Genomic DNA, 72089 nt, shown 5'->3' on the forward strand with positions numbered 1-72089 from the left:
AAACGGTTCGACTACACCTGATGTTGCTACTGCGACATAAGGCCCACTCTGATCTACTGGAACTGATACTACTCCCTCTCTTTGTCCATGGCTGTCCTAGTACTCACTCTGCTGAAATCCTTCACCAATTTCACAATAGTCTTCAACATGATACTGCTGAGATCTATTTTGTTGAGCAGACTGTCCATTTCGCTGATCAAAATGATTAGAAGGGCGATCGTTCGTTTGTGGAGGCATACCACCTCGTCCTCGACCCCTAGAATTTTGCATATAACCACCACGACCTCTCTGAGCTGCCGCAGCATTATTCTGCGCTAAGACTGGACACTCATTCTTATAATGACCTTCCTTCTTACAGTATGCACACTGGTTCCACTGGTATTGTGGTCTCTGAGAACCATAATCTGTCCTTTGATATGACCCTTGCTGTGTATTAGTCTGATTCGTGCGAGGCGGATATGCTTGCTGTAAAAGAACTTTAGTTTTTAAATCTTTCGTCTTCTTATCTGACTTTTCCTTCTCTTCTTTATCCCTATTTTCATAGTACTGGGCAGTTGCAAGTATTTGCGCAGTCGTAGAGACAGCCCACGCACTCTCGGAATCTTTCAATTTATTACTAAGCTCAGGCAACAGATTGTGCACAAATTTATCAACAAATAGTCTCTGTCCCCTTTCCGTACTCATATCCTGACCACTATGATCTACGAAAGTCTCTTCAAACCTTGTGAAAAAGTCGGAAACACTTTCGTCTTTCTTCTGTTTGCATGCGGACAACTTGTCCCAGTTAACGCGCAATGCTGGCATCAGAGTCTTCATTAATTCGATTATTCTGCCTGGTAAATCAGCAATTAGGGGTTCGGGTTTGGAACCACCTATTTGTTGACCATCCGCTGCAATTATAGCTGCCCAATCACCACCTAGGGCAACTGGATGATTCTCTTTACGAATTTTAGCCCAAATTGGTTGTGGAACCACATTCCCAAATAACATGTCAATGTCCGCTAAATTCATCACACAAGCCTCAACTGTCTGTGCTAACTCCTTGTAATATCCGACTGGATTCTTACGTGGATCAGGCAAGGCCTGTTTCACTGCTCTTTCACTTCGGCTCGCTTCCATGGAATGTGTATCCACACTCTCTGGAATTGGGCCGGAGCGGCAACAATACCATTCGGTACATCAGCTTGCACAGCTTCGCGCCAAATTGGAGGAACCTCCCTCATTGGATATTGGCAATTCTGCTTCGTACTACGTTTTTCTAACTCCTTCGGTGAACGAAGGGATGGGTCATTCCTATAACTTAAAATCAATTCCATCGCTTCTTTTATATTTTGACCAACTATCATACCAGCAGCAAACTCTTTCTGAACATTAATTAATTCTTCTAGATTTGATTCAGTGTCATCCTCTTCCAATTCCTCACGTAAAAGGGAGCACATTTCATCGAACACATATCGTTGTGTCGGTTCTTTCCATTGCATAAATGTATCTAATACATCTCTAGTACTATATCTTCCACTTTTTGAAATCCATCTAAGAGCTGTGGAATCTAATATTCCCCGTTCTTCAGTACTGGGAAGCTGACTTCGTCTCTGCACAGAGTCAGAGGCAGGAGTCTTGATTAGAGTTTTATAGAAGGGAGATAGAATATTAGAGACAGAATCAGTGATTCTTCGACGAACAGAAAGCGGAGTCATAACACTAGCAGAAGCAGAAAATAAAGTAGCGGTTGGGACAGATAGAACAGGAACAGTAGGAGTAGCAGGCAAAGTAGCCTGTGAAATAGCAGGTGTAAGCGATACAGGTATAGGCAAAGAAGCCGGCAACCCTGGAAGAGGGGGTGCCGAAGGAACATTAACATTAACCACAGGAGGTACAGGAGCTTGATTCAGGGGAGCAGGAACACCAGGTTGTCCAGCAACCGGTAATTGAACATTCGGTAAAGGTGGAGCCGTAGCACCCTGTGCATACGGTGGGGGTGACTTCAACAAGTAAGACAACAGAGGATCGTTTTCAGGGTCCTCTACTATCTTAGCTGTACTTGATGGCAAGGCAGGATCGCTAAATTACGCTCTCTATTAGCCACCTCCATTGCTTTCTCAGACTCGTTGAGTTGCAGCTGCTTAGCAGACTGTTCTAAAGTCAACTCTTGCTCTTTCTGTTCTTTCTTCAACTTTTTAATTTCTCTCTGTTTAGATTCTTTTCGCCAATAACGGAAAGAATCAAACATTGCCGGCCGGGCTTTCTTCTTAAATAATTTCATTTCTAAATTATCAAGAACTTCGGGTTCAAAACTACCATGCAGTGGCCAACTAAGGACACCGTCTTTCTGTGTATATCGGATCCACACCTCATTATAAGATATAGGACCCACTCCAAACTTACAATACAGATCATAAAGAGGAGTCCCAATCGGAGGAACCAGACATGAGTCCTCCAACCGGGAATCACTCTTGCAACCAAAACACGACAACATACAATTTTTCCGACTTACCATTTTATAATCCGGAACACAGAACAGATAAAAAACACAAACAGAGGTGCGCACTCGAACCAAGAACTTAGGCCTACCAAAGCGAACAAATGTATCGATACCCAAACTAAACCAAATGATTATCGTAACCAGAACAACCAGTGATAATCTTACGAAACCAAACCAAACCAAGAACTAAAAAAGGATTTTATCCTAACAGGAACAACCCTTACGAGATAACCAACTAGCAACCACTTAATACTTAACTGAGGCACTGAAGACGTCACCAAGGAGAAACCCGTCACGTCTCGCCGTACTAAGGACTGCACCTCGGGTCCAAGACAGGGCGACGGTCAAGGCAACGGACCACTGCAGCCGTCCGAACGGGAACCCTCGTGGAAGAGAACGTCGGGCCACTTTTGCGATATGCCGGGATCGATGAAGTGGGGCGCCTCCCTCAGGAATCTTCACACGAAGCCTCTCGAACTCTTCAGGCTTTTGGACCGGTACCGAATGACGTCGCCCCACGTTGGGCGCCAATTGGAGTTCTGGACTTTTTGGTTCCGTCCAGAGGTGTCAGGGATAACACCCGAAGACCCCGGAGTTCTACCTGTCTCGGTGCACAAATAAACAGAAACACGGGCTTCTCGATGGTGGCGTCAAAGACCAAAGGTTTATTACTGCAGGGACACAGAAGTCACAGAAACTACACACGGGCAGTGTCTAGGAGCCTGTTCGATTTGTACAAAGAGGGTTGCTCCTTATATACTAAATATTGTGCTTCGGGCAAATTCTTTACATGTTAGTACATTCCTAAACCTTTGTATCTTAAACAATAAATATTTGGCGTTGCACAGGAATCGTCAACAATATCTGATGTCAAAACATTACGGACGAGGGGTTCCCACTGTTCCATCATAATCTTATGTCAACTTTACATTCAAGAGCCGGCCCGCCTCATCGTAAATTTCGTTACCTCCCCCTAATAAAGGCCCAGAAGGAAAGGAGCAGAGCCAGGTGCAGAAGATAGAAAAGCAGGATAAGAGATGTTTGTGGGTCGTAAATGGGCAAGGCTACCAGCTTCGGCCGCCTAATCATGATCAGGCCAACGAACACGAGAACCAGTATAGCAGGACTGGCCTCAGGCAGAGGAGGCAACTTCTGTCGAGTCATGCGGCCATGGCGTGTTCTGTTCTAAGGTGCACGTGTCGCTAGCAAGGTGAATCTCCGGCTAAAGCCTATGTGTCCTTAAGTGGAAGAGGTCACTGCGTGTCCATTGTCTATGTGAGGGCAAGAAACACAAAATGGCTTCCGTGATCTAAGATGGATGCCATGGGTAGATCAGAAATGTGCTTGTACCAGGAGTGCTCTTGCTCGTAGCATAGCGAAAACACCAGGATATACTAAATGGGTCATTTGCGGTTCACTGATACCAAAATTATGTATTTACGACAATGTTGAAAACACAGGTTCAAATTGTCACGGAACCTCAAACCCACCGGGCTACGCCGCCGCCACTGGGCCTGCGAAGCTCCGGGGGAGCCAACCGCCCCGCCAGCACCTTTGCCCAGGAAAGGGAACCTCGCTGGCCGGCCGCCGCAAAACTTGAGGCCCCGGCTTCGGGCCTATCGGCGGTGCACCGGTACCATCCCCCGCAACACACCAGACTGGCACAGCGTGGACCGAGCGACCCTACCGGAGGGGTGGTATGCTGTGCACCCCCCCGCCAGCTCGACTGTTGGAGCAAGCAGCAACTGCCGACCGGACAGCCCAGCCGATGCCTGACGGGCCCAGCCGGCGGTCGTGAAAATCGAGGCCCCGGCTTCGGGCCTAATCGCCGTGCACCTTGCGCTCTCTGGCAGGCAGGAACGGCCCCGAGCGTCTCAGGGAGCCTGGTGCCGGCGGAGCCCCCGACATTGCTCCCCCACGACCTTTGGAGGCCCCCAACAGCCTGGAACACACTGAACAGGACGAACACTGGGAGGCCCAGTGGGCCGCATTCCCGAAGCTAGAGTGGCCTGGTGAGCCGTGACCCCTGAGCGCGCTGCATCCACACAGGTGAGGAGAGTGGAGGAGGGTGCGGGAGAAGACTCGGGGGGCACGATCGAGCCCCCGGCGAAAGACTGGCTGTGAGGGCCGACACTGCACTGTAAAAGAGACTGGCCCGGGCGCATTCAGTGGGGTGGTGGGGCCACACTCCCTGAACCCCGATATATCACCCTGCGTAGTGCCTGACTATCTGGGAGGGCGCCGTTCTCTCTGCCCCCCCGGTTGGAGGGTGAATGGCCTACTGCACCGGCCCTGACCCCAAGTAGCACGAAGGGTGGCCACCTGGACGCTTGTACACTCTCCGCTCACTTAACGCTACATTGTTGTCCCCATACTTCGGCCCAGGATCCATAGACCTACCGCCTGTTGGGGCCCCACGCCCTCTCACACCATGGCAGGACAGAGGGGAAAGAAGGGGTCGCAGACACTCCCTGAATTACTGGCTAAATCGCAGCCCAGGCCTGGCAAGGACCCGCCGTCCCCGGGGACGGGGAAGACACCGCCTACGGCCGTGGATGACCAGGTGCCCATCACCAAATCTCTTTTGCAAACGCTATTCAATTCGCTCCGCGAAGACTTCAAATCCCTAAAGCAGGAGGTTGCAGGAGAAGTCAAAGAACTCCGACGTGATGTAGAGGACCTCGGTGAACGAGTGGTCACTGTCGAGGAAGCTGACCAAACTAGGAGTGCCGAAATTGAACAGCTCCAGCAGGAGGTCCTGCGGCTCACCGACCAACAGATAGACCTCCAAGCCCACGCTGAGGACCTTGAAAACCGTTCCCGTCGCAACAACATACGGGTCCGGGGGTCCCTCAGAAAGAAGAAGGGACTGATGTTACCGCATACCTGCAGGCCCTATTCAGGAACATCTTGGGGAGGCGGAGGACTTTACCATCCGCATAGACAGGGCGCACAGGGTGGGATTGCCTCGTAGAGCCCCGGCCCCACCACCGGACATCCTGGCTTTCCTCCCGGACTTTCCGTTGAAGGAACGGATACTCCGTGAAGCCCGGCGAGCCCAGCCCATTCAATTTCAGGGTCATTCCATTGCCCTTTACCAAGATCTCTCCTCCATCACTCTCCAGAAAAGGAAGGAATTCAGACCAGTGACAGACTTTTTACGGCAGAAAGAGGTTCCGTACTCCTGGGGACACCCATTTCGAATAATATTCAAATGGAACAGACGGCTACAGCAGCTGCGGTCACTCAAAGACACATGTGACCTCCTGGGTCTGGACCAAGTCGATACTGAACCTGTATTCAGAAGCTCGCAGGGATCATACAGGGGGGGCTGGCAAACTGTGCATTATAAACGGTCCCCATACCGCCGCCTTAGACCGGATGCCTCTGTCATCTCCTGGGAGCGTGAGACGGCGGTGGCGGAGGTGGCCAAAGAAACTTCTTCCCCGGAGTAATAGACGCTTCTACTAGGGAGACTCTGCATCGCACATGTTCCGCCCATACGGTGGGTGGGTCGGATGGGGAGGCCGGAGAGGCTGCCGTCGGAGATGGCCCCTTCAATGTTTTCTACCACGATCCTGTGCGACTCGGCAGGATTGGGACTACACGTTTCAGGGGAGTTGGGATTGGGAGGGGGGAGGCTGTGTTGGGGGGTTAGTTGCAGAGCCGCCGCTCACAACCACTCTCGCTTACGTATACAGCACTGCAAACTATGGTGGCTCTGGGTTGTTTTGGGGGGGTTTGTTGGGCTAGGGGGCGTTCCAGGGTGGGGACCAGTGTGCCAGACTAGATTTATCATTGGGCCGGGGGATACCTCACTGATGTGCCGATGCCGAGATGGGGCGCCTGTCTACATACAAGGTCCAGGACTAGGCCCACAGGGATACCGGGAAATGCACAGCCTACTACATGCCACCACACATGACTGTAACGCGGCAGCAGTCCACTCTGCGCTGCGCCACATGTCCCCTGCACAATGACGGACACTACTCTTAAGGTTATAACACTTAACGTGAAAGGGCTAAACAACCCGATTAAGAGGAGGGCTGTTCTATCCTACTAATACAAGAGACCCATCTCCTGCAAAAGGATTGGCATAGGATGCGCTCACGAGCCTTCCCGCATCAATTTTTCTGCTCCCTTCCAACAAAAACAGCGGGGGTTGCAATTTTAATATCTAGATCTTTCCGGGGGAGGGTGGGCAACAGGGTGGGGTAGATCAAGGGCCGCCTCTTGGTGCACACATTTCAATTGGGTGACACGACCCTCACGATCAGCTCCCTCTATGCCCCAAACACAGGACAAGAGACCTTCCTGAAAGGCACCATCTCAGAAGCACTTCAGACCCCGCATCAACCTCTACTCCTGGGCGGGGACCTCAATATTGTTATGGACACACACGCTGATTGATCTGGGCACCGCTATGGAGGGACTGGGGCTCTGTCATCTAGCGGTCGTGAATGGCTCTCAGATAGGGACTTAATAGATCTCTGGAGGACCCAACACCCAAACACCTCGCAATTCACATTCTACTCACATGTGCATCATACTTACGCCAGACTCGACCACTTCCTAGGCCCCTCGGATCTTCTTAAGATTCTTGAGGAGGTCACCATAGTACCAGCGGCCATTTCTGACCATGATGTGGTGGAGCTCTCCCTCACTCTTCGAGCGACCCGCCGTCCCCGTGGCCCATAGCGCCTTCGCGAAACCCTGCTACAACGGCCTGATGTCACTAAACGGATTAGTGACTGCATAGATAACTACCTGACCACCAATGACACACCCGAAGTCTCAGTGACAGCCCTCTGGGGAGCCCTGAAGTCGGTTGTACGTGGTGAACTCCTAGCCATTGCGGTGGCAGAGGCCAAAGACCGCAAAAGTAAACGGGACGACCTTACGGCGCGCATCGCGGAACTGGAGCGGGTTCATAGTCACACCTGCGCCCCCTCGCGTGTGGAAACAGTTAAAGGCGGCTCGCCCCAATTAGCCAGTCTAGATATTGATAGGGCAGAATTCGCAGCTCTCCGTCTACGACATACTTATTATGTCGGAGGGAATAAAACGGGCCGTTTACTGGCAAGCGCTCTAAAGGCCAAGACCCAGCGGGCTAAAATCAATACTCTCGTGGGTACCGACGGCGAGGTGCTCACTGACGATGTCCAGGTAGCCGAGGCATTTCGCTCCTATTATGCCTCCCTATATGGGGAGGAGGAGACCTCTTCAAGGGACATCGAGGCTTATCTGGCCACGACGGCCATCACCGCGATCCCCGAGACTACTGCGGAGGCTCTAGACGCCCCTATTCGCCAAGATGAGGTCTTAGCTGCCATATCCCGATTGCGCCCGCTCAAATCCCCGGGGCCAGATGGCTTCTCGGCGGGCTTTTACAAACTCTTTAATCGGCAACTGGCCCCGGTGCTTGCCCGCCTTTTCAATTCCTTTGAGGGAGTGGGAGCTATACCTCCGGACATGTTGGCCGCTGAGGTGGTGGTGCTGCCAAAACCCGGGAAGAAACCCACACACTGCTCTGCATTCCGTCCTATTTCACTGTTAAACCTTGACTTGAAGCTCTTTACGGGTATCCTCGCCGCATGTCTTGGCCCGTGCCTCCCCGGAATTTTGGAACCCGATCAGTCTGGCTTTGTCCCCAACCACCAATGTAGCGATAACACTAAACGGGTGCTCCACCTTATTGATAAATCGCATTTTCAGGCCTCGGACTCGGCGCTGCTCGCCATCGACGTAGAAAAAAAAGCGTTTGATCGTGTGAATTGGAACTACTTACAACATGTTCTCCGTCGATTCGGCCTTAGCGACTGCTTCTGCTCTCGCATAGCGAGCTGTTACCATCATCCGCAGGCCAAGGTCCACTTGGGTAGTTTGCACTCACAACCGTTCGAAATCCGGCGAGGCACCAGGCAGGGGTTTCCCCTCTCCCCCCTCCTTTTTGCGCTGTATATAGAGCCGTTAGCACAGAGGGTCCGGGACAATCCAAGGATTAAGGGCGTCGATTTCGGACGCGAACCCCATACTATCAGTCTATATGCGGACGACGTCATAGCTGCCCTGAACCAACCTGATTCCTCTATACCCGCTTTTATGGAAGAACTTGCCTCATTCGGAACCGTCTCTGGCTTCTGCATCAATATTGACAAATCCTTAATTTTACCCTTAGGCAAACATGCATGTTCACGGGCCCCAGTTATAGGTCAAGGAAGCGGTCTTCAGCTAGCCACCCAAGTACCATACTTGGGGATTACCTTAACTCCCTCGACGGACCTCACGGTTTCCACTAATTATAACACTCTCACCACCCAGATCCGGACGGACCTGGCGAGATGGTACAAGCAACCTCTTTCCCTGCTGGGGAGGGTGGCGGCAGTGAAAATGTCAATTCTGCCGCGGATTCTATATCTGTTCCAAACAATCCCAGTTATGCCCCCAGCAGGTACTTTGAAAACCCTACAGGATACCCTGTCTACCTTTGTCTGGGAGGGGAAGCGAGCACGAATCCACAAACTACTGACGTATAAGAGCATGGATGAAGGTGGTCTCGGTGTCCCGAAACTTCTGCGATACTTCCAAGCATCTCAACTCCGGTACCTAGTAGAATGGTACCGACTCGAGTCAGAGAAGAGATGGCTCTTCCAGGACAGGGCCATGGCGCGAATGCCACTTTGGAGAGTTCCATTTCTCGCTAGACAACATAGGCCGAGGTACATGTTGCGATCCCCTGTCACACGCACGACTCTACAGATATGGGACAGGGTGGCACACAAACATGGGTTGACCACTTTTCCCTCCCCATTTACTCCCATATTAGATAACCCTGATTTCCCTCCGGGCGACGGCGCGGGCAATTTCCCTCAATGGCGAGACACGGCATGTCAAGCTGCATGTGACCTTTTTGACTTGCAGGGATTTCTCCCCTTCGCGGACATCAAACAAGGGTATGGCATTGAAAACCCTCATTTCTTCCAACCCTTCAACTTCGACACTGGCTCACTGATCCCGAAATCGCTGCTTTGGTGAGCCGCCCCATGTCGGCCTTTGAAAAATGGCTGCTCACTAAAGATACGGACAAACACCTCATTTCCGAACTCTATAAAATGCTCACACCACCACACGCCCCGGTTAAAACACCGAGCCAAAAGCGCTGGGAGGCTGAACTGGGTAGGGCTTTGTCATCCAAAGAATGGGGGTACGTATACTACAGAGCCTCACATACCACACGCAACACCAAGGCAAGGGAGACGGCAGTAAAGCTGGCCATGTACTGGCACCTCACCCCAGTAAGGCTGCACAAGGGAAACCCGGCGCGCAGCGAGCTTTGCTGGAGGGGATGTGGGGAAAAGTGTACTCTGACCCACATCCTTTGGGAATGCCCGGAACTGGGAGACTTTTGGAAAGTGGTCCTGGACGATATCGACTCCACCTTTGAGACTGAAGTCCCGAGGTTCCCTGCATACGCTCTGTTGGGTCTGCCTAACGCACTAACATTCCCCTTAAAGTCACTGCGAGGTCGGCAGATGGGCATCGCCATGCAGGCAGCCACGCAGCACATATTATCACTATGGGGATCCACGACTAGGCCTACACACACAGGATGGCTTCATAAGCTTTGGTTCACCCTTGGGATGGAGCGCATTCACGCCACACTCACCAACTCAACCGAAGCCTTTCGGAAGACGTGGCTTCCTTTACTGACCCTCCTGTCCAAGGAGTTCAATAAAATCACATGCCTTAAATACCTTCGGGTCCTACGTCTTACCAATACCACCGATGACTCTCGGTGACTTCCAGATCGGCCACACTAAACCTCCGTGGCACATTGCTGGTCACATTGGCACTTCAGAGCACACTGGTCGGGGTGGGGGGTGGGGACGGGGAGTTCTTGGTTCTTGTTGTTCTTCTCATGTCACTCGCTTGCTATACAGCTCTTTCACACTCACAATGTCGTACTGCTTCTTTGGCATATGTACCTTGCTTGTTCCGTCATACTAGGGAAGACATGCTTGTCTGTCCCCTCCGCTATCTATGCCTCTTGCTTATACCTTTTGCTGAGACGTCTCAATATATGCTTGCGGAAATCTTCAATAAAAATACCTTTGAAACTAAAAATGAGTCTGGCGGTGTTGTTCATGACAATCTGCATTCTATTAAAAAGTCTTTGTGGTAGTCCTATGTACAACAAGTTGCCATAGTCCAGCCTGGCTAGAATCATAGCAGAGACCGCACTCCTCAGGGTGGAAAAGGACAACAACGAGGAGACTTTCCTGAGTTGTCAGAGGCGGCCGACGCAGGTGGCCACTACAGCTGTGACTTGTTTTTTCATGGACAGTTTACTGTCCACATGGATGCCCTACATGTTTCTCTTGTGAATCAAGCAATGCCTTTACCTGCCTACTAGATTTAGCAGCCTGCCGTTCATTTAGCTGCTACTGCCCAGGGACTGGTTTGTGAAGTTGGAAATGGCAATAGCGTCATGGGGCAGAATGAATGCAATGTGTCCATTCCTAAATGCACTCATCCTACTTCTCAAGTTGATTTCCCACAGACCATCTATCCTTCCCACGCTCAGCATCACAGCTGGAAATTTTTTATGCATGTGGAAACATAGCTTACGTTCGGTGCCTAAAGAATGGTCTGTATTGTTACCCGACTTACATTGTACCTCTCATCAGATATTGCCCATCACAGTCACCATTTTTGTGTATGAGACCGCCTAGAGAAATTTTTTAGATCATCCAATCACTTACTGTCTTGTTCCCTAGCTAATAAATGGGACTGTAAACCAATTAAATCAGTTAAGTTGCATGAAGGAGGTAGAGAACTCAACTTCAAAAGCCCTACAGGTAATTTCCACAGAATTGGTTGTCCAATGAACTGTTATATTGTAAAGTAGAATGGCTTCTGTTTTTGGCCTGGATGACGGGAGGTGTCTGTGCTATGATTGGTAATCAATGCTGTACCTTTATTCTGAAAATGTCTGTCAGTATGCTTGAACAGATAGATGAAATACATGATGTGCCAGCAATTTACAGACCACTGATGATGACATGGATATGGAAGGATGAAACTTCTGGTAAGAATTAAGAGAGTTTTCTTGGAAGATGGGGAATTAAAGTACTCAAAGCAATATTGATGATTTTTAAAGTATACTGATTTGCATCCTTGTCCAAGTTATTATAATACCTCAATCTCAAACTTCACCTGAGGTTTGAGATTCGAACCTCAGGTTGAAAGGTGGCCGTATCAGGCCACCATTCAAAATGATTACAATGATGGGAAATTTGATTATGAAACCTCAGAATGCTGCGAAAGTGATGTAGAATATGAAGCAAATATCCTGAAGAAACTAAGGGCATATTCACAAGAAGCTATCGCCAAATAAACCAGCACTTTCACGCAGCCAAAGTTGTGATAAATTTACCTCCCCATTCACAAGCTGGTGTTAACAGCTCACAGCACCAGATTATGCCCGATAGCAGCCGCAAAAAAACATCGCCACAGAGGACCCCCGCAACTATCGCTAATGAGATGCAGAGTAGGCATTCCCGTGCAAAAAGCTGCGACAACACGACACCTCAACATTCTCAAGGATCAGCCAGATCGGCGATAAGAACACAAAACACATGAAAAGACGCGTTAGAAGCAGGAAATTAACACCTGCTCTGATCTGGTGTAAAGTCGGACCACAGCCTGCACCACAAAAGGGAGCACAGCCCAGAGTCGCACGTAAAGACAAACAGATGCCATGGAGTAACTGAACATGCAGCATGGACACCCAAGAGGGCCACAACACCCACCGACACCACACCCAGGATCACCCCTCCCTGGCACCCCTGACCAAAGACATGCCACATCAGCTACACCCAAACATGTATGAAATAAAGACTGGCACAGTACACACACTTGCACAAGACAATATCGCCTGCCTGCACACCCAGACAGAGGCACTTCAGCCCATCGGAGCATTCCCGCCCATGCACATCTGGGCCTCATTGCTCACCTTCCGCCACCGGTGTGTAGACAGGTAGGTCCCACCATGTGCCGCAGCAAGTCACAAGCCCGGGCACCGCGCACATGGCACCCTCCACACCATGCAGCCATGCTGCGCAGGCCACCAGGTCTCACGTCTGATGCTGGGTCTTGATTACTCCATGGTATAGGACATACCAAGGCACCCGACACCATCGCAGGCTGTACACCTGCTCAGCCCAATGGGTACCACTAACTCTATGATCCAGAAGCGAGGCCATGTGGCGGTAGGCTCGTGCTGCTCGCTGCCTCAGCCTACACTGCGGTCCAGCAGGGCACAAAAATCCTGAGGAGTCCTGACTGCTGGGACGGGGCATCATCGCAAACTGCACACCCGCTCAGCAGCTTAAGGTGGCAATGACTCAGGTCACCTAAAGTCACCGTCCCATGGTGGGGTGCCTGTGCCGGCTGCAATGCACTGTGTTCCACAAACCCTGTTCAACTCAAGTCAGCGCCACATGCCGGCCTCAAGGCCTCGGGTCAAGTCACCACTGGCAGAGGGGTGTGTGACATTGTCAGCCCATTATATTTGCGGGGTCACATGGCCTGTGACTCCTGTGCCGGATGATTGTGGTGTGTGTGCAAATCTGCCCTCAGGGAGTGGCTGTGACATGCTGAGAATTAGACCAATGAACTGCACAGCACCAGCGAGTACGCCTGCGACGGGTAGCAATAAAGCCCCCCTCGGAGCATTAGCGGAGTGGTCTGACCTGCCATACGCTGGAACAGTGCAGGGCTTGCAAAAATTACCCATGGGCACTAAGTGTGGTACAGTCCACAAGGAAGTGGCTGATGTGTGTGTCCCTGTTGTGGTGTCCACGGGACCCATTACACAAATTGCTATGTAGCACCCTCTGACTAGTATTCCACAGGATGAGCAGCATTGATGCAAGGGAAATCACTGTCCCTACATTCATCCACACATACATACATGAATGATGAAAGACATGACACAGCAGTGCGTCACTGGATGTTTATTGCACATCCAGTGCAGTTCTGCAGCTAAACCCGTACAGGGCAATGCCGAGCACACTAAACAATATGGGCCCATGAAGGGCCAGCCAGAGTCCAACCGGGGATGACCCGTACTGCAGGAGAGGAAGGGTACAGTCCGCTGTCTAGTCGCCCTGTCATTGGTCATCAAAAAGGATGTGGCAGTCCATGTCGTTGTCCAAGGTGAGCGCATCGGAGTGTATTGGGGTCAGTGGAAGGTCATGAGGCCAAGTGCGGGACCAAGCAGAAACAGGCCAGGTGGCAGAAATGAATGCTACTGAGTCCTTCTGATCACAGGCCCACCCAGTCCTCGTCCCCGGATGAGTGCTCTGCCCCACCTGTGGGTTTTGCTGTAAAGGCTGAGGCACTGTGTGCCACTGACACATCAGGGGCCGGAGTGAATAGGCCTTCCGCACTGGGATGAACTGACACACCACGGGGAGGAAATGTGGATGAAGTGGGGCCAATGACACGTTGGAGGTGTCGAACAGTTGCTGATGGTGTTCCATCACCTCTGTGATTATGATCCTGTTCGCATGCAGACTGAACTTCGTCTTCCTTTTCTTCTTGTCCTTGCCCTTCCCTGTCCCAAGGTCCCAAGCTGGTCGTCCGGGGTGCTTGTGGGGTTGCGCTCATCCTCTGCGCCTGCTCTGGCTGCTTCCATGGTGCTTGGGTGTTGGTCAGTTTGTATTTGGATGTTTTTTCTACTTTTGTTTAAGAAAGTTTTTATTAACATTTTGAATTAAATACCAATACATATGTTATACATATTGGGAAAATAAACATATTAAGAAGGATTACAAAACATATGCAATGAGCAATAAACAAATAATGAGAAGGATATAGAGAAAGGAGAAAGGGAGATACATGTGGAATAGAGAAGAGAAGAAAGAAAGAAAAGAGAGAAAAGAAAGAAAGGGGGAAGGGAGAAGGAAGAAAGCAGAAGGTAAAAGCATGTGGGAATAATAGAAATCACTCAAGAAAGAGAGTTGGAAGAAAGATAGGAGGTAAGAGGGAGCCAAAGGAGATCGGATTTAATTTTTTGGGGAACAGAAGAGGATGAAGTGATAGCAATCCAATGTTCATCACAGAGAAAATTCCACCAAGTGTGAACAGAGATCTTAGAGTTATCTTTCCAACCCAATAAAATGACTTTAAATGCAAGAGCAATAAACAGGTCCAACAATCTTGCAGAAGAAGAGATAATATCAACATCAGTCGACAAAGATCCTAGAAAAACAGTCTGTAAAGATAACGGGGCGGAACAACAAAATATTCGCCATATTCCATTTTTGGTGCCCAATGACACGTTGGAGGAGACGAACAGTTGCTGATGGTGTTAATCACCTCTGTGATTATGATCCTGTTCAGCTGTAGAGTGAACTTCGTCTTCCTTTTCTTCTTGTCCTTGCCCTTCCCTGTCCCAAGGTCCCAGGCTGGTCATCCGGGGTGCTTGTGGGGTTGCGCTCGTCCTCTGCTTGCGTGTTGGACAGTTTGTGTTTGGGTGTTTTTCTACTTTGATGGTGATTTTTCCCGCCTGCCAGGTGTGTGTTGCTGGCCTGGTGCTGCTTATCGCTGATTTCCTCTTCGCGCTTTTGCCCATCGCAGGTTTTTTGGTGATGTGGTGTGTGTTTTTGTCTCCATCGAGGTGGTTGTATCGCAGACTATTGCATGCTACTGCCTTGTTGTGAAATCCACGTTGTTACAGGGTTATTTTCCCGCGATAGGCTGCGATGGTGAAAGTTGCATTACGCTACTCTTACCGTAGTTATCACACGTTCTTGTGAATATACCCCTTAGTGTATTAAGTTGACTGATTAAATAAAGCACGATGGAGGGAATTTGACAGCGTAGAACTCGACTCTTCTTAGGCATTATTATAACCGTAATCTTCATCAGCCATGTTTTCTTACTCAGGCTCCAAAGTGTAATCTTAGATGGAGAACTCCCTCTAACTCCTTTACGTAAATTAAGTAAAGAATCTTAAAGGGTATTATGTTTAATATGTGAATGTCATTGTTACTGATCATACATCCTTGGATGAATACCCATGTGTCACGAATAATGGTTCAAAGAGAACAACATCATCCCATTGAAGAATCTTTATTAAATTTACTTGAAGGAGTTCGAGGGAGTTTCCTGTAGAGGAGTGAACTTTGGGGACTCTGTTCCCCGAGTGGGAGGGCACAACAGATCCATAATGCACCCAGAATCAGAGGACGATACCCTGGAGCACCAAATGAAGTTAAACAAACAAGAATACAACCCTTTCGAGTGCCATCTCGGAGTGCATTGCCAAGAGCTTTTCTTACTCATGCTGCCATTGCCCACTGGAAGTGCTCATCTCTGACATGGAGCTGCTTTTTGTACCTTTCAAACCACGCCCTCTCACTCCAATGACCTCAGACTAGGCATCTGATGAAGTTTATTGTAAGAAACAGATATGCGACCAAAATCAAAATGTGAGTATCCTAGAAGAATTTGCTTCACTCGCTCTGTTCACTAGCGTGTCCCACTAACTCCATTTATAGAGTAATGTAAGGGGATTACTTACCTTGAACAGGAAGTATTGTCCTCAGCACCAGAACTGATTCCGCCAGACAGCATGAACCTGGAATAGAGGGCGGTGCCTCCCTGGAAACAAAAAAAAGGCGCAAGGAGTGAGGAGCAGAAGCAAGATGGAAGTGGGTCTCACAAATGAAAAGAAGGTGCAAAGGGGAATCCCAAGCTCATGCCGAGAGGTGATAATGCCTGGAGGTCAGAAAGATATCGGGGAACAGCCACAGAGAACAGCCCCAACCAATGCAGTGGAACCCGGGATAGGAGTCAAAACCAGGAAAGCAGAGGAGCCTGGAGACACAGAGACAGACAGCACATGGTTGTGGCTTGTGGATTCCTGGGGTCTCTGAGGAGTCAGGAGGAGGCCATTGTGCCACTGCACAGTCTGAGGGCAGACTCCATAGGGGAATTAAATGAAGAGAAATCTGATGTGGGGAGAGGATGAATCAAAGGGAATTGTTTGAATTGCATTGTGAGGGCCCAAGAGACAAGTTCTTATAAATCATGGAACCCCCCCCCCCCTCCCTGAAAAAGTCCATAACTACATAGTAACCTGACAAGCGGAAAAGAGGAAAGATAGAAAGAGACAGAATCATTTTTCTTTTTACAGAACCTTAGGATCAAGAGTAAAGGAAGGCCCATAAGGAAAAGACAGAGTCATATTTCTTTCAGAGAAGTATTAGGAATAAGGAGAAAGAAAACAAATAAAACAAGCATTGGTAAATGCATTGTTTCGCCGTAAACTCTCCACTGGGCTCTGCATGGACAAGATCACACATAGTGCAATAAAGTGATGAGTAGTGCAGGGTGGTGATAGAACAATGCACAGAATGAAAATGAGACAACATAGCATTGGTATTCGGTGCAGTAGGTTCCTAAGAAACATATGGGCCCATGAATTGAAAAAAACAGTATTCTCACCAAGTTCACACTTGCTTCCTTACCTGAAGCAGCATCTGCACTGGGAAATACTGTGTTACCATTCACAGCTCTTGATATGATTCTAAAACTATCACCAAGCCGTTGGATGGGAGAAGTTGTATCTTAAACTTGGGAACGGAGAGCAAAATGGCCCCACAAGACCCACTGCTTGTGCCTTATTGCAGGTCTTTCTTTAGACGCTGACAGGTGCGGGCGGAGGCGGTGAGAGAGAGGCGGCGTGCAATGGGGAAAATGGGCCGACAGTGGGAGTGTAAACCACGGCTATTCTGACGCTGCCTTTCATTTCCTGTTAGGAAATCCTGGAGAGGCGGAGTCTCACAAGAAAGGGAAAAGGGTTTCCTTGCTGTCTAGAACTTCAGCGTGGTTCAGTTATGTGGGCATCAGATGTGGTTGCTTCGGAAACATCCGACAGGCCTAGAGTACGGAGATAGAGTTTTAATAAAGTTCAGCATGAGCGGCGAGACGCAGGCAGACAAAGAGCACCGCGTACAAGCAAGAGGAGCGGCGGCACAGGCCAGGGCTGTTCCAGTGGCGTAACACAGGCCCCGCAGTTTTAGACTAGATCTGAGATTGCTTACACAGTGACCTACATAACTTACCATTTGCGGCACCATTTCTGTTCAGACATTTTGAATGATGATTGAAACTAATCCTTTGCTGTTTCCGAGAAGAAGCCTCTGTTAAGTTTTGTTTCTGAAATGTTGATGTTTTGCCTTAGTAATGAATAGACTGCTTATATTAACGCATACCTTTTATTCACTAGATAGGGGCCCTCTCCCACTTGTCTGGTGGTGGGTGCAGGGTGAAACGACCTTGGACTGTGCTAGGTTCTGTGAGATACGAGAATCAAAACCTATTTTTTCAGTATTTCATTGTCCAGCTGCAATCTTCCTGGAAAATTCAATTGTGGGCATGCCTTTGCCCTACTATGAAACGTACATAATGTATCTCCATGCTTGTTGATTTGTTCCCTCTGTACCACTTTTCGAGACTGTGCAGACGGGGCTCCACTCCGAGTGCATCTGAATTAAACAATTATTGGTATTTTCTCAACTTTTCTTCCGACTCTTCATTTGGTATGGAAGGCTGAGAGGTGGTCAAAGGTTACCTGGGTGGCCTTAAGTCGGTTACCTCCTTCAGCAGCCCCCGTGGTGTGGGTTGACTCCCTAAGCTCCAGGTGGCCCCCTCGGCACAGTACTCTGCTGGAGAGCTCCTTATTGAGTCTAGAGGGGCCCCTCCATGTGCCTTGCAGGGGGCCCCTTCACGGTTTGTTACGCCAGTGGGCTGTTCCCGGCTTATAATAGATACCCCTCTGACCTCCCCGCATTATACACATGCACACATATCTTCATAGCGCGAGGGTGGCACTGTATTTTGTTGTTTTCGGCCGCGTTGTGGCTGGCAGTGGAGTGTTAAAGGCTTAGCGTGCCAGAAGCATGTTGGTGGAAAGAGAGTGGCGCAGAAACTGGAAGATGAGCTGGCATGCACACATGGGCAATGCATAGCGGCATGAATTCAGCTTACACCAACTGGTACATCAAACTTTCCCATCTTGCCCCTTTATCAGCCAAAGCCTGCATGTGCTCGCTCCCTAGTAAAACCCTACAAATTTAGCGGAACACTAAACTCAGCTGGATAAGAAAAAGAACAAACAACCGATCAAAAAGCAAGTATCATGGGACTTGAGAGGATGTGGCAAAATGGCCAAAGCTGCTGACTCGCGAGCTGGGGATCCCAGTTCGAGTCTCGACAGCGCAACATCCTGTGATTCTGGGCAAACCATTTAATTTACCCTGGTGAGACATTGCTATATAAATCTGCAGCAAGAGGAAAAAGCATTAAGAGGCAAAACTTTATGGAAAATAGTTTCACCTGCGCAAATGTTAACAGTATTTCGGCGACGGTAAACTGATAGGAGAAGCCGATGAGGAACAAGCATTGGTAAATGCAGGAAAATATGCGACAGCCAATAGAAATGGAGTAAAAGAAAGTGACAAGCACAGTAACCAATGAAAAGCCAGGAAAGCGAGGTGGCGGATGCGAGTCCTTTTTAAGATTTATATTAAAAACAATAGATTTTTCAAGCGCAGCGCAAGCACTGGGCAGGCGAAACCTAAAAGGGGTGAATACGACATTAGACAAATATGACTACTTACCTTGTTCTTGTATGTTCTACTGATGAGAAAAATCAGTCCTGAAGGCCAGTGGAAACCATTGAAAAACATCCAGCCTTAGTTACCAAAGGAACTACCAAATGGAAAAAAAGACTTTTGAGAACTGAGACAGAATTCTGAAAAGCCATTTTGTACTTAAAACAAGAGAAGGATAAACCTGACAATAAAAATAACTTATCAGACTGTTTATAACCTAAAGGTATATTCTAAAACCTCACAGATAAACTCTGGCTGGTTGAACTTGTGATTCACAGAATACTCATTTCTATTTTTCTTCAATAAACCCATGAAGACTCCGGCTGACGTCTAAGATTAGAATGCTACACTGGCATTTAAAGAAAAGGCTGGCTGCTACAAGACATGATGGCTTCCTTGGTCGCCAGAGGCATGGTTTGATTATCAGCTAATGCCTCAAATGGGCTTCCTGCTTGGACAGCGGGGCCTCTTTTTGGCAACTGACAGCTCATCTGACACCTGACGTGCCACCATCTCGGATCTCTGACAAAACAATTGATTCAAAACTTCCACCCCTGCAGCCATCTCAGAGGAGAGGTCAAAAACTGAATGGTCATGGGAGGCTGGACTGCAGCACTTCTGCAGACTTCGGTGGTCTGTGTTGGGCAGAGTGAGAAGCTGGTCTTTATGTCAAGGACTTCCGGATCCGGTACTGTCTTTACACAGAATCCAAATATACAAACACACAATGTTCTCTCAAGTGCCTGGAAGCCGGTCAGTCCAGAGTATGTGCTTCATAAAATGTATCCGTACGCGCATTACAGAGGGTTTAGTTACTCCCACAGCGAAATAAGGTAATGCATGTATTTAGCAAGCATCTATGAGATATAGATATATAGAAAAACAATAAAAGGACCCGACGGACAACAACCAATTCTCCTGTTTGTATTTAAGGCGTAGACAGGAAATCCAAGAGCTCCCGAGTTTCCAGGTCCATAGTCGGTGGCTCATCCAGTCCAGGACTATTCTCTGCACTCTGAGATGTGTAGTCTCTCTATTCTAATGGGATAAACGGGACTACAAGTCCCACAATGCACAGTACAAACAGGAACTAGGTGAGTAAAGCATGGAAACGGGAAATGGGGAGCCCTGGAAATCCTTCCTCTAGTGTCAAGGTGAGTGAGTGATGATAAACTGAACAGGCCTCCTCATGCCTGAAACAAAGGGGGGAAACGTCGATGAAAGCGATGCCTCCAAGGCTGTAGTTTCTATGTATGTCTCAAATCCAGAGGGAAAAAATATTACTAATTATGGACTTTAGTGAACTAAAAGGCCTTTCCCGGAAAAACACCCTAGATCTGAGAATCTGGGGTTTGCTCTGAGTCGGCGTCAACCAGGCCTTGGAGGCCGAAGAATCGGCTTCGTGTTTTTTATATATTTTTTAATGGGTCGCTTCAAACCAGTTGAAGGGGAACTGGATCGCACTGAGATATAAAATTGGCACGGGCACCAAAATAAAAGTGCCCCCATTTACGAATTAAGAAGCTAAAAAGTTTCTCATATTAAGAGCAAACGGGCAGTTTTCAAAGACGCGCTGTGTTGGCGTTTTGCAATGTAGGGCAGACTGCATGGATGGGATGTTGCTGCAGACAATGCGTGTTTTAAAATTAGACCCAATAGATCATTCTATAGGGCGGCCCATAACCGCCCTTTGAGTGAGGCCGACCCTGTGTGAAGCAGGCCGAGTGCGGCCTCACCTGGAGTAAAGGGGCGGGGCCGGGGCCTTTAAAGAGGCCGGTGAGAGCGGCGTCTGCTCGCTTCTCTCGTCCAGGATCCTGCGCTCACCGCCTGTGGCTCGCGGTAAGGGGCTCGGAGTCGGGGGTTGTGGCTTGGTCTGGGTGACACCCCTGAGGTGTGTGGTTTGATCGGGGTGACCGCAGCGTGATTCTTCGCAGTGTGCGTGGTTTGTGGTCTGTTTCTCGGGACTCCAAGGCGCTGCTCCGAGGCTAACGAGTGTTTTAAGGATCCCGTTTCAGACGGCACCCCTGATCCATCCATTGTCCTAGCCGCTTAGATTCCGAGGCCCCGGGGTGATCAGCTGCTCCGGCCCAGGCCTCGTCTCTCTGCCCTCTTGGGGTTGGGGGGGCCCTGGTTGTATTATGGGGTTCACGTGGCTGTCGTCCTCGAGCCTGGAGTGGGAGACCCTGTCGTCCGCTGGATACCGGCAGCTTTCCTTGATCGGCCTCGAGCGCTCTCAAGATGGGCAGGTCAAAGTGTGAAGTCAAATTAAATGACCGGCAATGAGAAGTTAATTCTATCAGTATAGATCCAGCACTTGATTGGCTCCAGTGAGGGTGTGGCCATTCTCGGCAAGTTCCATCTTGTGTCCTGTGCATCAGCCCGTTGTGGTGTTGCGTAGAGCATTCTGGGTCTTGTTGTTTTTACTTTCTAAACCAGAGTATAACTAATTATGTCCCGAATGGAGAGCTTTTGAATTTCCTTCGTCCAAGCTGTGTCGTTTGCTGCCCCGTCCACACTTATTACACATTTTGATACTTCGAGGTACATATTTTATGGGCTGTGACACACAAGTCCCACAATGCAAACCACCGGCGTTGGGACAGCAGAAAGCCTGGCCGCTATGAAATGACTGAGTGTAGGTTACAATATAATTAAAGTTGACCGCTTTGCATGGATGCAATTTAAGGCCTCATCGGTCCAGAACTTGATGGAATTAATATATTCATCCGTCCAATTTCCATTTAATTGCTATATTCACAGGTGCATACATGACTAGCTGCTCCAGTGCAGGAGTCTTTTTGTATTTTCGTACTGTAAGTTGGGTTTAATGACTGAATCAACAAGAGGACTAGTGTCAGAATGGAAAAAAAACTTGGACTGTCGCATGGACCCTGGTTTGCTAAATACCAAGTCTGTCTTGTCTTGATTCCCCCTCGTGCCTCTTGTATCCACAATCATGCACTGCTTGCCTCTTTAGCTCTCTTGGTGGATCGTTTTAAACCCTTCTTTCTCACTTCCAGTTTTTACCCCCTGTATTTACCTTCCTTTTCTCCTTTTTGGATCGCACATGCATCTCACTCAAGAGACACTATAGCTTATAATAAGGGCTCGGAGCCCGCCCTGTACTGGTTATTTGTTGGCTTCGGTGTCACTTCTTGTTTGCTGCCTCCTAATTGGACAGCCCAGGCAAGCACCACTTCCTGTTTTCTTCTATTGAGAAGCGTGTGCTTAGTTTCGCTCTACTGATCAAGCTGTGATCAGGTCCTCCCCTTTTTATTGTGTTCCTCCTTCCCCTTCCACTTAGCACTTCAGTTAACATATTCTCTCCCCCCTCCCCTTTAGTCTGTGCAGTGGTCGAAGTGGGGACAAAAAAGTAGGGGAACTGTGGGCGGAGACTCAGGGGGCGGGAATAAGCAGAGGATTGGATTAGTGGGCGGAGTTGGAGGTGTGGCTAAAAATAGCAAAACATACCAATTTTTTGTGCATTTGACATTTCACTGACCAGTTACAGCTTATAACGTTATTTAATTCAAACAATCGATACACATGTTTATTTGAGGTTTAATAAATAAGTTGTTTATATTTAATTCATTTACAATGTGGGACATGTTTTCAATCACAGAATATTCCAAATACGCTTATAAGTGGAATCATAAGCCATTTGTCTCCGAGCCATGCAGTTTCTTTTGTTGGCACTTCTCCTCCCTTTTTCTAACCATTTCTGAACATAAAATTCAGGTTTAAATTCTATGACAGGAGGCCCCACGATGTTTATGAACATTATAGAAGACAGACGATTTATTGATATTCTGTTCTGCAGTGGTGTGAGCACATCGTTCATTACACTAAAGCCCCGTTCACATTCAGCAGTTGAGGTACAAAAGGTGTTTATAATGTGCACTAATGGTTTCAGGCTTTCAGGGATGCAATTTTTATTTTGTTTGTACTCACTGAAACCAAGGATGTACTGCCTAGTATCAAATACATGCAACTTGCTACAAAGGTTTTGTAATTCTCCCTCACCGTATAAGATGTCTACTGGATCTGGCCAATAAACTGGTTGTAGGAGTTTCATTCTGTGTACTAACTCTTTGTATTCGATTTGGTCATTGTTTGTGGTTGTGCATCTCGAAACATTTGATGCATTAGACATTGTCATCCTTTTTCGCAGGTTATTTGCTAAGCTCCGAAAGAACTGTGCCCTATTGATGCTAACACAGCCTTTGTTCTGTTGCAGTCCTACACCATCAAACTGCATCCGTTCAGCAGCATTTAATGCAGTTGTAGCAAAGGGCCCAGGTGCATCAGCCATTGATTCAAACACTAAAATATGCATCTGTATTGAGCGATCGGCCTCATATATGGTCATATCACGCCCCTGCAGCCTTCTGGATAGGTCAGCCAATTCTGTGAGAGCATCATATAATATGCCCATATTTTCAACAAACACCAGGGAGGTTAAAAAACGGTTTAAACTTGCATATTTCCGCTGCTCAATGTCACTCCTCGTTGAGTCTTTGGAAGATTCCATGAAATGTTTACTAAGTGCTCTGTAGTTATTCTAAACAGCTCTCACAGATCTTTCACTTGAGGACACCCAACGTACATCTAGCATCTTTCCAATTGCCAGAAGTCTTACTTCTACCTCCAGAGCACATTCCCCAAGCTCTCTCTGATTTTTCGGAGAGGCATGGTAGGTGGTATAAAGTTTATCAAAAAAAACTTTGAGCTGATTAATGCCTGTGACTTCTTTACAAACATCACCCACGGCAAGCTCCAGCTTGTGGTTAGCACAGTGCCATACACTCAACTGTGGATATTTCAGTTTCAGAAAAGTTGCCACACCGGATTTTCTACCTATCATGTTGGAAGCCCCATCTGTTACAAGCTGAACCAAATGCATTTTTAAATACTCATCAGTAAAACCATGTCTCTGTAAGCATGCAAGTAAGGTATCTAAGATTATATCTGCTGCTGTGCTTGGCAGCTCAACAAGGTCTAAGAAAAAGGTCAGTGGCTCATCGTGTTTATCAATACACGCTCTTACACAGATAATTAGTGTGGTCAATTTACTAACTGTGGTAGATTCATCTATCATGAGGCTTATTTTTGATTCATTCTGCAAGATACAATCAATCAGCCTTGACCTCATTGTAGCCGCAATATGGTCTATTATGTCAGCACAGCTGTGATCTGAATGCAAGACTCTGCCCAAGTCTGCACCATTCATCTTTTGAACATCAATATCCAACGGCATATCAGAAAAAGGGCGCTCATGTTTGCCTATTTTGTATGCAGTTCTGAATACACGGCATGTCTCTTCCTGTACTTTCATTTGAATTTTCAAATTGTACTGTGGAATACTTTCACGGGCCCTCTGCTCTAAAACAGCTAATGCCTTAAGATGACAGGAGCTATTCTTATGACGAAATATTTTTTCCGCAGAGAAATTTGCTGCCCACTAGTTACATTTAATTAACACTTTCACCTCATTGTCAGTGTTTTCTGTGCTGGGAGCACTGTTGACTAGGTCATTCTGTGACACTCAAGCAAAGCAGAGTTGTAGTCCTATGCACAAGGCCAGCATTAGATGTTCAAACATGAATGGTAAAATATCCTAGTTTGTAGATGTTTTCCACATAATTATAGCTCTGCCATATTTTTCCACATGATACATCTGCCGCATAATCTTATGGTTTTATCAAAAAAATTGTTTGTAGCTCAAACGGATCAAAAGTTACTAAATAACGTGAATTGTGTTGCTGTGGAGTGGATGGCCGTATGCAACGGTTGACTGGTCACCTTTCTCACCGCTGCATTGGCTTGTTACACTGGGATTAATGAGGTGAAAGCTTTCCAGAGACTGTTAGTATGTGTAAAAATGTCAAATTAATAAAGTATCAGAAAATGTACTATATAACCCTGCAGTCTTTTTTTGCTTCATAATTTAGGCATACCTCCAACATTATGTTGTCCTCCTTTGCTGCATAATTGCAGTGGGTCCAATGCAGGCAGCACACGCTAAAAGGGATTGTGTATGAAGAAGAGATACCATGAAGTTTGGGACATATTCATGGGAATGGTGGTGCAGGGCAGCACAGCATGTTACTTTGCTGCACTGCCCTGTATCGCAGGGAAAGGGCAGGAATGCACGTTATTTATCCGTGGCTTTTAAAACATGACTTTGAGCTTTGCATTGTGCATGTACCACATTGCAAGCATAACTACACCCAGCACTCCCCTTGCTCCCCCTCAATTCCTAGCATTTCATTACCCTGCTTCTAGCATACCCGGACCCAGCCCGCCCTTGCCACCCTCACTTCCTGGCAACGCTCATTGCCCTGTTTCTAGCATACCCACATCCTGGCCTCCCCTCGCTCCCCCTCACTTCCTGGCAATACTCATTACCCTGTTTCTAGCATACCCACATCCTGGCCTCCCCTCGCTCCCCCTCACTTCCTGGCAACACTCATTACCCTGTTTCTAGCATACCCACATCCTAGCCTCCCCTCGCTCCCCCTCACTTCCTGGCAACACCCATTACCCTGCTTCTAGCATACCCACATCCTGGCCTCCCCTCGCTCCCCCTCACTTCCTGGCAACACTCATTACCCTGTTTCTAGCATACCCACATCCTAGCCTCCCCTCGCTCCCCCTCACTTCCTGGCAACACCCATTACCCTGCTTCTAGCATACCCACATCCTGGTCTCCCCTAGCTCCCCCTCACTTCCTGGTATTTCTCATTACCCTGCTTCTAGTATACCCAGATCCAGCCCTCCCTCACCACCCTCACCTCCTGGCATATCATTCAGACTAAGTGATGTTTTTGGTTATGGCTGTTAGCGGCACTATTATGGAGTCAAGATCCCTGTATTGAAGTAAAATGAGAATGAGAAATATGAATGTGCATGCATCAGGAGAGCTGGAGTGAGCTCTCTAGGTCTCATACGGGATGGAAATGATGTGCGCTCTACAAATCCGGCTAACGTGTGCTCTACAAAAGACCGTATAGTGCTACAGGAGCCTGTAGATAGGGATAATAACAGAGAGTGATGTGAATGCTTCTTGTCACCGGCACACTACTTATCAGCGCATGGGCTTTGCTTTGACATGTGCTATCAATTGGGAACACAGAAAAGGCTAATTATGCAGCAAACAATGAGAGCAGGGTCGGCCCGTGCCTGAGGTTTTACCAATGCCAATGGTTATGACAGTGTGAGCCGGTTCAAGGAGTAAATAAAAGCCGACCTTGAGATGGATAGCCTGGAGAATGAGAGCCACCCTAATAGCAAAGCTGAGGAATGATTGCCATCCACACATCAGTCCAGGACCTGGCAACTCAAAACCCATTAATGTTTACACCCATTCCAGCGGCAGGCGGAACCTACAGCTTACACCCAGCACACGCCCTACCACACTGGCCCTGGACCACGTCTCACCCTTCTCAGGACAGTCCAGGAATGACTGTAACCTTTGTGCTCCCCCACCCGTGGCACCTTTTAGAAGAGGAGAACATTTTGCAGTGCTCACATTTGAAAAGTCATTCCCTGCTAGTTTTTGTTACACAACTGTGTTTGCCATGTCTCATGTTTGTAAACTGGATGTAATTTAAGAGGTGGCTGCATGTGGTGAAAACTTTTTTGCAGCTTTCAGGGGCGGCTGGTGACATTTGAAAGTGGTGAGGCGTAAACTAATTTGCATATTGCACCGCAGCGAGCGAGCCCGAACCACCTTGCATCCATCCATACATCATTCATGCATCTACCCATCCATCCACCCACCCACCCATCCTGCATCCATACATCATTCATTCATGCATCCACCCATCCATCCATCCATCCACCCATCCATCCATCCACCATCCATGCATGCATCCACCCATCCATCCATCCTGCATCCATCATTCATTCATGCATCCACCCATCCATCCACCCATCCATCCTGCATCCATCATTCATTCATGCATCCACCCATCCATCCATCCTGCATCCATCCATCCTGCATCCATCATTCATTCATGCATCCACCCATACATCCACCAATTCTGCATCCATCCTGCATCCATCATTCATTCATGCATCCACCATCCACCCATACATCCACCAATTCTGCATCCATCCTGCATCCATCATTCGTTCATGCATCCACCATCCATACATCCACCCATCCATCCACCCATCCATCCATCATCCACCCATCCATCCTGCATCCATCCTGCATCCATCATTCATTCATGCATCCACCCATCCGCCCATCCATCCATCCACCCATCCATCCTGCATCCATCATTCATTCATGCACCCATCCATCCATCCATCCATCCTGCATCCATCCTGCATCCATCCTGCATCCATCCTGCATCCATCCTGCATCCATCATTCATTCATCCATCCACCCATCCATCCATCCACCCATCCATCCACCATCCATTCATGCATCCACCCATCCATCCATCCATCATTCATTCATGCATCCACCCATCCATCCACCCATCCATCCTGCATCCATCCTGCATCCATCATTCATTCATGCATCCACCCATCCATCCACCCACCCATCCATCCTGCGCATCCATCATTCATTCATGCATCCACCCATCCATCCACCCATCCATCCTGCATCCATCCTGCATCCATCATCCACCCATCCATCCACCCACCCACCCATCCTGCATCCATCATTCATTCATGCATCCACCCATCCATCCTGCATCCATCATTCATTCATGCATCCACCCATCCATCCATCCACCCATACATCCTCCAATTCTGCATCCATCCTGCATCCATCATTCATTCATCCATCCACCCATCCACCCACCCATCCACCCATCCATCCATCCACCCATCCATCCATCATCCATCATTCATTCATGCATCCACCCATGCATCCATCCATCCATCCACCCATCCATCCATCCCGCATCCATCATTCATTCATGCACCCATCCATCCATCCACCCTGCATCCATCCTGCATCCATCATTCATTCATCCACCCATCCATCCATCCACCCATCAATCCTGCATCCATCATTCATTCATGCATCCACCCACCCATCCATCCTGCATTCATCCTGCATCCATCATTCATTCATGCATGAGGGCAAACCGATATGTTGTGGGTATTAAATTGCTTAATAAACGACAATATTGGAATTAGAATTAGTAGAGGGGATCTTATGTTATCATTACACCTGTCAAATGACTGCATTGTTACTTCATTCAGTGTGTTTAAGAGTTTAGTGAAAAACGTTTTCTGCACAGGAAAATGTATGTTTATTTCGGTTTTCATACTTTTACAGACTGTCTTCCTCTGTTCTAAGTGAAATCTTTTTGTCATCTGCCTGGGGCTTCTTATCTCTGTGTTCTGGGAAGTGCGGGTGGGTTTTCTACACAGTAATATAAGGCCAGCTTTACGTTAGATGCCAAGCCCCCCAAATAATTGAGAATAACACAATGTTCATGCATGTAGATTGTGTTTTTTTAAGTAAGAATGCCGCAAATAAGTTAGGGACACTGCCTTAGAGGAAGGCCAATTGTGTTTACAGTCTGCCTACTCCTGAAATACGTCCATTATTGCAGGCTACCAGAGCACTGTCCCTACCAGCCAGGAGGCCAGTCCATCACAGGACCAGTGCCCAAGCCGAGTCATGCACATTGAAGAAAGTAGGGCAGACCATAGCGACAGTTCAAGCATCCCACAGCCAGGTGGCATGGAGGTCAGCATGGCGGTCAGCAGATCAAGCCACATTGATCCCCAGCAACTCCTGCATACCACCCAACACTTCTGCGCATCCTTGCTTCAGAATGCTGCACACCCCACCATAGAGCCTCCATAAGTACGAGCACACCTGGGTACTTATAATGAATCTGGGTCAGAGCTTATAGAGGTACCAGCAGCAAACGTCACTACTAAGTGGGCCTAATCAGTATATTCTCTAACCTCGGTGCAAACGGTTTGAGATGTGACCCGTATACATCACACTTTGACAGGATGGCAGAAAAATACAAGCGAGTAAGAAGCAGGTGATGGAGTGAAGAAAAGAGAATGGTTTGGAGATAAAATACGAGGAAAGGCAGAGAGAAAGAAGACAGAAGCAGCAAAGAAAAGGGATAAGGAGAATTATGCACCAAGTGTTTTATTCCCCCCACTTACTTACTTGATGTTTGGGGAGTTCGGCTTCAGAGGCAGTCCAGGCTTCTCGTGCAGGCCCGGTTCAGCGAAAGGGTAGAGCTGTAAAGGAGGGGTCAGGGACCTCTGGGCAGGCACGGGTCGGAGAGTAATTTACAGGAGAGGCTGGTGGGGCTGGGTCAGCTTTTCAGTGGCTGGCTGGCGAGCAGATATATAGCAAGTCAAGAAGTCCCCCAGGTGGCGTCCCTCAGTCTGATGGACACCAAAAGAATCATTGGTCACAGTGGGGGCTGGCAGCGTTGCGAGGTGCGAGGTGTGAATCACGGGCTCACAGTAGCCACAGGGCCATCAGAGTAGCCGTTTTCGCACCATGCTACACTGATGGCCCTTTCACTCTCACTTTGCAGGCCCATTAGACACAGCAGGGAAGGGGAGGAGGTCGGGCGCCCTGCAGAGGCCTCCTGAATATTCACGGTGCACCACTCGTGCGGCAAAAATAAAAGTGTACTTTTAAAGTATGGCAACTTTACAGTCCCCGGTACGCTCTATCAAAAGAAAGAAGTAGGGGAACGGACTAACACAATTTTAAGAAGTAGGGGCACGCCGTGCCCTTCCGTCCCCGCCCACTTCTAACGCTGAGTCTGTGCTTGTTTAGAGATATTCGCCTCTCATTGGCTATCGTATCCTGTCTTCTCTATGATGGCTTCCCATCGAGGCAAGATCTGCTGGGCTGTGGGTCTGATTAGCAGGCCCACAGCCACACTAAGTCGAAAATCACAGCAAAAAGTGGGTGACCACAGAAAGCAGAACCTTCTCTCCTACAGTCAAATCGTTCTCAGGTAATGCAGTGAGAATCTGGAACTCTCTTCCTTCATTGCTCCGTGCCACCACCTCTATCCGGACCTTCAAAGCTGACCTCCAAATCTCTTCTATTCCAAAGACCCTTTCAGAACTAATACCTTCATTCTCAGACCCCTCTAGGAAGTTCGTTCATCACTGTAAACTTTTAATGTTTTCTTGTACATTCCTCACTCGCTCGATGTGCTTGATATTGTGTTCTTGCCTTCTATGATTTTACCCTACCTCTTCTAGTCTCCTGTGTTATTTTTGTAACGTAACTGGTTCTATTGTACAGCGCTCTGACACCTTCGGGTAAAGTCCAAGCTATATAAAAATACATTAAATAAAAATTGTTTTCAAAGATCACAACGTCCATCTCTGTGGCAGGGAGACAAAAGCAAGTCCCTTCTGTGAGCACTTTCGTGCACCTTTCTCAAATATGCTGTACTTTTGAACCATCATTTTCCTCTGTGGTGTCGCTTTTTTTCCTGACTCTTTATGATCCTTTGGAATCTACTGTTATTTCTGATCGCACTCCAGGCTGATGTCTCCTCCCATCTGAAGTTGAACAATCTGTCCCGTGTAGATGTGACTGCTCTTTTCTGTCACAAAGCACGAGCTCTGCTGTTGGTTACATTTAGATTTTAGTCATCCGTTTGTTTCATGATACTGCAGATCTCCGGTCTTCTCAAAATGTGGCTTGAGAGTAGTCTCAGATTTACACATTTCTTCAGATAGATCTGTAGCGCTCTTAAAACCATTGGCAAAGCCCACAGGTCCCAGAGGCGAGGCCAATTTGCTTTGCCAATGCTTTTTTTCTCTCTCGCTCTGGGTCATAGTCTGATAATAAGCATAAGTGCTAGTCCTCCCCCAAAAAGGTCCTGGTGGGTAGGGTCGGACTAGAAATCTAAAGCAGACCTGGCCCATTTTGTCGGACCAGTCCAAATCAGTGGCGTAACTTAAGTCCCTATGATGGGGGTTCCTCTTGAAATGAAAAAAGTCCCTATGATGGGGGTTGGGGGGGGGGGGCAAGCTTCATGGGTCCCCTCAGTAAAAGAGGGACAGGTGGGAGGGGCCCATCTGTGCTCTTTGCAGGGGCCCCCCTTAATTTTGTTATACACTGGCCCAAACCATCCATAGTGGGTGAGCCTGACCACTACCAGGTGAGTTTGGAGGGGATTCCCCCAAGAAAGTGTGGGAAAATGGTGCATTTACAACACTTTTCATAACATATTTTTGCATTAGCTTTTAAAGCCCAATAAATGATCTTGCAGTGCAACGGGATACCCAGTCGTACCCACAGACATTCTGATGGTGAACACAAAAATAAAATGTCTTCCATGAAACATGAATTTAAATGAAACCTAAGTGCACACACTCTTAAGCACAGCCAAGAAGCTAGTCAGCGGCTCTGTCATCTTACAGCTGGTAATGTTTTGGAACAAGACTGAGGGTTTGTGTACTTGGTTTACAGATCGAAACAGTCGAGATGACTCTGGAAGAGCTGTGTGGGGCTATGATCCAGACATTCAAGAAATACTCTGGAGCTGATGGTAAGGATGGAGAGCTGAACCAGGAGGAGCTGTCCAAGCTTCTGAAGGAAGAGTTCCCAAGTCTATCTGTGAGTACAACCTAAAACCTATATTTATCTTTGAATATACATGTTTGCCTGTGGTTTCAAAGAGTGTAACCTACAGAAAAGGTCTTGCTGAGAATAACTTGCCATAATTCAGTGCTGAATTCATTTGCAGGATATTTACTTCACAAAACGAATGTTAAATGCAGGTATTGTCATGCTTTCACAATATTACTGCTGTTTTTAGAACATTCATTACCATACCGGACAAGCATCCCCATGCAGCCCATTTCGATGCAAACATTTACCAATGAATCCTCCCTTGTGTGAGAAACCATTTTAACCAAAAAAAGTCCTTTTCGGCAAAAATGTGCTGTCCCACATTGCACTTTATTTTCTTTTTTCATGCCTTGTTACACTTGTGACTGTACAAAAACACATTTTAAATTGCTTGTTGAGTTTCCTTACAATGCTCTTTGCATTTTAAAATCTGATTTATAATAATTTGTTGGAAATATTTATAATATTATACCCAAACAAAACCCTGTGGGGTCTGTCAAACATGAATACACAAAACTGAGGCTTTAACATTTTCTGTTAGTAATAGGTCTCTAGTGGCAGAGGTAGGTACCTTTGTCCAAATAGGGACCCTTTTTCCTAGTCGGGCTAAAGGAGTTGCACTCCTAAAATAACCCCTGCGTACCCCCTTGGTAGCTTGGCACGAGCAGTCTGGCTTATCTTGGAAGCAGTGTGTAAAGCATTTGCACATAACCAACAGTAATAGTGTAAGCACTACAAAAGGATCCCACACCAGTTTAGAAAAATATCCAATATTTTTATATACTTAAGACCAGAAAAATAGAAATCCACAATGTAGGAGGGTGGATACCTGACTATGGTTGCCCCCAACTTTTTGCCTGGTGTTTTGCTGGTTTTCCGACTTAGTTGACCTGGGGCCCTGCCAATCAGGACCCCAGGCCTACTGCTCTCTCTCTAAAATGGATTCCATGTACCTTAGGTACATTTCCAATTGGTACTGGGCCACCTTATCAGACCCTGTAACTCAGGGCATAGGTGTACCCAGGGCCTACCAGGGGCTGAAGCATGTATTATGCCACCCCTGGATGGCCATCTAAATCTGACACAACTTGCTGCACGACAGCTGGGGCAAGGTGGTGTAATCACCCTTTGCTTTAGATATAGTATACCTATATCTAACCCTAAAAATGGACACACAGATTCCTATCAGTCACTCCTATGGCAGGCCTTGACAATCCGCTGCCGTAGTGTCACAATTAACTGCGCTCGTGCACCTTGTACAACCTTTTGGGCTGATACTTGTCATTTGTCATTTGTTTAATTGTTCTCACAGTGCTGTAATTAACTGTTTATTGCCCCCCCCCATTGTTCTCCCCTTCCCTCCCCCAGCCTTTCTTGACCAGTATATAAAATGATGCTTTTTTAGCACTACTTTGAATGAAACACTTGACTCCTTGATTCTTTTAGGATAATACTGTAGAGATATCCTTACCAGTAATTTATTATTAATCTGTATAATTATACCCCTTGGGATATTGTTTTATATGCACCTTTTCAGACCTCAATCCCGATCGGTTGATGGGTTTATACTCCTGTTTTCTGACACATACTTGACAATCCTGAAGGCAGAGTGCTTGGAATCGTGTGAAATGGTGCTCTGGCATGAACTGAGCCCGTTTGCAGCTTGCGGAACCAAGTCCTAATAGCTGTTCCATGATAATGCATACCATATACTCTTAAGTGCATTATAATCCTCGCGGTTAAATGCTATCTTTGGTATTGCTTTATCAAAACATGTCGAGTAAGGTGTCATACGAATTGGAATACTAACCCCTCGCCAATTCTGGCGACGGGGTTAGCATTCCACCCTTCTAGAGGGACACGACTTGTATGTAACTGTGAACCCCGGTTAAAGTTAACTGAAGCCTCGGCTCCACAAAATGGATGCTGCCGCCACAGACACGAGTCTGACCTCCTGCTGCTGGGAGTCCTTCCAGCGAGGAGAGCTTGGACAAAGGGTTTCCTGTCAGGGGCGGTGCTAGCACCATCCCAGACAGGGTTTTGTGTATCCTGGGTAGGCAGGGCTTTACAGGAAGGTGACTGCAAGTGGCACCCCCGGTGCTCACTACGCATCTGCCGGCTAGAACCAGTTCCAGGGGCACACCAGCCCCTGACCTGGGGAAAGTCCGGCATGGGAGAGGGGTGTAACCACCCCCCTTCCTGGTCCCACCCCTAGGGCAGGACCTAGTCTCGTACCCACCCCTTTCTTTAGGATAAAGGCAGGAGCGGGGACCCTTCCAAGTTAGATCATCTTTGAATCAAGAAACTACTTCCCACGAAAGGAACTCTCGACTCTTCTCAAGATTCTCCCTTGTGACTAAGGAGTAGTCACCCTGCATCCGCAGGCACCATCTAAGAACTCTGCGGTTTGCTGCACGTCCTTCCTCAGGAATCTGACCAACCAGCTCGACGAGACCCGGCTTCCCTGGCACCTCTGACCTCTACAGCTAAGCTGAGAACCGTAGGTGCGACGAGACCTCGAGGGACCGGCCATCATCAGAACTGCACGACTTCTATCCAGCACAACCGCCGAGGGATCCTCTGGTGAGTGCTTTGGGGTCCGAGAAGCCCCGACCCTGAGCAGCTCCAGCACCGAAGTCCAGCCCCCCAGCATCTCCACTATCTGCGTGGGGCCCTTCTGCTTTTTGCTGCTCACTGCGTTGTCTGGCTACTAGCCCGCTGGCTTGTGGTCTTCCCGACGACTATCAACGACGACAACACTGCTGGTCTGGTTGCTCCAGACTGGCCCTTGCTCCCTTCCAAAAGAGGAGCACCCCAGACCCTCCTGGTCCACTCCAGACGCCATTTTAGGTCCACCGCGTGGGCTTGAATTTGCCAAGACTTGTTGCCCCAATCCTGGGTCCAGCGACGTCGACAGCATCAACCATCGTGGGACAGCTCGCACCTCCATCCTGGTCGCCGACAACGCCTCCTGGTCCGTGAGACTGCAGAGCCCAGCGTCGCCCACTCACCTGGTCGAGGTGACCTCGCCTGGTGCCATCCTGGTGCCCACACAATCACTGGCTAGTGATTAAGAACTTGGTCCCCTCTGCTTTCAGGTGTCATCCATCTGCGATCCAGGCTTGGATCACTTCGAACTATCTTCACTGGTCGCCTGCCAGCAACTTCTTTCTTCAGGCTCCTGGTTCGTCAACGAGGATTCCCGACGTCTTTTCAGACCTATGCAGCTGCAGCCCCTGGGCTAGGTAACTTCGGCATTTCGGTGCCCCAGCATAGCCTCACTATCCAAGGGTCCAGATCCACTTTCGTTTTCGATCTACCTAGTCGGGTTCGCCCGAGAACACTAACTTTGCCTTTACTAGCTCCCATAGACTTTGTCCCGCGTGAGAGTGCACACTCTGCACCCGAGTCCCCTAGGCCTCCTACTAGTAATCTGAAGGTTCAGTAACGTAGTCCTAGCGATTCCAAAGCCTATTAGTACAGTGCTTACCTGCTTGAAGTATTTTCGTAAGAGTTTTGTTGTGTGCTTAGTACCCTGTCCTCATAAAGAGTACAGGGCTGTTGTGATCTAAATAAATACACTGTTTATTTTCATAACACTTGTGTGGTGTCCTTTCACTTGGTGTTCAAGGGGTATATGTGATGGTATAACAGCTGGCTTAACACGCCCTCTAGAGTTTAGCCCGAAGACTGCTCGTATCCATGCTACTAGGATAGCTGGTCTATAAGGTTGACTTACAACCAATCACCATAAGGGTTGTTTGGACTGATATATAATGTTCACTATTCTAGTGAGCACTTTGTATCAGGCCAACTTCTCACACACAATACAGTAGTTGGAAATCTTCAGTTATCAAAATAACCCTGAAATACAGTTCTATCACAGCATCGTGGACAAACCAATCCTGCTGTTCTGGTTGACTGCAGCCTCGCAGCCGAACTGCAGCCTCGCAGCCGAACTATGTCGGAAAGGCCCGCTAAACACTACCTTTAGAAATGCAGAGCGTCAGCGACCTCTCGTTTAGCTCCAAAAGCATGGTATCGGTGCAGGAGTCGTCTGAGCCCTTTAAGTCACACGCATTGCAGATCGAACTCCTTGCGGTTGAAGTCCAGAGTGCTGGCGTTGGCAAGCATCGGGGACTGCAGTGCAAAGTGCAGCGGTGCGGCATGTGATGCCCTCAGATTATTGTGCAAGCAGCGACTTGGTGGCTGCATCAGATGGTGTCGTTGGTGCAAAGTGCAGTGGTGATGGCAGGTGACTGTGCAGGTTGCTGAAGCACTGTGTTCTGCTGACAAACTGGAGTCGATGGTGCAAGTAGGTAATGGCTGCGGTGTGGAATGAGGACTGTTATGTGTAACTTACGAGCAATCCCCTTTAACCACAGTGCAAGCAGCAGTGTTGATTCGGTATGAAACGGCGTCAAGGATACCAAGGAGGCGTTGTGAAGCGAGGCAGTGCAAAGTGCGGTGCCCACAGTGCAAGCAGCAGCTCAGTGGCAGCATCAGATGGCGTTGTCAGTGAGACCAGGGTCGCGGTGGCCTCTTTGATGCTGTCAGGACATGTAGTCGGTAGCGGTGTCGTAGACAGTCTGGTTGCTTTTTCTTCTGTTGCAGTACAAAATACACAGTCCCCAGTGCTGATGGCAGAAGAACTTGTAGTCTTTGCTGTTCCTGAGACTTCTTGAACGTGGTGCAAGCTCTACCTAAAGCCTTTGGAGAAACTCCAAGAAAGAAGTTGCAGAAAGTTCAGTCCGGTCCTTTCACTGCCCAAGACAAAGGGCGGCCACTGCAGGCCAACACAGCAAAGCACTCAGCAAAGTGGTAGATCCTCATCACAACTTCTCCTGCTCTTTGCTGTCTTCTTGGTCCAAAACAGTTCTCCAAATTGGGGGTTTGGGACCCACTTTTTATAGCCCAACATCCTTTGCCTTCCAGCAGAGTGTGTGTGCCCAGGCTAAACCAGTTCTATACTCTTGTGCAGCTTCCTGGCAAGAGATGCAGACCGCATTGTCCGAGGCAGGCAGGGCCTATTCAGGAGCTAGTGAGAACTCCTCCTACTAATCTGAATGCAGCCCAGGTCTATTTAGGCCAGCCCTGACTCATTCAGGAAAGGCAGGACACACATTAACCCCCGGTGGCCATCTGAGAGAATGCACCTCCCCAACCCCTGTCAACCAAAGCCAGATCGTCCATACACCTCCTAGCGGAGGCACACAGGATGGCTCGGCAAGTAAAGACCAACTTTCTAAAAGTGTTATTTTTAAACACGGAATGTAAAAATCTCCCTTACTAAAAGATGCATCTTTGGATTCTGAGTTCAGGCATACTAAAGTATAATTTTCTATCAATTCCCAATGTGAAGTTGTACTTGTAAGATGTTATAAACTCCCATGCTTTCCTATGGGCCAGATAGCCTTTCAATAGTGAAAAACGAAATTGGCAGTATTTCACGATCAGGACATGCCTCATACATCCGGGCATGTCCTACCTTACACATAAATCAAAAGTGGTGCTCACAATGGAACATTGAAAGTATCCCCTGGCGCACTTCTCTCTAATCTCCTGGGGTTACCAGGATTCCTTATGTTAATGATACAGTGAAGTCAATAGATTATCCAATGATCTTATTTTATTCATAAATCCATAGGATAGCCTTTATATGTCCTTTTTAACTCATGGTTTATTCATCTCAATTAACATTCTCTTAATTAATCAGTCCAATGCATTTCGGGCTATGTGGCCCTTCATCGGGGACCATAAGCGTGGGCGGAGGCGCGGGGCTGAAGCAGTCCTCGGCAACACCTGCCCATCTTTGGGGGCTCCCTGCCTGGGATGCTACATCGCTGCCTCTCACTGACCCCGCGCATACCCCGCCCCTCTGATCAGAGGAGGACAGCTGCAGCCCCGCGCCTCCGCCCACACTTATGGGCGGGCCACATAGCCCAAAATGCATTGGACTGATGAATTAAGAGAATGTTAATTGAGATGAATAAGAATAAATCATGAGTTAAAAAGGACACAAACTATCACATGGATTTATGAATCAACTGAGATCATTGGATAATATATACTATTGACTTCACTGTATCATTAACATAAGGAATCCTGGTAACCCCAGGAGATTAGAGAGCAGTGCGCCAGGGGATGGTTTTAATGTTCCATTGTGAGCACCACTTTTGATTTATCATTTAGGACGCCATCGACAAGAGACCCCACCCAGGTCGGCATTCTCGAACTTTGAGAAACTATTTTTGAATTTTCAGACAACTTTGAACAACACAAGCAGTGCGCTTTTACCTCTAACTTTCACTTGTTCTACCTTACACATACCCTGCCCACAGGGGTACCTTGGACCTATCTTAGTGGTGACTTGCATGCAAGGGTAGGGCCTAGCAAGTGGGGGCACTTTCCAAGTCCACATGGCAGTTACAAACTGCGCGCAGACTCTGCAGTGGTAAGTCTGTTACTTTTTCAGGGCTATTCATGTGGGTGGCACAATCTGTGCTGCAGCCCACTAGTAGCATTTGAGTTACAGGACCTGGCACACTCCGTGCACCTTACTAGGGGCTGACAAGTAAGTCAAATATGCCAATCATGGAAACACCTATCCATAACACAATTTGCAACAGGAGCACTTTAACACTGATCCGCAGTGAGAGTGCGCAGAGACACTAAGCCAGCAGAAACAGTCAACATCGGTAGGTCAAGGCAAGAACTCAAGGGAACTGCATCTAAGGATGCCAATTCTCTCCCTTTCTAAAGGACACTCAGTCAATTCTAATGTAAAGAAAATGTTCACAGAGCAACAAGTAATGTCCCAATATAGCTGTAAGTAGGATCTCCTTATGGGTACCCCCCTTTTTGCCAAATGTGATGCTGTTTTTGACTAGTCAGACTGGGGTCCAGATTAGCAGGATCCCAGTCAATCTGCTTTCTACCTAACCTGTAATGTTAGACACTTTGGTACACTCCAGATTAGATAATGGAGTACGCATGTCCCTAGTATATGGTGCACATGAACCCAGGGCATGGGTACCCCATAGGCCTCCCATGGGGTGAAGCATGTATTATGCCACCCATGAGGCCATGCAAAATGGAACCTACTGGCCTGCCATTGCAGCCTGTAAGTTGGTGCATGCACCACTTAATATGAAGGTTTACTATATCTAAGGGTCATTGCACTTAAAACCTATGTCACCCCTTATCAGGCCTTAACATTCCAGAAGGCAGGGTGCTTGGTTCTAAGTGAGTTGGTGCCACTGCATGAGCAGAACACTTCTGCAGCCTACGGAGTATTTTCCCCAGTTGTCAGTGCCTCAGCATTTTAAGGCAATATTCAACCGAATGATGACAAATTCTAAAATGACTGCATGTAACCCTATTGTGTTTGGTGTCAAACATTGTGGAATCATACCCCCCCTACACTGGTAATCTGTGTAGGAGGTATGATTCCACCCCTCAAAGAGCTTTGTGAGGTCCCAGGTGTACCTGGTACCAGCCATCTAGTCATGTCCAGCCGAAAAGGGTTGCTGCCAACCAGAGACCCATTTCTGCCTTCCCCTGTTTGAGCTTGGTCAGCAGCAGAATAGGCATCCTGCCACAGGAAGGTATGACCATCTCCCAGACAGGATTTAGTGTATAAGGCCTGGGTGGGTACGCTTGCCAGAGACAGTCTGCATGAGGGGGCACATTTGGTGTCCCTGTGCATAGTCTAGTTCAAACCACTTCTGGGAGCTGTAGGCTCCTGCTCTGGTGTGAAACTGAACAAAACATGGGAGTAAACTCCCAACCGTCCAGACCCTCTCCTGTGGGTACAAAAGGGCTTACCTGGCTGTACGACCTTAGATTTGATGTGGAAAAGATCCTGAACCAGAAACCACTGCACTTCGACAGTCTGGATACTCTGGACTTCATTTGGACCTAACTTTGTTCCTCTCCCCCTTGCCCCCCGTCTGAATCATTAGTGCCCGTGCACCATACAGGCTCTGTGCAGGACCTGTGGAGCATTCAGGACAACTGAAGATATCTTCCTTGGAATGAAGGAGTCGCTCCCCTGCAACCGCTGGCACCACATCATGGATTGGTCCGCTGATCCTGAGCTTCTACTGACTCCAGCGGTGGCTCTCCTTTGAAGTCCTCAATTGGATTCAACAGCGATTCCCGACGCCACTGCAGACCTATGCCCCCGGCTTCCCTGGGATAGGTATCTTGGGTACCTCTGTATGCACGGGTGGGGTGGCTCCAACATCCTAACTTCCCGGGGTTTCTGTGAAGTCCAATGGGATGGGTCCTTAAACTCAAACCACGACTCTCCCATAGAATTTTACTGAGTATGCAGTTGTGTTCCCACACTGCACCCTGTTCTCAGTGGGGTCCCTACTTGCTCACCTTGGGTGGTTTCTTGGGGTCCGAGCGATTCTACCTCCTCTAGACACTGTCTTGACTAGAGTTGTGGTTCTTCTACCACTATTTTAGTATGTGGTTTGGTCTCCCCGTGGAGCCCACTGTGTATTGGTGCCATTTACTATTGTTTCTGTGCTACAGTATTGTGTGCTTTGTGATTATCTTCTTGTAGAGGATACTTTATCGTACCAGTGTTATATTAATATTTACATATTTTTATAACTACTGTGTGGTTCTCCTTTCATTTAACCAATACTATAAGGTTGCATTCTGGTAAAATAGATGCTTAACATTCCTTCACGATTAAGCCAAAAGGCTGGTCTCCACAGCTACCACTTGAATCGCTTTCTAAGGTTATCTTTTGACCTCTTAAATCACCGTAAGGGTTGTTTGGACTAGTACTGGTTGCCCACTTAGTCAACAGCATATACCAGGTTTCTTCTCACAACAGCCATTGGGGAAAGGGGGGCTGGGGAGGAGGGTTCAGGTTACATTGATAAAACTCTACCTTCAGCCTTGTGTTTTGTAAATGTCTCCAGAACTGCTTGATGTGCAATGCGGGCCTATATTGTAAGTTAGTCGTTGTGTATTCTCTCATATTTAAGGGCTTATTAGCCCAATGTATACCTGGACCTTCACAATGCTGCTTGCAATTTGCACCTTAGCAGGTGCTTTCTGAGTTCCTATTCATGTCTCTGGTTGGGTCCTGGCTTGACAATGTCATGCCAGTTCGGTCATCATCTATCAGTACTTTTTAATCTAGCGAGATGGATTGTCTATGTAAAGTTAAAGCTTTAAGGGCTGATGGATTTAGAACCAAGTACAGGATAATCCTTATAGAGACACTAGCACTGAAGTCCTCTCTTCCACCACTAACCTCCAACATTTGGCAATATTCCAGTTTTTATTTTTAATGAATAGTATCTCTTGTTGCTTCACTACAGTAAATGTTTGCATCCTAACTGTGCAGAATGGGTGTGGTCTCCTCTAGATGTGATATTTATTGTTTAGCTCTTACAGGAGGGAGGCACAGCTGCTTAAATGGCTATCTTCAAGATGACCTCAGTAGGGGTGTTTGGAGAGCACTCGTGCTCTTCCCTTAATAGAAAGCCTGGAGCTTGGGGTGAGATGCTTAGAATAAAATTCCAGAATGCTAGCACTTGAACCTTGAAGGCAGAGCACTTCTTCCGTGGTATTTGGACACCATCCAGTGTACCATACTAGGTTCAGACAAACAACCCTTTGGTATAGTTTGAATGTTTGTCTAGGGTTGTGTACTTTAACCACATTTTAGGATCAACAATGTATTTGCCAAGGCGAGCTTGTGAGCACAAACACTTTCTTCTGGGAGAAAGTCAGGAAGGGTCTTATTTACGTTCATTTAATTTAAAATTCTACAGATACTGGAAGCTCGGTCACCCAAATGACACCTTTCCAGTAGCCTTGCTGGAAACAATGGGCAGGATTGGGCCTTCAGCCCGCATGGATGAAAGCACTTTTGTATTCCAAATTAAGGGGCAAATATGGGTTAATTTGAGCTATTTGCAAGAACCCACCTTCTGACTGCTAATATGGCCAACGCACAAACTACCATGACTGAGGTATAGGAACTTGTCTAGTACTTGACCAACTTTCCTCTACCCGTCAAATGACTGATGGCTGAGCCAATGTTTAGCCCTTTGTAGTGGCTGCTACTAAACTTTTCTCTCTGAAGTACCTAAAATAGAACAGTCTCCTTTCATTACCCTGCCCTCCAAACATCTGCATTTTCGTTTTCTTCTCCTAGTTCATGTCTGGAGGAGGGCAGTGGTTGTCTGGTTGTTCTGATGAAATATTAGAAGGCTGGATGAGAATGAAGACCTTTCTCTAGTGTTGGTTTTAAAGTCTGAGATCCAACCCCCCCCCCCCCCCGGATCTTTTTAGCTCTTGGATTACGTGCAACATCCAGAACACCACATTTCCCTAGGTCCATATTTAGTCTCCCTCTATAAAGGGAGGAATGACATTCTAACCCGAATTTAACTTTTGGTTCAAAGCTCATGACACATTGAGGGCAGGACTGACTGTTAGCTCTGGCGGTTCAAGGTAGGTGTCATTGCATGGAATGCAACACTCATCCCGTGCTTGAGGCTGAGGCCCTTGCTGGATGAAGGGCATGGGACACCACGGATGCTGTATGAGGTGTTGCAGAACAAGCAAACACTAGACTATTTCTGTACTACAGAATTTTCTGATCTGCATGTTAATTCTGCAGCTCTTTCTCTCTAGAGAATGACCCTGTAAATCCAGCTCCTCTCTGCTCCAGTCTTTCATCTGAGACTGTTCTTCCTTAAGGCAGCAGGTGACCGATTCAGCAACCCCAAGAGTGGAGCTTTAGGCTTCACTGTATTGTAGGAATCCAGAAACTGGACTGCCCTGGGAAGGGATTTGTTAAAATCCATAGAACTTCCACTCGAAGGCTGTGGTTGCCTCACTTACCACAGTCTGCCATGATGTAGGGTTTGAGCAACCAGTACCACTGGAGGTCTCTTGTTGTCTAGCCCATCTGGCCAAAAATAATGTCTAGGAAACACTGGTTTCTGGACAATTGTCTTATGAACAGTTTAACAATTGTACTAAGTGACTCATCTATGTATATAATAATGCAAATGTTGAGCGATTTCGGGGGGGGGGTGGGTGTTGGGAGGGATGCTTCTCCAAATTTCCTTCCCAACGAGAAAGTAGAATGTTCTGAACATAATTTACTTCATTTTCTAAAACCTTCTCTTGTTTGTTCCCTCTTCATTCTACAGGCCTCTGGGAAAGACGAGGAAATGGCAAAAGAGGCGATGAAGACGATGGACTTGGATGGTGACCAGAAGGTTTCCTTCAGAGAGTTTGCCGTATTTTTAGCAATTCTGAGTATGCTAATGGAGGAATGTGAATCCTGATCTAACCTCCTTTTTCTCAGTTTAATAAAAAAAATAAGTATAGCATTTTGTTTGTTCCTCTTTTCAGTAAGATGTCAGTCTTGGCAAGTGAGTCACATGGTTTTCGTTAAGGGGCGATCTCCAGAAGAGTTTACTGCTTTCCTAGTCTGCATGAGTGTGAGGAATGGAGCAATACAAGGCTACATATATGGGGTCCTTGAATGTACTATGTACTCTCCCGTTTTCGAATTAATGTTTGCAAAGGACTGCCAAGTGAGAACTGCATACATTTTGACTTGGAAATAAAGTATTCACTTAAATATCCATGTGTGAAGCACTGTACCTGGCCCCATTACTCTTCTCCTTCCTCCCTCTTCCCCCCCCCCCCCCCCCCACGCACATTCCAGACTGCTATGGGGTCAACTAGGAAATGTGTCTTAGGCTTATTGTAATATCCTGTAATGCAATTACATTAAAGATATCCACTGGCACTCTAGAACATGTTTCGCAGACTCATTCAAACCAGGTATCCCGACCGGAACTTGTGGATCCTTTACTGGCTCTTAATGATGCGCAGCTCTAATTCAGGATCCCGCCCTTAATGCCTGTTGGAAGGAGCTCTTTGGATCACATGTCCCTTACCCAGCCCTTAGCCATGCAGGACATGCTACATCCTTCCACCCTGCCCCTCTGAAGGGCCAAGGGATGTGAATCTAAGAACCTCAGTGGGGCTTCAGATGCTGTGTGTACCCTGCAATACTTCAAGTAAATCTGCGGGTGCATCTGATTCTGAAGAATCCATAGTGAACTGGTAATTGATTCTAGTGCATCCCTAAAACCATTTCAAACTGGTGTCCATATTCTCAGTTGAATGAACAATCACCGTTTCCAGATGTGGTCCAATTTCTTGTGCTCATTACGGTTATAAGTAGCAAGTTTTGAGGTGTTATTTTAGTCCTATTTCTAAGTCTTAATCGTATAAGGCTCTGTAACCAGTTACGCCACATAGTGCCATATGTTTAAGGAACTTAGACATGTGGTTCCTTTCAGCTACATTTGGGCCGTCTAGAGCTTCTGGCATAGACTCCAGTTTGTGTCATGCTAATCCTATCAAACCGGGTGATTGAGCAGAGCTGCCTAGTCAGCAGACTGAACATGTTTGTGATTTAGGTGCAATGTCTTGTAAAACTTACTCCACAAATGGAACACCTTGTCTTACAAACCCAGTAGTTTATATCTGAAAATTTGGTCTGCCTCCATGCGTTTGGTGATTCGTCAGGAGTTGTACAGTATTTATTGGGGGGGGGGGGTGTTAGTGAAGGAAATCCTTAAACATTTGTAATGTTTTCACGTCCATACATTTGCAAGAAACTTAGATTTGTTACAACTAGATCCAATATATACATAGCTTCCTAATAAGTTTAGGGAATAATCCTTAACTGATTAAATGAAATTCTGCATTTACATCCGATTCCAATACAGCTGTATCAACTGGCATTTAATCTCTACTTAGGTCCTAGATGCTTACTTTTAGATGGATTAATTCGTTCTCATTGGCTTCGTAACATGCCTATTTTATCACAGGCACTTGTCATTTTAAATATTCGCCTAAAGCTTCTTTTATTTCAATTGGTCATTTGGCCCCAGCACTTGTAGACTCCTGAACTGTGCGTCTACAATAAAAAGTATGTTTAAGAAATTGGGTTACTGGTTGAGGGGTGATATCCTACCCAAGCAGCAACCAATTCTTCTCGGGGGTGAAATCGCAAGCAAGCCCCAAATTATCCTGTGCTCGGCCCTCTGGTGGGTTAGCACTGAGCAGCCAGGCTTAACCCGAGGCAATGTGTAAAGTATTTGTGCAACACTTCAAACAGTAACCAATTGAAAACCGACAAAAAATCCCATACCAGACTAGAAAATTAGTTTTAATAAATAAAACAAGACCAAAACAACAACATCCAATCAGTTCAACAGGATGTTAAATTCCTGTAAAAGCACCACAAAGGCTCTTTGTGGATATCTGGTTCTGCCGGACTAGGACAGTCACAAGTTTAGGCTGACCATGATGGAGCATGGGCCGGATACAGGGACGCAGTTAGGGCATTGTACAAAGTACCTTAACCCCTTGTATGCTGATGACGAACCCCAGCCGTCATGCACTACGGTGCTCGTGTGCTGATGACGGCTGGGGTTCGTCATGGCCCGCCCCTGTTCATTTGTTTACCGCACAGCGGCGGAAACGGGCCAGCAGCGAAGGGGTTAAATCCTGCTTTTCGGATTGTTGCAAGGCTCTGGGTCAAGTCTGTTTGAGAGACTGAGGTGCGAGGTCATCAAGAATCCCATCGATGAGGGCTTGTGATTCTAGTCGAGTGTCAAGGATGCATCATGCAGTTGGGGGTGGGGCCATACCTGGGTTCAGAGGAGCTGTTATGCAGGTTTGGTAGTAGTTTAGACTGCCTGCACCGAGGATGTCACTAAGTGGTGGTTCTGATGCTGCGACAGGCTCTGATGTGCACCTTTGTGGTGGAAAGGATCCAAACAGCAGTCATGTTGCATTGGCTCTGCTCGGGGTGGTCAAGCAGCAGAGATGTCGTGTCTGCTGGATCCACTGGGTCCAGGGGAGCTTAATATGGACTCTCTATGTACTAGGCCTGGACCTTCACTTACTTTAAGATGTTGTCCCCAACCCCCGGTGAATAATGTGAATACGCATAATATTATTGTAGAATCATACTGTGGACTATAGATTGGATTCCAACGCATATATTTTTCTCAATCCTTGGAAAAAAGTCATGTAGTGACGAAACAGGTGTTGGCTGTTCATCTGTGACGAATGAGTCTGGCAAATCATTTGTAACCGAAGAATGACAAGGACTTCTGCCACGCCCATCCCCTGGGCCAACGGAGCCCCATTCGATCGACCAGTAAGCACAGTACCTATGCTTCATTCTCCCTGCTTAGCACTCCCTCATGGGTCTATCCTACCCTGTCTCAGGTGTATGCCTATGGCTAATCCCTAGCAGGCTATGCAGCGCTAGACCCTTTAACCTCCCCCCACTGCTCAGCACTTATCACAATTTTTCTCGTAACTTTTACGTGCAATTCATATAATTCAATTGCTATTGATCGGCACCTGGCCATATCTTAGATACTGGCCGAACAATAGAGCTATCCAATTATGTACGACTGCTGTATGTAGACTGCAACATCTCAGACCTTGGCCAATCAATAGAGCCATCCACTCGTGCATGACTACTGTATGTAAATTGCTCCTAGGATAAAGGTTTTGAAATTCTTCCCTGCTTCCCGTAGATTCTATCGCTCACATTCTCTCATCCTGATGAAGATCTCACACTTGTGATATCGAAACGCTGTCAACCTCTCCAACCAAAGCTCCATTCAATTTATTTAGGAGTTTTGATAATTACTGTTTTTGTTGTTTTTCAATGTGATGTAATTTTTAATGTCACCAGCACTTCCCACGTCAAGCACTTTCACTTCCTATGTGAGCACTAGAACTATTACCAAAGTAAATGATATTCCATTTATGCTGATAATAAATGTGTTGTCATTCCACATAACCATGTGTCCTTATATATATTTAGTTTCCAAGTCCAACTGGGACTTTTTCACATTACTTCTTCAGATTAATACTGCCCTTAATTTACTAGTAGCCCTGGCTACCAGAGTACCTTTTTGGCCTCCACTAGACCTTTGTTCTACGCAACGCCTACTTTTTAAGGCTCTACATGGCCTTGGGCCCAAGCCATTACAGAGCAGGTTTGAATGGTAGGTCCCCTTGCGTAACCTTCGTTCCTCCTCAGCTAAACTGGTGAGTGTCCAGGTTTAGAAGAGTCAAATCAGGAGGAAGGGCCTTCAGCATTGCAGCAGCTTCGGCCAGGAACAAACTCCCACCGAACCTAGGTAGATGGAAAACCTGCTGCCATTTAGAAAGATGCTGAAGATTTGGCTCTTCCCTAGGGCATAAGTTGTGGTCATGGTTCTTTAGTTCTACTGATTCCGTGCCCTCCAATATACTCAGTTTAGCTGGTCTCACGTCTTGAAGCTGCAGGATACCCGTAGGGTCACAGTGGCTCTATAAATGCTGATTATATTTACTTAGTCTTGAAGGAGTATAAAGCTGCTTGTTTTACCAGCACCTAATCTTACAGTATAGATTAAATGAAAAGCGCACAGTATTTATAAAACTATGTATTTCTTTTCTAATACTAGTATGTTACAGTATCTTCTACATGGGGATAAACACAATGCACACCATAATACAGCAAAGTAAAACCGTATATGGCACCAAATACACAGGGGTGGACGTAACTGTATACTAAATAAGTGGTAGAAGAACCACGACTCTGGTCAAGACATGGTCAAGAGGATGTAGAAGTGCTGGAACCTGAATGAACCACCCAAGGTGAGCAGATGTGGAACCCACGGAGGACTTGTGCAGTGTGTGTGAACACAACAGCGGGCTCAGTCCAACTCTACGTGTAAGTTGGGGTTGAAGTTTTAGAGACTAAGGACCCTTCCCAGTGGACCCTGAAGAAACCCTGTGAAAGACAGAAGGCTGGAGAGCCACCCCACCTGTGGATACCAGGGTACCCACGGGAACTAACCCAGGGAAGCCGGGTGCGTAGGGGTGAAGTGGTGTTGGAAACCGCTGTCTAACCCAATGGAGAACTTCTGGAAAGTGCTGCTGCTGGAAAAGGAGAAAGTGTCCATGGGAATCCAAATGTGGATTCTAGATGAAGAGTACCTGAAAGCAGAGGGGACAGAGTTTGTCACTCAGGAGTGACCAGAAGGCTTGGTAGACGAATGCCCACTGATGTCAGATGCTTCAGAAGAGATGACAATGAGCTTAACTCTGCAGCTGTGGGGACCAGGCAATGCTGAGGAGGACCAGGAGTCCGATACAAGCTGTCCCACGAAGGATGTTGAGTGCTGAGGGGTTGGATTCTGGCAGTAGCACCAACAAGCCTTTACATGTCCAGAAAGCGCACCATTGGGACCAGCAAGGTCCAGGAGACTCACCACAAGCAGTGGAGTTAGAGCAGACCTAGAGCAATCAGAGGGGTTCCCAGGCATGGCCTCCCCGCAGCCCCCCTAGAAACCAGCCAGGGACCCCCCCGCCAGACGCAAGGGCCGGATTCCCTCCCGTTAGACAAGGACCCAAAATCAGCACAGCCTGCTACCGATGCAACAAATGGGGCACTATGCCAATGACCCCAACTGCCCCCTGCTCAAGAAAACCCCTGCTGCCAGTCCCCCTGCGCACCACCTCGCCAACGTAGCCCTAGAAGAGGAAAGAGGAAGAGATAGAGGACCCTGAGGGGTAGGAACCAGCAGCCATGACCTTAGTCTCCCTGGGGGATAGAGAAATGGTCCCCGGAACCTTCCTGCCAGATAACACAGAGAAATACCGACAGCAGGTGACTGTCAACGGGCACCGCATAGGGGCTCTCCGAGATACCGGGGCCAGTATCACGGCTGTGAAGGAGCACCTAGTCACTCCGGACCAGATAGTGCCCCATGCCTCCTGCCGAGTGATCTCCGCTGACAACTCCATCCGCACCTGTAGAATAGCTCCGGTCCCATTTGAGTGGGAGGGCGTCTCCGGAGAGTTACGAGTAGCAGTCCGCACCGACATGCCCGTGGACTGTCTCCTCAGTAACAATCTAGAGGGCTCTCCCTGGAAGCAAGTAGAGCGAAAGACGCACCTCGAGATGGTGGGCCTACCCGAGTGGGCCTGCATGACCACCCGATCCATGACGGCCTGGATGTCCGCCCCCGAGGAGGTGGTACCCGAAAACCCTTGCCCCGTCTCTGCCGAGCCGGAGGGCAGCGGGCAGACTGAAGGCCTTTTCCTCTTTCCCGGAGAAAGCAGCGACCCCGACCCAGGTCCCTGGACCAAGCTGGTGAGCCAGCCCCGAGCACAGACGATCTCCCAGAATTGGCCCAGTGGCGCCAGGAGGGGGGGCCCTCCAGAGAGGAGTTCTGCCTGGAACAGACTTCCTGTCCCTCTCTAGTGGGGCCGCGGCAGCAGGCCGCCGCCCAGGCCGCTGGTGACCAGTCCGGCTCCCACCATGTCTACTGGGAAAATGGCCTGTTATATAGCGAGCAAAAGTCCGCCGAACTAGGGTCAGCCCGAGTGCTGGTGGTACCCCTACGTTTCCGCTGCTTTCTATTGAACCTGGCCCATGTTGTGCCCTTGGCGGGACACTTGGGTCAAGACAAAACGTACCACCGTTTGGTCACCCATTTCTACTGGCCCCACATGCGCGCTGATGTGGAGGCTCACTGCAGATCCTGCCCCACGTGTCAGGCCAGCGTGAAGAGCGGAGGGAGGCGCAAGGCCCCCCTCCAACCCTTCCCCGTGGTCAGTACCCCCTTTGAGCGGGTGGGAATCAATATCGTGGAGCCTCTTGACCCCCAAACGTCCTTAGGACACCGGTTCATCCTGCTCCTGGTGGACTACACCACCCGATATCCCGAGGCCATCCCCCTCCGAACGGTGACGGCCCCCGTAGTGGGGTGGGCCCTCATGGGGATCTTCTCCCGGGTGGGATTCCCGCGAGAAGTAGTGAGCGACAGAGGAACGAACTTCATCTCGAGGTATATGAAGTCTCTCTGGCAACAGTGCAGGGTGACGTACAAGTTCACCACCCCATACCACCCCCAAGGTAACGGCCTGGTCGAGCGGTTCAACCACACCCTCAAGCGGATGATCATGGGTCTCAAGGAGTCCCTGAGGTGCAAGTGGGGCGTCCTCCTCCCCTGCCTCCTGTTTGCGTACCGCGAAGTCCCCCAGAAGTCCCTGGGGTTTAGCCCCTTCGAGCTGCTCTACGGGCACCCCGTCCGAGAACCTCTCAGCCTGGTCAAGGAAGGGTGGGAGACGACGTCCCCGGAGCCCCCACCTGATGTGTTTCGATACATTCTGGCTCTTCGAAACCAGACTCGGAAGTTCCGAGAGCTGGCCGAGGCAAACCTCAAGGCCAGTCAAGAAGAAATGAAAAGGTGGTATGACCAGAATGCCACTCTGGTCGAGTTTCAGCCCGGACAACAGGTCTGGGTGATGGCCCCTGTGGAACCTTGTGCCCTGCAGGACAAGTGGACAGGTCCCTTCAAGGTGGTGGAACGAAAAAGCCAGGTTACCTACCTCATCGATGTACAGTCCCCGAGGAACCCCTTGCGGGTTCTTCATGTGAACCGCCTTAAACCCTACTTTGTGCGGTCCGAGTTTAGTTTACTCCTCGCCACCGATGACGGAGCAGAAGAAGAGATGGATCCTCTCCCGATCTCTTGTGCACGAAGGAAAAAGATGGCTCTGTAGAGGGAGTGAGTCTCGCCCTCTCCCTTACCCCCGAGCAGCGCGAGGACTGTCGCCAGTTATTGGGACAGTTCTCTGACCTTTTCTCCCTCGTCCCCGGAGTCACCAGTTGGTGCGTCCACAATGTGGACTCCGGGGACAGCCCTCCGGTACGGCACCGAGCCTACTGCGTTCCCGACCAAGTGCGAGCCTGCATCAAGGCCGAAGTCTCGAAGATGCTATCCCTGGGAGTGGTCGAAGCCTCCGACAGCCCATGGGCCAGCCCCGTGTTGCTGGTTCCAAAGGCTGCTGCCCCTGGCGCTGTTCCCGAGCTGAGGTTCTGTGTGGACTACCGAGGGCTCAACGCAGTCACCAGAACCGACGCTCACCCCATTCACCGAGCAGACGAGCTCATTGACCGCCTAGGGTCTGCTCAATACCTCAGCACCTTCGACCTGACAAGTGGATACTGGCAGATCGCCCTGACAGAGGGGGCCCGGGAGAGATCCGCCTTTACCACCCCGGATGGTCACTACCATTTCTGGGTGATGCCCTTCGGAATGAAAAATGCCCCCGCCACCTTTCAGAGACTGGTGAACCAGGTACTGGCCAGGTTGGAAGAATTCAGTGCCGCCTATCTGGACGATATTGCGGTATTCAGCTCCCACTGGACCGAACATCTCCTCCACCTCCGGGAAGTCTTGTTAGCCCTACAGAGGGCGGGTCTCACCATCAAAGCCAGCAAATGTCAAATCGGACAGGGGTCCATGGTCTACCTGGGGCACCAGGTCGGCAGCGGCCTCGTAGCACCCCTCCAACCTAAGATCGATGCGATCGTGGCCTGGGAGGCCCCCACCACCCAAACAGAGGTGCAGGCGTTCCTAGGGCTCACGGGGTACTACCGAAGATTCATAAAGGAGTATGGCAGAATTGTAGTGCCCCTCACGGAATTGACTTCCAGAAGCCAGCCGAAGAAAGTTAGCTGGACCCCTGCCTGCCAAGAGGCGTTCGAAGCATTGAAACACGCCATGTGTACTGCTCCTGTGTTACAGGCCCCCGACTACTCCAAAGAGTTCGTGGTCCAAACGGACACGTCCGAGCATGGCATCGGAGCCGTCCTGTCCCAGATGAACGAGAAAGGCCTGGATCAGCCAGTGGCCTTCATTAGCCGGAGGTTACTCCCTCGAGAGCAAAGGTGGAGCACCATCGAGCGGGAGGCGTTCGCGGTGGTTTGGGCCCTGAAGAAGCTGAGGCCCTACCTGTTCGGTACTCACTTCCGGGTCCAAACCGACCACCGACCCCTCCGGTGGCTAATGCAAATGAGAGGGGAGAATCCCAAATTGTTGCGATGGTCCATCTCCCTCCAGGGGATTGATTTCACTGTTGAACACCGGGCGGGTGTTGACCACGCCAACGCAGACGGCCTGTCCCGATTCTTCCGCCTCAGTGAAGAGAACCCCCAAGGGGATGGGTAGTCCTCTCTGCCTTTTAGCTGGGGGGACGCGTGTTGGACCTGGCCTTGTGGCGTGGTTCCCCCCCCCACCCCCCCCCCCCCATTACTCAGCTCCACATTAACCCAGCTCCGTACTTAGAAACCCCTGGCTGCCCTGCCCATGTCCGACTAAACGCCCACGGCCCGCATTGGCCTGTCCCCGGCCACCTTCCCAGCCCGCGGGCCCCAAACCCGCAAGGCCCCATAGGCCCACCGGCAGCCATTTTCCCTTCCCGAGATCCCTGACTCCGTGGGCTTAGCATGACCCCAGCCCCAGCGAAGCTTAGGCTCCAGACGTGCCAGCCCCAGTTGGGAGGGTGAGGGCTACCCTAGTGAGAGGAGACAAGGAGTTTCGATGGCACCGCCGGCCTCCCCTGAGACTGGTTTCTGTCACACCTCTGGTCTTCCCCTGGGGGCCAGTTTTGATTGCACCTCTGGCCTCCCCGAGTGCTGGCTCCAGACCTGCTGGGCGTCTGGGAATTCCCGGACGCATCCTCAAAGGGATCAAAGGACCAACCGCCGGACCTCACCAACGGGCCGCCCCCAAAGCCTCGGACCTCCGCCTGCGAGGGTCCGGACATCAAAGAGCCCCTGGACTATATCAAGGCCCGCCCCTGAACTAGCGGGCAGTTGTATCCTGGACAAGAAAGCCCTGCTGATCTGATCGCGGCTGAACTGAACCTCGTAACTCTTCGAGCCCTGCTGACGTTGTCGCGGCTCATTCTCGGAACTGGAACATCGGAGCCCTGCTGACCTCGTCGTGGCTCAAGCTTGAACCCTGAAGATCTACAACGAACCTTCTGAGCCTTGCTGACGTGGTCGCGGCTCCTCACGAACTACCCTCCGGATCGAGCCCTGCTGACTTCGTCGCGGCTCGGAGTACTCTAGTCCGGCTGGACTATCGACGCTACCAACACGAGTTGAGTCATCCTCAAGTGAGTAGGATCACCAGTGCAGCTACCATCTTCCGTAACCCCCCCCGGCTCGAGGATTGAGAGCTGTGTGCAGGGTATGCTACATACTGGTCTATGAGACTGAGACTGTCCCGCTACCCCAGTGGTTCCCAAAGTGTGCGCCGTGATGAGAAGCCAGGGGCGCCGCGGCGCAGGATGTGGGTAGTGAAAACTGCCGCCTGAGAAATGTTCCATCCCTTCCCTGTGAAGTGTGGCGTATGGTGCACCCCGAGCGTCTTGATTAGGCTATAGTTCAAGATGAAAGAAATGCAAAACGGCCTGACAAAGCAAAGCAGATGACCTGTTTGGGTTAGCTATGTTCCTCCTAATCTGCGCGCCTGGGCGGCAGCCACAGTGTAATTATCACCGCACAGGGGGCCTTAAGGAGTTCACAAAATAAAGGAATCTCCTGCTGACAGGAGAAGTGCTCTGGATGGCCTGCTAATGAATAGGTGTTGTATTTTTCCTCCTGAAGGTGCGACTCCCCTGCCCCACCATCGCCATTCTCTGAAGCAAATCAAGTGACAAACTGTTTTTGAGATGGCAATAGCAGACAAGATGTAAACACTTTGCAAGCATTTTTTTGCGGGTACTACAATTTTTATAATAAAAGCAAAAGATGTTGCTACTACAAAAGCCTCAGCAGATCCAAGAAAATAGTGTCATGTTCAAGCTTTAATTAGGGAGGTAGAGAAATGCCGAGCTGGGAAAAAAATGAGGCCGGTTGAAAATTACTGCCATAAAATAATCTGCATCTCCGACATGCTGTTCCCCACCTCTAGGATGCACATTTCCCTAATAAACCAACTTTGTTGAAAATGTTTCGATATTACATTCTTCCCTGTGTGCACATTTGAAAGCTGCTTTCCCTTTCCTTGTGCAGAAATGATTTCCTGACTTTTCTCATATGTACCAGTGCATGGAAATCATGAAATTCCCTTGTTGCAAAGGTGCTGAGAAGTGCCAGAAATCTCCCAAATAAAGCAAAAAAATTGCAGGTATCGGACAGGACCTGCCCATTAAAAAAGCTTCAATTAGAACATCTGTTTGCTCTTACCTCAAAACATGATAAACATAGTGGCATGCCAGTTGATTGCCGGGACGTTGCCTTCAGTCCATCATTAGAGCAGTTGCCTTTGTATATATGGGATGATATAGACCAGTGGTTACCAAAGTGTGTGCTGCACCCCGGTGATCCCCCCCCCCCCTCTCCCCCCGGTAAAAAAAATGGTGGGGAGCCACGGCCAACTGCCAATTAGGTCAAGGGAGCCACGGGTCAAAAAAGTTTGGGAACCACTGCGCTACCCCCTTCCTGAAGCCTTGAGACTTTTGCGATCCCTCGATTGTGTGTGTGTGTATAAGAGTGCTAATTCTTTTACTTGATTATAAAGAAACTGATATTGAAAACCAACTGTGTGGTGTCTGTTCATAAGTGTGGTGTGGTCCTCGTGTGTACGATTCAATACTTGAGGTCTTCCCCGGCGGGGATCTCTCGACACGATCTCTCCTTGAGCTTGGCTCAGCAGCAGGATGGCAGAAATGTGTCTCTGGTTGACAGCAACCATTTTGGGCTGTCCGTATCAAGAAGGCTGGTACCAGGAGCACCGAGAAGCTTAACGGAGGGCTCTTCCAGTGCTTGTAGTCATACCTCCCACACCGTTTATGGTGTGGGGGTATGTTTCCAACATGCTTGATACCAAAGATGGTAGGATTTGTTTCAGCTTTTTTTGAGATGGTCATCGTGTAATTATGCTGTGCCCCTCAATATGGTATATGGCTGATTCACTGACAACCCAGGAGAATGCACTCCATAGCCTGTAGGGGTGTCCTGCTCATGCAGGGTCACCCCCTCACTTGCAACCAAGCACCCTGCCTTCAGGATTAAGGCCTTCCATAGGGGTGACTTATAGGTTTTAAGTGCAATGACCCTTGGATGTAGCCAACCTATATCTTTTGTAAGTGGTGAAAACACCAACTTACATAGGCTGCAATGGCAGGCCTGTGGTTCTATTTTGGATGGTCCCTCATGGGTGGCATAATACGTGCTGCAGCCCATAGGGGTATTCTAGGATACCTATGCCCTGGGTACATGGGTACCATATACTAGGGACTTACAAGAGTACCCCAGTATCCAAATTGGGTGTACCTAAGTACATGTAATAACAGTGTAGGGAGAAAGCAGATAGACTGGGGTCCTGATTAGCAGGATCCCAGTCAGACTAGTCAAAAACGGCATTACATCAAGCAAAAAGTGGGGGTGACCATAACAAACAGATCCTACTTTCCTACACCGGCACTCTATACTATAAGTTTGTTTGGTTGGATGGAAGTGTACTAATGTGCATGATGACTCCAGCGGCAGAGTTACCATGATCCCCATCCCGTATAATTGAAAAAAAAACAACAATGGGATGACTTACATGCCAATGGGCTTTTCATGAATGAATGAAACGACTGCCTTACATGTTTCTCTTGTGAATCAAGCAATGCCTTTACCTGCCTAATAGATTTAACAGCCTGCCGTTCATTTAGCTGCTACTGCGCAGGGACTGGTTTGTGAAGTTGGAAATGGCAATAGCGTCATGGGGCAGAAGGAATGAAATGTGTCCATTCCTAAATGCACTCATCCTACTTCTCAAGTTGATTTCCCACAGACCATCTATCCTTCCCACGCACAGCATCACAGCTGGAACTTTTTTATGCATGTGGAAACATAGCTTATGTTAGGTGCCCAAAGAATGGTCTGTATTGTTACCCGACTTACATTGTACCTCTCATCAGATATTTCCCATCACAGTCACAATTTTTGTGTATGAGACCGCCCAGAGACATTTCTGAGATCATCCAATCACTTACCGTCTTGTTCCCTAGCTAATGGATGGGACTGTAAACCAATTAAATCAGTTAAGTTGCCTGTAGGAGGTGGAGAACTCAACTTCAAAAGCCCTACAGGTAATTTCCACAGAATTGGTTGTCCAATGAACTGTTATATTGTAAAATAGAATGGCTCCTGTTTTTGGCCTGGATGACGGGAGGTGTCTGTGCCACGATTGGTAATAAATGCTGTACCTTTATTCTGAAAATGTCTGTCAGTATGCTTGAACAGATAGATGAAATACATGATGTGTCAGCAATTTACAGACCACTGATGATGATATGGATATGGAAGGATGAAACTTCTGGTAAGGATTAAGAGAGTTTTCTTGGAAGATCGGGAATTAAAGTACTCAAAGCAATCTTGATGATTTTTAAATTATACTGATTTGCATCCTTGTCCAAGTTTATAATACTAAATACCAAAATAGAACACCTATAGTCTCAGACATGTGTATGTAAGCAAATGTGTAGTGTCTCTCTCAAACGTAATACTACAAGTGTGAAGTGGCTGGGGGAGACATCCCTTAAGGACAAGAACCCTCACTCACCCGAGGGTGACCTGCTTCATCATATGGGTCCTCCTTACCAGTGTGGAAAACCTAGTCACCACTGGGAGTTACTACTTCGGTGTTTAAAGAAGGAGCTCAGAGATGTTTTGTCAGGTAAGGGACAGGATGATAATCCCATATGTGAGATGATGGGTGTAGTAAGGTATGCAGCGCTGTGTGAAGGAGTGGGTAGGTGAGATTAAAACTGCCTAAGTAGAATCACTACATAACTTTATTCATGTGTTCAACTTGACAGGGTTAAAATGAGACAGCACAGTGGTATGGATATAGAACCACTGTCACTTGATGGTCAACATGTTTCAGCCTGTTGATCTATACCAGAGTATCAGTGGCTTTCTTCAGGACCAGATTTACTACGTGCTAATGCTGCTGCAATTATGTGAGAAAATCATTATAAATAAAGTAAAGTTTTATACAAAACCGGTATTCCTGCTTTTCATTTTCTCTGTCAGGCCATACCCAGGTATCTATGTATAAACACAAGTAGCAAGAAAAAGAGAGAGAGAGAGAGAGAGATACAAAAACAGATATGCTAAATTATCACATGAAACACTTTGCATAGTATGTGCATTTGTCACTGTATTGCAAGTATTCTAATGCTTGTACTAGTCATAGGTAACAAGGACTTACCCTCAACTGTAGGATAGTCCTGCCTCACCTCTACCTGGCTGGCTGCTCTGGAAGGAGGCCCCGCTCTGCGGGAAAGAAAAAAAGGTGTCTGAATAGGTACACCATTTTAGCTTCTAAATACTCTATTGCTCTGTCAAACAGGAGGACCAAATTACCCATAGGTGCAACACAATGCTGCCCCTTGGCATTAGAGGAAAAGACTGTGGAATTCTAAAATAAAACGAGCTCCAGTCTGCGTTGCTGCCTTCTGGTTGGCGGAGAGTTTCTCCTTGTCCCCCACATGTCATTCCATCGCCTCTCGACCTTTTCCATTGTCCTCTTGTGCTCTCCGATGGCATTCGCCTTGTCCATGATCTCCTGCCATATTCCATTTTTGGTGCCCAATGACACGTTGGAGGTGACAAACAGTTGCTGATGGTGTTTCATCACCTCTGTGATTATGATCCTGCTCGCCTGCAGACTGAACTTCGTCTTCTTTTCCTTCTTGTCCTTGCCCTTCCCTGTCCCAGGCTGGTCGGCCGGGGTGCTTGTGGGGTTGCGCTCGTCCTCTGCGCCTGCTCTGGCTGCCTCCATAGTGCTTGGATGTTGGTCAGTTTGTGTTTTTTGGGTGTTTTTTCTACTTTTATGGTGATTTTTCCCGCTTGCAGGAGTGTGTTGCTGGCCTGGTGCTGCTTATCGCTGATTTCCTCTTCGCGCTTTTGCCCATCGCAGGTTTTTTGGTGTTGTGGTGTGTGCTTTTGTCTCCATCGAGGTGGTTGTATCGTTGCAGACTATCGCATGCTACTGCCTTGTTGTGAATTCCACGTTGTTACGGGGTTATTTTCCAGCGATAGACTGCGATGTTGAAAGTTGCGTTACTCTACTCTTGCCGTAGTTATCACACGTTCTTGGGAATATACCCCTTAGTGTATTAAGTTGACTGATGAAATAAAGCACGATGGAGGGAATTTGACAGCATAGAACTCTACTCTTCTTAGGCATTATTATAACCGTAATCTTCATAAGCCATGTTTTCTTACTCATGCTCCAAAGTGTAATCTTAGATGGAGAACTCCCTCTAACTCCTTTACGTAAATTAAGTAAAGAATCTTAAATGGTATGATATCTAATATGTGAATGTCATTGTTACTGATCATACATCCTTGGATGAATACCCATGTGTCACAAATAATGCTTCAAAGAGAACAACATCATCCCATTGAAGAATCTTTATTTAATTTACTTGAAGGAGTTCGAGGGAGTTCCCTGTAGAGGAGTGAACTTTGGGGACTCTGTTCCCCGAGTGGGAGGGCACAACAGATCCATAATGCACCCAGAATCAGAGGACGATACCCTGGAGCACCAAATGAAGTTAAACAAACAAGAATACAACCCTTTCGAGTGCCATCTTGGAGTGCACTGCCAACAACTTTTCTTACTCATGCTACCATTGCCCACTGGAAGTGCTCATCTCTGACCTGGAGCTGCTTTTTGTACCTTTAAAACCAGGCCCTCTCACTCCAATGACCTCAGACTAGGCATCTGATAAAGTTTATTGTAAGAAACAGATATGCGACCAAAATCAAAATTTGAGTATCCTAGAGAATGTAAGGGGATTACTTACCTTAAACAGGAAATATTGTCCTCACCACCAGAACTGATCCCGCCAGACAGCATGAACCTGGAATAGAGGGCGGTGCCAACCTGGAAACGAAAGAAAGACGCAAGGTGTGAGGAGCAGAAGCAAGATGGAAGGGGGTCTCACAAATGAAAAGAAGGCGCAAAGGAGAATCCCAAGCTCATGCCGAGAGGAGATAATGCCTGGAGGTCAGAAAGATATCGAGGAACAGCCACAGAGAACAGCCCGTCCCAATGCAATGGAACCCGGGATAGCAGAGGAGCCTTGAGACACAAAGCCAGACAGCACATGGTTGTGGCTTGTGGATTCCTGGGGTCTCTGGGGAGTCAGGAGGATGCCATTGTGCCACTGCACAGTCTGAGGGCAGACTGCACAAGGGAGTTAAATGAAGAGAAATCTGATGTGGGAGAGAGGATGAGTCAAAGGAAATTGTTTGAATTGCATTGTGAGGGCCCAAGAGACAAGTTCTTATGAATCATGGAACCTCCCCCTGATAAAAGTCCATAACTACAGTAACCTAACAAGCGGAAAAGAGGAAAGAGAGAAAGAGAAAGAATCATTTTTCTTTTTTCAGAACCTTAGGATCAAGAGTAAAGGAAGGCCCATAAGGAAAAGACAGAGTCATATTTCTTTCAGAGAAGTATTAGGAATAAGGAGAAAGAAAACAAATAAAACAAGCATTGGTAAATGCATTAAGTTTCCCCTTAAACTCTCCACTGGGCTCTGCATGGACAAGATCACACATAGTGCAATAAAGTGAGGAGTAGTGCAGGGTGGTGAAAGAACAATGCACAGAATGGAAATGAGACAACATAGCATCGGTATTTGGTGCGGTGGGTTGTTCAGAAACATATGGGCCCATGAATTAAAAAAACAGTATTCTCACGAAGTTGACACTTGCTTCCTTGCCTGAAGCAGCATCTGCACTGGGTAATACTGTGTTACCATTCACAGCTCTTGATATGATTCTAAAACTATCACCAAGCCGTTGGATGGGAGAAGTTGTACCTTAAACTTGGAAACGGAGAGCAAAATGGCACCACAAGACCCACAGCTCGTGCCTTATTGCAGTTCTTTCTTTAGACGTTGACAGGTGCGGGCGGAGGCGGTGAGAGAGAGGCGGCGTGCAATGGGGAAAAGGGGCCGACAGTGGGAGTGTAAACCATGGCTATTCTGACACTGCCTTTCATTTCCTGTTAGGAAATCCTGGAGAGGCGGAGTCTCACAAGAAAGGGGAAAGGGTTTCCTTGCTGTCTAGAACGTCAGCATGGTTCAGCTATGTGGGCATCAGATGTGGTTGCTTCGGAAACACTCGACAGGCCTAGAGTACGGAGATAGAGTTTTAATAAAGTTCAGCATGAGCGGCGAGACGCAGGCGGACACAGAGCACCGCGTACGTGCAAGAGGAGCGGCGGCACAGGCCAGGGCTGTTCCAGGGGCGTAACACAGGCCCGCAGTTTTAGACTAGATCTGAAATTGCTTACACAGTGACCTACATAACTTACCATTTGTGGCACCATTTCTGTTCAATGAGAAACTGTGTAATCCCTATGCACTCAATAGAAACAGTTTATCTGATAAGTTCAACAAGTTCGTGGTGGCGCATGAACGTCGCACGTAGTCTGACCGTGCCTTATATCAACAAACAAGTGGTGTGGGTAGAATCAACTATCCTCATGTTTATGCGCTCAATTATCAATGAAACAGGTAAGTTTCTTCTCAGATTTTCATTTATTGTTGATCATATTCAACCAATTGCAAGGTCATTGGTGAGTCAAATTGTATCAATCTTGTTCTTGTACGAGCATAATCATCTCCTTATGTCGCAATTATATCATTTTACTTGCATTTCTCATCCACCCAATGCATTTCGGGTCATTAAACACGACCCTTCGTCAGGGGTCTGTGAACAAGGGATAAGACAGGACCAAATTAGTTGCTGCCACAACTATAGTAAAATAAAAGGTAATAGTTCAACAAATTTACTGGAGCAATGAACGGAAAACTAAAGAAGTTCTAAGCGGAGTCAAGATAACAAGTGGGGAATCGGGGTGGTGAATGCGTTAAATCCGAAACTACCAGCGGTGAATGACATGCAACAGATCAACACAAGAATGTGTTTTCGAAAAACCCAGTGCTCTCTACGCGTTACCTGTAAAAGTGTAAGAACCAGAACCAGAAGCGTCAGTGTCACAAACACTTACAGAAAGTCGGCACTTTGAACTCTGAACTCCCCGCATTATACACACATATCTTCATAGCGCGAGGGTGGCAGTGTATTTTGTTGTTTTCGGCCGCGTTGTGGCTGGCAGTGGAGTGTTAAAGGCTTAGCGTGCCAGAAGCATGTTGGTGGAAAGAGAGTGGCGCAGGAACTGGAAGGTGAGCTGGCATGCACACATGGGCAATGCATAGCAGGCATGAATTCAGCTCACACCAACCAGTACATCAAACTTTCCCATCTTGCCCCTTTATCAGCCAAAGCCTGCATGTGCTCGCTCCCTAGTAAAACCCTACAAATTTAGTGGAACGCTAAACTCAGCTGGATAAGAAAAAGAACAAACAACCGCTCAGCAAGCAAGTATCATGGGAGTTGAGAGGATGTGGCAAAATGGCCAAAGCTGCTGACTCGCGAGCTGGGGATCCCAGTTTGAGTCTCGACAGCGCAACATCCTGTGATTCTGGGCAAACCATTTAATTTACCCTGGTAAGACATTGCTATATAAATCTGCAGCAAGACGAAAAAGCATTAAGAGGCAAAACTTTATGGAAAATAGTTTCACCTGCGCAAATGTTAACAGTATTTCGGCGACGGTAAACTGATAGGAGAAGCAGATGAGGAACAAGCATTGGTAAATGCAGGAAAATATGCGACAGCCAATAGAAATGGAGTAAAATAAAGTGGCAAGCACAGGAAATTATGAAAGGCCAGGAAAGCGAGGTGGCGGATGCGAGTCCCTTTTAAGATTCATATTAAAAACAATAGATTTTTCAAGCGCAGCGCAAGCACTGGGAGGCGAAACCTAAAAGGGGTGAATACGACATTAGACAAATATGACTACTTACCTTGTTCTTGTATGTTCTACTGATGAGAAAAATCAGTCCTGAAGGCCAGTGGAAACCATTGAACAACATCCAGCCTTAGTTACCAAAGGAACTACCAAACGAAAAAAAAAACTTTTGAGAACTGAGACAGAATTCTGAAAAGCCTTTTTGTACTTAAAACAAGAGAAGGATAAACCTGACAATAAAAATAACTTATCAGACTGTTTATAACCTAAAGGTATATTCTAAAACCTCACAGATAAACTCTGGCTGGTTGAACTTGCGATTCACAGATTACTCATTTCTATTTTTCTTCAATAAACCCATGAAGACTCCGGCTGACGTCTAAGATTAGAATTTTACACTGGCATTTAAAGAAAAGGCTGGCTGCTACAAGACATGATGGCTTCCTTGGTCGCCAGAGGCATGGCCCTGATTATCAGCTAATGCCTCAAATGGGCTTCCTGCTTGAACAGTGGGGCCTCTTTTTGGCAACTGACAGCTCATCTGACACCTGACGTGCCACCATCTCGGATCTCTGACAAAACAATTGATTCAAAACTTCCACCCATGCAGCCATCTCAGTGGAGAGGTCAAAAACTGAATGGTCATGGGAGGCTGGACTGCAGCACTTCTGCAGACTTCGGTGGTCTGTGTTGGGCAGAGTGAGAAGCTGGTCTTTATGTCAAGGACTTCCGGATCCGGTGCTGTCTTTACACAGAATCCAAATATACAAACACACAATGTTCTCTCAAGTGCCTGGAAGCCGGTCAGTCCAGAGTATGTGCTTCATAAAATGTATCCGTACGCGCATTACAGAGGGGTTTAGTTACTCCCACAGCGAAATAAGGTAATGCATGTATTTAGCAAGCATCTATGAGATATAGATATATAGAAAAACAATAAAAGGACCCGACGGACAACAACCAATTCTCCTGTTTGTATTTTAAGGCCTAGACAGGAAATCCAAGAGCTCCCGAGTTTCCAGGTCCATAGTCGGTGGCTCATCCAGTCCAGGACTATTCTCTGCACTCTGAGATGTGTAGTCTCTCTATTCTAAAGTAATAAACGGGACTACAAATCCCACAATGCACAGTACAAACAGGAACTAGGTGAGTAAAGCATGGAACCGGGAACTGGGGAGCCCTGGAAATCCTTCCTCTTGTGTCAAGGTGAGTGAGTGAAGACAAACAGAACAGGCCTACTCATGCTTGAAACAAAGGGAGGAAACGTCGATGAAAGATGCATCCAAAGCTGTAGTTTCTATGTATGTCTCAATATCCAGAGGGAAAAAATATTGGGGCATATTACCAACGTTAAGCGATATTTATCGCTAACGATGCTTAGCAACGAATGTTTTAACGCTAAGCATCGCCGGAAATTATCGCAGAGATAACTTGCTATTAGCAATGTTCCAATTTCCAATTTAAAACATTTATAAAGCGCAACGTTCACCGTACGGTTTCTTGGCGCTAGTGAAGGGTCCGGCAACTGAGGTAAAATAAACCTGTCGTAGGGTGAGAATGGGCCAGTTACACGGAGAAGGCCTGTTTGAAAAGGAACGTTTTTAGGTCTTTGCGGAAAGAAACATAATGAGTGGCAGAACGAAGGTGGTCGGGGAGGGAGTTCCAGAATGTAGGAGCCAAGGTAGAGAAATTGGCTCCACCCCACTTTTTGCGCTTGAAACGTGGGATTTGAAGGAGAGACTTGGAAGAGGAACGAAGCTCTCTGGTGGGGACGTATTCGTTTATCAGCGAGGAAATGAAGGCGGGGGCAGTGCCTTGGCGGGCCTGGAAAACCATGCAGCCGGTTTTAAAAAGGGAACGTTCCTTAACAGGGAGCCAATGGAGTTCCCTGAGGAGGGGTGTGGAGTGGTGGTAACGTGGGAGACCATAGACCAACCGGGCCGCCTGGTTCTGGACCATCTGGAGCCTCCGCAGGCTGTATGCCGGGATGCCGTTGTATAGGGCATTGGCATAATCCAGCCGCGATATCACCAGTGCGGCCATGATCAACTTGAGTGCCTGGGGGGAAAAGAAGCGGGAGACGGTGCGGATGGTTCGGAGGGTGAGGAAGCAGGAGGAGACTACAGAGCTAATTTGTGAATGGAGGGTGAGTTGGTTGTTCATTTTGACACCCAGTGTTTTGACCGTGGTTGAAGGAGTGGGGGCGGGACCAAGAGAGGAGGGCCAGAAGAGAGAGTTCCAGGGACTGGAAGAACCACCGGTGAGAACCAACTCGGTTTTATCCGGGTTCAACTTGAGATGGTTGTGGTTCATCCCGTCCCTGATGAAAATCATAGTGGACTGGAAGTTAGAGACAGAGAGGGGAGAAGAGGATAGGTCAAAGATGAGCTGGAGGTCATCCGCATAATTGAACACGGTGACCTCCAGCTGCTGAAGAGCGAAAATGAGAGGAAAGATATAAAGGTTGAACAGTAAGGGGGAGAGAGAGGAACCCTGGGGAACACCACAGGTGATGGGGAGTGAGGTGGTCGTGAAGTCTCCTAGCCGAACCGCCTGGGTGCGGTCCCTCAGGAAGGAGGAAAGCCAGACCAGGGCTGATCCCTCAATTCCAGCCGCCTTGACACGGGACAGTAAGATGGTGTGGTCCACCGTGTCAAAGGCGGCGGAGAGATCGAGGAGCACCAGCGCCTGGTTTTTTTTGGGATCCATTCCCTTCCTGAGGTTGTCTAGGACCGATACCACAACTGATTCGGTCGAGTGCCTGGGGCGGAATCCGGCCTGGCGGGAAGCCAGACCCCCATTTGCCTCTACATGGGCACTGAGTACCGCGGTGACATGGCGCTCCAGCACCTTGCCCAAATAGGGCAGCAGGGAAATGGGGCGGTAGTTGGCTGAGATGGACGGGTCAGCGCCAGGCTTCTTTAAAATGGGCACTATGGTGGCTGATTTGAGCGCAGGGGTCACTACTCCCTGCGTTAGGGAACTATTGAGGAAAGTAATGGGGGGTTCGGGACAGAAGGAGTAGATTTGTTGCAGGATTCGTGCCGGACAGATGTCTGCCGGAGAGCCCGATTTTACTTTGGGGAGTATCTCCAGGAATACTTCCTCAGTGAGGGGGGGAATGGAGGTAAGATGGCATTGAACAGTGGGAGGGGAAGGATCGACAAAGGCAGACGAGGGGAAGGGGATGTTGGCCTTGATGGTTACGATCTTATCCAAAAAGTAGGTGTTTAGTTGGTCGCACAGAGGCTGGGATGGGGGGATTTGGGGTGAGGCTCTGTCGGAAAAGGCTAGGTCATTCACTATACCGAAGATCTCCCTAGGCTTATTTTCGGCTGACGTTATTTTAGTTGAAAAATAGGTGGTTTTGGCGGCGAGGATTGCTGTTTTATATTCGGCAAGTGATGTGAGATAAAGGGTTTTTAGTGAGGGGCAATAATTTTTTCTCCAATGCCTCTCTGCCTGTCGAGCGATCAGTTTTAGCTCTTTTAGGTTGTCGTTAAACCACCTGTTGGAGTCCTTGGGTCGTCGGATGGAGATGCGACGCAGAGGAGCCACTGAGTCACAACCTCCAGCCAGCCAGACATTGATAGCATTGGCTTGAGAGTCGGATGAAAGACCAGAGAGGGTCGGAATGGAGTTCCGAAGCAGGGAGGTCAAGGAGGGAAGATCAACTCTGTTCCAATTCCGCGCCCAGGTGTTTTTGGCGTGTGGGACTTTAGATAACGGCTTGAGAGAAATGGAGAAAGAGATGAGGGCATGGTCGGACCAGGGACAGGGGGATACAGTCACCGGGGAAACTGGAAGGTTGAGGGACCACACCTGGTCAAGTATGTGACCGTGAGAATGGGTGGGGACAGAAATGTGCGGAACGAAGTTCAGAGAGAGAAGAGATTCTGTGAATTCTTTCGAAGCAGTACACTCAGAAGGGTCGGAGGGCCAGTAGTTAAAGTCGCCTAGCACCAAGACCGAAGCGTAGTTGACCACCAGGGTGGCCAGAAGGTCTTGAAATGCCGGTAAGAACAGAGACGAAGACTGGGGTGGGCGATACATCAGGAGGCATGTGATGGGGGGGGAGAAGGAGAGGGAACGGACTACAAGGAATTCAGTGGGGGGGATGGGGGGGAAGGGAAGGGTTTGAAAGTTCAATTCAGACCGAGCGATTAATGCCACACCACCGCCTACCCTGCCCGCCGGGCGATCAGCGCGTAAGGCAACGTAGGAAGGGGGGAGGGTAGCCAAGAGAACGGGGAGGGAAGAATCACAGAACCAGGTTTCGGTCAAGAGCAGTAGGTCAGGCTTCTCGGAGTCGAGCAGGACAAACAGCTCATGATGGTGTTTGACCGCTGACCTGGTGTTGAGTAAAAGAACGGATAATGAAGGAGTAGGGGGGGGGTCAGGCGGGGAAGAGCAATGCGGCGGTGAGGCCGGCAGAGGCGGCGGCGATGATGGGGTAGAAGAAGGGGCGAGCCCTAATGAGGCAATGTGCCTGCGGACGGATTCTGAGAGTGGCCATTGGCCTTGGAGGGTGGTGATCTCCTCAGAAGAGTACGATGTAAATTTGGCATGGAGTCGTGCCCCTAGCCCCGTCCGGGCGCAGACGGGCTTGCCTTAGGCGCGCCCGCTGCGCACGTCCGCTGCGCGTTCTGAAGTTGCACATTGAAATAGGCGGCCTCAAGGGCGGGAAGGGGCGTGGCCTATAGGTGGGCGTGGCCAGCGGCGATGGAAGCCGGTACAAGGGGGTCACGTGAGCGCTAGGTCCGCTACACGGCGCCCTTAAAGTGCAAAGTGCTTAGAAGATAAAATAAGGTTTTAAAATCACACAAATCACAATAATCCTAAGCTTCTACTCCCGGCTTTTCGCCTCAGGAGACAGGAACCAGAAGTGATAAAAATCCTCACACTAACTGCCAATTGAGAGATTATCGCTGGAAAATCAATGATGATCTCTCAAAGTTTGGCGTTAGCTTGATGATAGGGGCTCACAAACTTAGCCATGATATCCACCTTCCATAGGATATCATGGCTAAGTCAGGAACATACCAGGTGTAAAAAAAGCAGTGCTAACCGCGGTTAGCGCTGCTTTTTTTTATCACTAACAGGGTTAGCGAAATCCTTGATAATAGGAGAAATGTCGCTTAACAACATTTCTCCTATTATTTTTCTCTGGAACGCCCCCTTTGCATCTCATTATAGATGCAAGGGGAAGCGTAGAGAAAAAGGGTGCTAACATGCAAATTTGCGTGTTAGCACCCTGTTGCTGATACGGAGATAATTTTATCTCCGGTTTCTTGGCTTTTAAAGCCAAAAAGCGGAGATAAATCCCTTGATAATATGCCCCTTGATTTTTTGCAACTATACCCACTACACTACACCTTGCCAACTAGATTATCTTTATTTTCACAAACACAAAAGATAGCTTCACTGACTGCACATGAGAACACCAAAGTCATATCCATCAATCAATCAACACCAACCGCTATTGCAATACCATACTAATGGTACAAGCCTAGCAGAACAGACAACATCACAACATAACATTAGTGTTGGACTTGGGGTCACCCGTCCACATAGGGTAGCTTGGCACAGAGTGGAAAGGTCTAACCTAGAGGCAAAAAATGTTAAGCTTGCGTCACACCCTTACAGTATCTCAGCGTCCATCCATTCAAAGATGACACTACACCAATCTTAGAAAAATACGGTTCGCTTTTATAAAAATTATTTTGTGCTCTCTTATCCCATCATATTGTTTTGGTTGTTACTCACATCAAATATTTCTTCCCCCCCCCCCCTGTCAATTCAACAATACATTGCTTCTTAACACATTGGGGTCAACAAGTGTCATATGAACTTCACAATACAGGTAGTTTCTTGATTGTTCAGTCTTGGCACCTTTAGGAAGAAAGAGTCTTACGCCTTCAAAGAAACAGGGAGGTATCCCCAAGCCTTTAGATAAAAACTCACTTATTACATTCGGTTTAATTAAATTATACTAGGCAATTGTCAAGGAAATGCCAAGGTTAATTTCTCCCTTCCCCCTCTGTAAGGTAAAGAATAGTCATCAATCTAAATCAGTGTTAGACTTATAATGGTTTAGTAAACTTGCTGTACACTAGCACCCTACTTCACTTTACTTTTCATAATCAGTTCGAGATCAGGTGGTTTCACAGTCACAGTTTGAGTGTCTCGCCGACCCGGTTTCTCCAGCCAGCACGACAAGGTTAAACAGTATTCAAATGGGTGGGGTGGGGGTCTCCCTTCTAGGACCTTCCACCTTTGATCTCAGGACCCTCGACAGCCCCCAGATCCCTCCTTACTTGTGACCGACTTAAGTTTTAGATTCGTCTCAGCTGTCTCCTTTCTTTCCGTTGCGGTAGACCGAAGCACTTCTCCAGTCTCCCTCTTCTTCAGCGACACTTCCCTCACAGGCCAGGTCAACGTATCACAGAACCGGCATCGAGGGAAGGTCGCACCGAACTAATGGAACCTTTGAACTCACTTCAGCCTGATTCAATGTTGGGCGCTTCCGTCGATTCCACGGCAAGTCACGTTTCTAGTCAGGCACGAGTGATTAGCGGCTCAAAGCTTAAGCCGCCCCCCCTTCTTTCCAGACAGCTGGCAGCCCGCCTCCGGACCTGCGCAGAACCGCGCCCCCTCAGGTTCACTCCTCGGCAAACCGCGCTACTGGGCAGAGCCGGGTGATTAGTGACTCGAAACCCAAGCCGCCCCCCTTCTTCCCAGTCAGTCAGCGGCCCTCCTCCGGACCTGCGCAGAACCGCGCCCCCTCAGTGTTCACTCCACCAAAGCTGGGGCTGCGAGTCAGGCAACAAACACCCCGGTGGCCACACTACCCTCCACCACGTCCTCCAGATGGGGAAGTTGGCCACCCGGCAGTGCTCCTAAGCCCAGGTAAGGGGTGGACAGTCGGGGAAAGTACAGGCAATTTGTGGATATGAGGGGGGGATGAAGGTACTCCTCAGCGCCTTTCTTTACTCTTGTGGAGCTCCTGAAAATTCTAGACAGTGCTCAGTTACTGGACAGCGGGGCTGACTTCCATTCCACTCAACTCCCCTAGGGTCTCTCAGGTTCACTGCAAGCTAGAGGGCAGTCTTTCTTGACACGAGAGGACCTTCTGTCCAGGGTCAGCAGGAACACAATCTAGCAGGGTCAGGTCTGCAGGAAGGGGGGGGCGGTGTTAGCAGTAAGGAGGCAACCCTTAGAAAGAAGTCCACCCTCAGACTGTCCTACCCCACCTAGCGCCACAGCCTGTACTCCAGCTGGTTCTCCCCGTATGACAAAATGGCCGCCCTACAGTTGGCCTTTTATACCCCTAGCCCTAAGTGTCCAGAACAGGCCAGAAGGTTCTAGATTCCCCATATAAGTGTATGGGCCAGTCCCTGAGGTAATCAGTTGTGGCAGTTACTAGCCACCATTTTGTGTAACTAAGTTTTGCCCTTAGAAAAGGAGGGACTTCTAGGCCTATGAGGAATTTGGAGGGTCAAGGACGCACCTAACCCCTAGGTCAACACCTAAAAAGTCCAGTGAACATAAAAAAAACAAAGGTTAGGAGGCAGAAAAGGGGACAAAAATTAATAAATAATAGGAGGGACCACCCAAAGGGCGGACAGGTCTAACAATTAGAAAACCAGATACCTACACATTACACACATTAACCCTTCGCTGCCAAGTCTAATGCCCCTTAACATACAATACTAACTCAGCATGGCACATTTTCGCCCATTTTTCACAACCCAATAGAAATGCACTCACTTGCCCCATTTCCACAATGTCACAACAATGCACATATTTACCACAACATAGCACAATTCATTGACCCATGGGTGAAGTGTTTGTGTAACAGATATGCGCACATATGCAGAGACAAATAGGTTCACAGTAACACACATGCAGGTGCATATAAACAGGCAAATAGTAGAAAATCAGAGTCTCTGGCAAGCCACCTACCTTGCCAGTTTGCTGCCCGACACACAGACCTGACTGGGGCTGTGCAGGTGGAGGAATGCACCCCATAACGAGAGGCTGGGGCATCAGCAGAAGGGTAGATAGATGTGGTGGACAGGCAGAGGTTGGCAGGAAAAAGTTTGAGAAAATCAGCTTTCTGCTATGCAACACACATTGGGAATGGGCATGCCCACTCATGTGCTGGTACTTGTATGTGGGAGTGGGGCTTGTACCCAGTTCCTCCCCATGCTACTCCTTTATTAACCACCAGACCCAACGACGACAATCAACAGTGGACAATGCAGTCAGTTAGAACTGGCCCAAATTGGCTGTCAGTCTAGGACTGAGGGACATCCAGCCTGTGCCTCACCTTGCCCCTGCTGGTCCCCAATCCACTGGCCCTCTACTCCAGCCTCCAATTATTCAGTCCTTGCACCACAGCCTCCATTTATTTTCACACTCATCAAACTGATGACATCTTATGACTTCACTACCTCTCTAATCCCCCCAAAGCTAATCCTCAAACCCAGTCAAACCCATGACCACATCGTCATCACAGCAGCTCGTCCTCTGCTTGACAAACATGCCACAACTCTCTCTACCTAAACCCACAACTCCTTCCTGTGACTCACCAAGCTCCACCCATCCCTTAACTCTCCCCTGAGGTCTCCCTTCATCTCACTCCTCAGCCTCTACCTGCTCCTTGACTCTCCCCGAGGTCTCCCTTCATCTCACTCCTCAGCCTCTACCCGCCCCTTGACTCTCCCCGAAGTCTCCCTTCCTCTCGCTCCCCAGCCTCCACCCACCCCTTGACTCTCCCCGAGGTCTCCCTTCCTCTCGCTCCCCAGCCTCCACCCACCCCTTGACTCTCCCCGAGGTCCCCCTTCCTCTCGCTCCCCAGCCTCTACCCATCCCTTGACTCTCCCCGAGGTAACCCTTCATCTCACTCCTCAGCCTATACCCATCCCTTGACTCCCCCCGAGGTCTCCCTTCATCTCATTCCCCAGCCTCTACCCACCCCTTGACTCTCCCCGAGGTCTCCCTTCCTCTCGCTCCCCAGCCTCCACCCACCCCTTGACTCTCCCCGAGGTCTCCCTTCCTCTCGCTCCCCCGCCTCTACCCACCTCTTGACTCTCCCCCCCGGAGGTCTCCCTTCATCTCACTCCCCAGCCTCTACCCACCCCTTGACTCTCCCCCGAGGTCTCCCTTCATCTCACTCCTCAGCCTCCACCCACCCCTTGACTCTCCCCGAGGTCTCCCTTCATCTTACTCCCTCCCTCTACCCACCCCTTGACTCTCCCCGTGGTCTCCCTTCATCTCACTCCCCCGCCTCTACCCATCCCTTGACTCTCCCCGAGGTCTCCCTTCATCTCACTCCCCAGCCTCTACCCACCCCTTGACTCCCCCAAGGTCTCCCTTCATCTCATTCCCCAGCCTCTACCCACCCCTTGACTCTCCCCGAGGTCTCCCTTCATCTCACTCCCCAGCCTCTACCCGTCCCTTGACTCTCCCCCGAGGTCTCCCTTCATCTCACTCCCCAGCCTCGACCCACCCCTTGACTCCCCTGAGGTCTCCCTTCATCTCACTCCCCCGCCTCCACCCACCCCTTGACTCCCCTGAGGTCTCCCTTCATCTCACTCCTCAGCCTCTACCCATCCCCTGACTCCCCCGAGGTCTCCCTTCATCTCACTCCTCAGCCTCTACCCACCCCTTGACTCTCCCCCGAGGTCTCCCTTCATCTCACTCCCCAGCCTCTACCCAGCCCTTGACTCCCCCGAGGTCTCCCTTCATCTCATTCCCCAGCCTCTACCCACCCCTTGACTCTCCCCGAGGTCTCCCTTCATCTCACTCCCCAGCCCCTACCCGTCCCCTGACTCTCCCCCGAGGTCTCCCTTCATCTCACTCCCCAGCCTCGACCCACCCCTTGACTCCCCTGAGGTCTCCCTTCATCTCACTCCTCAGCCTCTACCCATCCCCTGACTCCCCCGAGGTCTCCCTTCATCTCACTCCTCAGCCTCTACCCATCTGTTGGACTTGGCCCTTATGGCAGGTTCACCCCTAGACTTTTTGCTTGTAATGGTGACCTGGTGATGGTGATTTTTGGGTTCTGCGCACTTTCACTGTGTCCCAGTGGAAAGTACGTGCGCACTCTGAGTGCATGTGATGAGATAGGCCTGCCCTCCCATAGGAATGCATGGGGAATGTATGTGTCCCTGGTAGTTCCTGATGCGTGGGGTGTACAGGTTCGAATCTGATATGTGCGAACTCGTGAGAGTGAATGCTTCGCAATGGTGTGTGTTGCATGAGTGTGTCATATGTAGAAGTGCCACTTCTAGGAGTTGGCATATTAATATAAAATATGCCTGGCGTGTGATTGGCTGGAGCTGGCTGGTGAGCCTGGCTCCAGGAGTCTGGATGGGTCTGCCCCGGTGGTGAGTGGGAGATTAGCATGAGTGATGTGTGGGAGGAGTGTACCTGTGTCCTGGATGGGCTGGGTTTTCCCCACACAATGCTGGCTCCGCCCCCCTCTGGTGTGACTGATGACCCTAGCCCTGCCAGTGAAAGAAAGG

The 72089-nt window shown here is 48.5% G+C and overlaps 1 protein-coding gene and 1 pseudogene across 1 annotated transcript; one reads left to right on the forward strand and one right to left on the reverse strand.

Annotated features, from left to right (window-relative positions):
- Window positions 1-20926: 20926 nt before the first annotated feature.
- On the forward strand, window positions 20927-43139 carry LOC147673658 (protein S100-A2-like). The gene is made up of 3 exons (XM_086946397.1): window positions 20927-21009; window positions 31619-31765; window positions 42976-43139. The coding sequence occupies exons 2-3, from the start codon at window positions 31634-31636 to the stop codon at window positions 43111-43113; spliced, it is 270 nt and encodes an 89-aa protein (XP_086802523.1). The 5' UTR covers window positions 20927-21009; window positions 31619-31633; the 3' UTR covers window positions 43114-43139.
- LOC147673659 (E3 SUMO-protein ligase KIAA1586-like) lies at window positions 22787-25136 on the reverse strand (annotated as a pseudogene).
- Window positions 43140-72089: the final 28950 nt, after the last annotated feature.

Source organism: Lissotriton vulgaris, chromosome 12 (genome assembly GCF_964263255.1).
Source record: "Lissotriton vulgaris chromosome 12, aLisVul1.2, whole genome shotgun sequence".
Taxonomy (NCBI): Eukaryota; Metazoa; Chordata; class Amphibia; order Caudata; family Salamandridae; genus Lissotriton; species Lissotriton vulgaris.

Excerpts from the sequence above, each read along its gene's own strand:
- LOC147673658 (XM_086946397.1), top strand. The coding sequence starts at position 31,634 with ATGACTCTGGAAGAGCTGTGTGGGGCTATGATCCAGACATTCAAGAAA. Across the intron at positions 31,766-42,975 it reads AAGAGTTCCCAAGTCTATCT|GCCTCTGGGAAAGACGAGGA; the intron begins GTGAGTACAACC and ends TTCATTCTACAG.